This window comes from Acyrthosiphon pisum, chromosome A1, assembly GCF_005508785.2.
Source record: "Acyrthosiphon pisum isolate AL4f chromosome A1, pea_aphid_22Mar2018_4r6ur, whole genome shotgun sequence".
Taxonomy (NCBI): domain Eukaryota; kingdom Metazoa; phylum Arthropoda; class Insecta; order Hemiptera; family Aphididae; genus Acyrthosiphon; species Acyrthosiphon pisum.
In genome coordinates, this window is record NC_042494.1 from 51,800,117 (window position 1) to 51,872,205 (window position 72,089).

General features: G+C 30.3%; 1 protein-coding gene and 1 long non-coding RNA gene across 3 annotated transcripts; both read left to right on the plus strand.

Moving 5' to 3' along the window:
• Positions 1–19,327: 19,327 nt before the first annotated feature.
• Positions 19,328–29,031, plus strand: LOC107883735. Of its 2 annotated transcripts, XR_001679495.2 has the most exons (4): positions 19,328–20,868; positions 21,377–21,479; positions 24,283–24,383; positions 26,638–29,031. It is a non-coding gene; the product is annotated as an uncharacterized LOC107883735 (long non-coding RNA). The 2 variants fall into 2 exon arrangements; XR_001679496.2 differs by lacking the exon at positions 24,283–24,383 and having other exon boundaries at positions 19,342–20,868; positions 26,638–29,029.
• Positions 29,032–59,614: 30,583 nt separating this feature from the next.
• Positions 59,615–68,619, plus strand: LOC100163285 (broad-complex core protein isoforms 1/2/3/4/5). Its single transcript, XM_001942485.5, has 5 exons — positions 59,615–60,179; positions 65,057–66,043; positions 66,117–66,194; positions 66,379–66,433; positions 66,542–68,619. The coding sequence occupies exons 2-5, from the start codon at positions 65,108–65,110 to the stop codon at positions 67,222–67,224; spliced, it is 1,752 nt and encodes a 583-aa protein (XP_001942520.2). The 5' UTR covers positions 59,615–60,179; positions 65,057–65,107; the 3' UTR covers positions 67,225–68,619.
• The last annotated feature ends 3,470 nt before the right edge of the window (positions 68,620–72,089 follow it).

Below are 72,089 nucleotides of genomic sequence, written 5' to 3' on the forward strand. Positions count from 1 at the left end.
CATCTGCATCGTTTCTCGCGTGTTTTTAGTATTTTTATCAAGAAAATTGTATGTTTAATTGTATGTATTTAATTTTTATTTAATTACATATAATAATTTAAGGATGATATTATTCAGTCGTGATTTAGTATAGGCAGTTATAATTTCGCCTTATCCACTCCGTGCAAAGCCGCAAAGATAATTATTTATCAGAATAATGTTTATTTTCAGTAGATATTATAATAATATATCCTGTCCTAAGAAAAGTACACTACGAACATTAGCCGGAATTAGTTGATTTTAATGACTATAATGGGTTAGAAATAACAAAAATAATTATAAAACCATCGACTGTTAAAGCTAAGACTTTTAATTCTAAAATATGTACAAGGTTTGAAATTCACTTAAACTTAGACTTTTCTAAATACGAACCATTAAATAAAAACGTTTATCGAGTTTAATGATCACTTTTTTTCCTAAGTCCTATTCTATACTTAACTGTAAAAATTATTCTTGTATTTTTTCAATTTTTTACAATATATTAAATATTAAAATCCAAGTATTTAGATTTGAGACATTTAACTATGTGTGGACACTGGCCCCAGAGGTGAGCTTTGCAGACTACAGCTCCCCCATGCTTAAAATGTATAAACTATCCAACATTTAAAACAATTAGCTTGTAAAAATTCAAAAATATTAGATAATTTAATTAATCTAAATTTTTGTAATTTATTGTGTCATCTTGATACATCTGATAATATCAAGTTATCCCCACATTTATTTATTTTTGATTTAAAGTTTAAGTTTCGACAACATTTGGATTTTTGCAACTAAAATAACTTTTTTTTTCAAACAATATTAGTCAATTTTTAACAATTACTTACTTAAATCATCATTTTCGATAAACAAATACACAATTTCATTTTCGTATAAAATATATTTAATTTACCTACCTTTTATTGTAAGTACATATTTTAAATGTTCAAATTGTTTTTGTTGTTCTTCTATAGCCGATGACAAAAATGTCTTCTTTTGTTAAAAAGATTAAACATGTACTACAATTACAAAAGATAATAATTTATAATTTATAATTAAAGCAATTAAAAAAAAATCCTTAGAAATAAAGGCTGACACACCGTCTACACTCAGAATCAATTTTTGTATGATGCAATGATTTATCATTGAATTTAAATCTAACACAATATACACATCAAAACCTACTATACAGCAGAGCGACTTCTCCAGTTTTTTTTAAAAACATTTCTTTTAAAAATTACCAAAGTCACTACTCCCTGTAATCTTGTAATTTTATGATGTTTCTTAAAAAATACAAGCACCTGGGTGGCTGAGTAATGAGATAGCATCATAAATTCATAAATGTATGTGGCATAATGAATATTAATATTAAATAGGTATTGGCGTATTGTAGCCATATACGTATAGAATACATAGTTGTGGTGATATTTTTTATAAAATTGTTAGTATAGCTTCTTTGATTTTCTGAAGATAAATAATTCGTGTCATAAATTAAAATGTAATCAAAATAATAATTAATAATCATATTACATATTATTATGTTAGTACCACAATTAAGTTTTAAGATATAAATTTGTTGTTAAAATAAAAACCTTTTATTTATGAGTTAACTTTCATAATAATACAAACAATCTATAAACTGTAATAATTGAATTATATGAAATTTATGAAATTTAAGGAATTATAATGCTATAAACCTTATTTTATAGGTGATAGTAAGATTAATGCGAATTACAAGTTAAGTAGGTGTTCTCGTTTTCCCAAGTTTATGGTTAAACCTGTAATTATATACGTGTACCTACCTATTATTTCGTTATTTCTTAAAAAGCGTTTTGCACGTACCAGTTACATAATAATATATTATAATATTAAACTCGTATTATATATTATAGGTATAAATGTATAATTTATAATAGTGGCAAGCACATTAGGTGATTAATCGGCTAGCGTATAAGCCACATAATACTTCGATTATGTTAGAAAAAAATTAACAATTAAACTTTAACAGCTGTCTATTTATTTAACTTTATGGTCTTAACAATAAGGCTCGACTATTATATATTATGTCATATGTGAAACATTTAATGTAGGTACGTGTTAAAGTTTTATTTCTTTTGAAAGTAAAGATTTTGTACTACGGCAGTACATTGTAAAACAGTTTTTATGGAAGCTGATGTAAATATTAAATAATCGTGACCAAACAAAGAGTAAAATGTGCCCACCGTTTTTTGGATTGAAATATATTTTTAAAATAAAACCTAACCTAACCTAACCAATTCGTACTTAGCCACCTTGGTAAGTAAATTTTTCTACACTTGTAGATTATTTTCTAAAATCGCCAAAATCTTATACATTACTATATCAAATTTTATAATTTTTATAGTTTACAATCACCTGCTTATAAAAAACGTAAAGTTACAATTTATTGCGCACATTTTATTATCCTCATGCCCATTACGTGCAGCTGTATAGGCTGGTATCATTTTATATTAATTAAAAGTACCTATTTATAATTTCATAATTCATAAGTTCATAATTTGTCTGAAACGTCAACTTTGTTATGTATAATATGCCCTAAAATAGATGTATATAATATAATATTATGTATATTTTCGAAAGCAATATTTTAATTTTAATCTGGTGAGTTTTGATGAATATTAGGCGTTCCGTATGGCCGCCAAACCGCCCCGACATCCCGTTATTCCTAGAATCCGATGTTCTAACTTCTAATCAAACATTTTATAGGTAATTTTTTAACTTCTGACCGCTGGTTATTCGTTTTGTAAACAGTTGTTGTACATATTTACATAAAGATGTTGTTACTGCGTATTATAATCATGGATGAATACGTTCCTATAATCAACGTCAGAGATATTATGTAAAATACCTGCCTGTCCTAAAAAAATATCAATTATGAACGAAAAGGAAATAAGCGATTTATAATTTTATACTTACATTGTTCCGTGACTTGACCAGAGGTGGAAGTAATTCTCGCTAAATCGAACTTCACTTCAACACCTATACGAATTTGTCACTATAGACACGATACGGTAACGTGTCATAACTATGAAAGTTAGTACCTAACGACTAACACGCGAATGTATAGGTAATAATAAATCGGTGACCTACATTTCACCTTGGAAAATAAATTTGACAATAATTTAAAAAAATATTGAAACATTTTGAATTATGTGGTCAAATCGTCTAATGTTCGTTTCGATAGGGCAATCAAAATATTATTATTCAATATTCATTGAGGAATTTTCATACGAAAATCAACGTGCAGGCTGTCAATATGTATTAGATATTTAGATAACACAAAAAATAATAACATGTCCGCGGCAGTTGTTGAATTCGATTAACGTTTTCCACTACAATAGTAATTACGAATTTCCAACAACATAAATTACTTTTTCTGGTACAACCTTGAGTTTCCGAGATAAGAAAATGTAATTTAATTTGATCAAAACAATCGTTTTATTTTCCTCCGTGAAACGTCCCAATAAAATATGTGTTGTATACCGTCCAGTATACCACTTAATAATATGTATCAAAATAATGATAATCATCGGGATAACCACGGGCTTATCAGCCGACAATTATAATATGCCAATGTTAATATCTTGACGGCGACAGTTTATAATAATGGACCTCCCAATCAATAAAGATACATAATATAAATATATAATAATATATTATTATACCTACGCAGTCGCTGACACCGAAAACACATATTTCATTGATTTTGTATAGGTACGGTCTGTTAAAATTTTAAAATATAATAGTAATATATTACAATATCACATGACGTGCAATGCTTTGGAAAACCTTGAACCGCATCAGTGTCAATTCAATTCCGACGCTATTTTCTCCGCTTTTCACTTTGATCGAACACGCGGCGCACGCAACAGAATATTATGCTCTCCCGCCGGAATCATAAAACCTTATGGATAATATTGTATTATCCAAGCATAAAACCACAGAATATATAACAAAGTAGATGAGATAAGTCGATAACAATAATAGTAAATCTACTCAAAACCGAAATACCAATAATTGTTTACCGTACATTTCGTGGAAAGCAAAAATTGTTACGTAGGTCACGCCGACGTATTGTTGCGAAGCGCACGCGCAATAAATATGCGTACAGATACGATACTTACAATATAGTATTATATAGGTACCATAAAGATATAATAATAATATGGTATATTACATTATGTTATTTTATACCGTTCACGCGGTCATTTCTATTATTTCTCTGTAGTCTTGATTCGGCCATTATTTAATATCGTGCGCCGCTGTCATCGGATTGTCTCCTTTTTCCTCTTCTCTGTTTATTGTCGTCGAAATGAAAACGTAACATTTGTCGGCAAAACGTCCGGGTCCCCCGGACAGGGCGGCACCGGTACATACGGTGTATAAATCACCTTAAGACGAAAAAAAAACCAACATAATAGCATAAGGTTACGTAACAACGTTCATGTTATTATTATACACGTATTCAACACACTATATAATATAACTCCGTACTATATACACACACACACACTGCACGCGCACACTATAAATGCGTGCCTTTTGTCCGCAACATCACCGGGGTCGCAATAAATCTCGACCCCGACCGAGGGACACGCACCATTTCTAGCGGTTTTCGTTCTCCCGGTTTTCGACCCAAAATATTATGATCGATTGAAGAAGGAGCGTATATACACATACAATAATAATAATAATATGAATATGAATATGAATATGAATAGAAATAATAAGTAGGTATATAATAATATAATATATGTATAGGTGGCGTAGATACTGCAGGAGACGGCGGTCAGAGACGTCGTCAGACACGTCCCTCGGTCTACATGAATTTCATCGTTCCGTGACAAGACGTTTAGTGGTCCATGAACGCGATGACGATACGGCAGCGGTGGAGGCGGGGGGAGGGAAATTAGAGGTGCCCTTGTGCTAATGACTGTGGCAGTGCTTGCGCGCGCGCGAGGGGGTCGGCGACGCTCCTCGGTTTTAACCCTTCCGCCGTCTTCAGACGGTGTTTTTCATCTTGTTATTATTATTTATATATATATATATTTTTTTTTATGCAATGGCCTTGGAATATTCGGTTCTCCGGACAGGAACGGCAGCACTTGTCTCGACGACGACGACGACGACGACGACGGCGGCGGCGGCGGCGGCAGTGAGCCTCACTATATAATAATAATAATAATAAAAACCAGTTCTACTGCATCCCGAACAAACCAGTCACAAAAATCTTATATAGCTATTTTCTCTCCCTTCGTCTGACAACCTACACACACACTCACTACGCGTAGACTGGAACGAGAAAAAAACACACCCTTTTTTTATAAAAAAAAAATTTTATTCATGATAGATTTGCTCGCAGACGATGATTCGTCGTCGTCTATAATACGGTATAAGATAAATAATATTTTTATGCACGGAGAGTGGAATGTTAATGGTCGAACATAAACACACAAGAAACGTCATCTCCCGTACTCGACTATCTGACTCACTCACTCTCTCTCGCTCACCCTATCCCGCGCACACTCACGCACAAACGCACACACACACGCGCACAAACACGCACACACACTCACACACACGCTATCAAGCTCCCTCTTATTGTTCGTGCGACCAGACATAATCAAAGAAAATATCAACAATAGTGTCTGCGGCGAAATTAAAACTCCCCAAACCCCAAACGACGATGAAATAATAATGTACAATATCGTGGTGTAATAACAATATTATTATGGTGCTAAAAGCGAAATACGCATGTCCCGGTGTTGTAGTACCCGGGTCATCGATATCATCTGCGTGTAATGACTTGACACTTAAGTCAGATAAACATATAATATTATTATTCGGTTGAAAAGCCAAACCGAGGGGGATAACGTAATGTCGCACATGCATACCTGTGATGTTGATTTCAATATTCGAATTACCTACCATTGCTTTTATAATAATATAGAATGCAGATTGTTATAATAATAAATATACGTAATACATTATACATTATACGTGTGCATGGTGCATTCATGATCGATCGTTTTTAATTTGTTTATGTTTAAGGATATATTGATATGATGGTGTAAATTTATATTATTTTTGGAACAAAAATATAGTATGTATTTATTTTATGTATGACCGTAAAAATATTTATTTTATTTTGTAGTTACAGCCATAAAAATAAATCAACTACATTTTAAATACCTCTAAACAATTTAAACTGGCAATAACAATTTAACTGCAACAATGGCAAACAAATTATAGTTTGTATAAATATGCTGTAGTTATTACAATATTTAAGTTGTCCTAAGTTATTATGATCATATAATATTATGTTCAAGTTAAAACTATAAAAAATGATTTTATTCAGTTATTAGATGATATTATTATCTATGTATTTGTGTATATAGAATATACTCATATAATCGGTAAAACTTTCAAATAAATTATGTATCTTATAAAAATTAGTAAATATTACGCAATAATCTATGGCTTACTGCCTATAAATTATAATAATATGCATAAAATAATTAATTTAAAATGTTTGTGAAAAATGAACTTATATATACTATTAATTATTATAATGCTCATAAAAAGATAATAGCATTTGGTAATAAACACTTATTAGGTTCTTAATAAGTTAAATTTGATTAAGTTAATATAATGTTATTTAAAATATTTTTGATAGTTATCATTTCGAAGAAAACATGGAATTTATTGATTTGAATAAAGTGAATAATGATTGCAACAATTTTAATAATTGTGGTAATAACAATTAATCGATTAAATACTCGGAACAAATGTAAGCTTTGCCTGCAACAAGTTATTAAAAACAAAAATTAAAAATATTACTTATTAGGTTCCTCAGTTTTCATAGGCACCACTGACCACTATAATTTAATTAAAAATTGTATGCAAGATAAATTATTGGTTTTGTACGAAAGTATTTATTTATAATATATGAATTAAATGTATAATTTATTTAACTGTCCCTATGTATGGCAATATACATATGTATTTAAAGTATTTTGTTTAGTTACAACTTTACATTTTTAACATTCGCCAAACTAACAAATGTATTTCAATAAATACAGTATGGCCACAACAAATCGCAGTTTGAGACTTACATAGAACAATTATATATTATGTATAAAGTCCAAACAAAAGGTCATATTCGTAATTTCGAGAAATTAACTCGGAACTACGGTAAAGTCTAAATGTTTAACAGGTTAATACACAGCACTTATGTATAATAATATAAAATATAAAAATTTTCAATTTTAAAAATGTACAAGTAAGTATAGGTACCTATGGTTATTGTGTAAGTAAATAATCGAATTATAAATAATATTTTACATACATTAATTTTCACGTTAAAAAAAATTGAATTAAATAATTTATACAAACTTGTTTGCCAACTATCAGTTACTGAAAACGAAAAAAAAATACATTGGATTAGATAGTACTGCTATAAAATATATATGTATATACATAAAAAGCGAAATGTTCGTTGGTAACAGAATAATGCCATGTTAAACGACATAATATAGCCATATAGGTACATTATATATGAGCAAAATATTATATAATACTTAGCATTATATGCTATATACATCATGCATAATATTCATGATAAATGGTTATCAAAATGTATGACATGATTAGGTACAGAATGTTTATAATTATTGTACCATAGTAATGTAAAATCATTACGATTACGTATTATTAAATGATTCGTTTTAGAATAAACAAAATCTAAAACAATACGAATGGCATTACATCGAATGGCGGTACGAATGCTATAGGATGGTAATTACCTACTGATTATAAAGGAATATTTTAATTTGTAATTTTAGATTAGGTATGTAGTTTTTTCGCTGTAATAAAAACGGCCATATTGTTTTCATGAAAAACCAATGTAGAAATGAAATAATATAACCAAATCAGTTGAAGGTGCTGTTTTATGATAAACTTCGATTGCTGTGCGTATATTGTTGAGGCCACTCACACGTGTTTACTTTTTACATTTTTTTGCATTCGCCCATTGCCAAATGACCTACTTTCATAAAAGTTTCTAACACTCGCACGCGAATATTAAATTAGATTTCACATCGGAATAATCAAAATTACGCAACAGTTACATAACGTAAAAAACGGCATAATATCGCGAAAGAATGACAAAAACATACATCTACAAAATGCTGCTCGGGCACCTCTTTTATCTTTATATAGGTATTGGTTTTATAATATATGTCAGTTCGTTGTGGATCGAAATTATAAAAAATTATATCTCGAACGCTGTGCAAATCGATTTTTTCTGCAATTCATATAATTGGTCAATTACAATTTTTTAAAATTATTATACTGCAGCAAATAGCAATTATTTTAATATTCCACGCATATACAATGTGATCAATTTAAGCGTCTACCTACACATTATCTCGAAGAGTTTTAACTTTTTTCTCTACTTTTACATAATTTTATATCATTGCAAATAACATTTTTAAAAATATATATATTTTTAGTTTTTACAATGTTTTTCGCTATTTTTTTTTTTAAAAGTTTTTTTCGTTTTGATTTACATTTGTTATATCATTTTCCGAAGCACAGTGTTTTTAAAAGTACTTTGATACACACTTCAAATTTTAAACGAAGTTAATGAGTTGTATAAGTTTATAACTTGTTGTATAAGTATTTAAATTTTAATATGTCGATGAACGGAGTATTAAGTGAATATTGCTTTGCAAATGATATCAGATTACTTATGTAAAAAAATTTGAAACTTTTCAAAATAATGAACGCGATACTTAAAAACTTTAAATGCTACAATCGATCACCTTCTATAATATAATATATTATCCTCGCATTAAGCCAGCACTGATATTGTTAAAATTGATGATAAATGTTTTGTAAAATATTTATTGTTTAACTAATACGATAAGAATTTTTATTTTTAGTGATACCTTTGTAATATGTAAAGATGGGTTTAACTCCAATGCTTATATAATATTATAATGTTATAACTGTAAAATACTAAAATATCAAATAATTTTTTACGTATTTAGTCTAACTAAACAAAACGTAGGTATCGTGTACCACGCGGACTTAATATATTCAAACATCAAACACAAACAGATATTTTAGGAACAATCACTATGCAACAGTATTAAACTGTGCACTATGTGCGCTATAAATCAATAATATAATATTATATACATTCGTATAATGTTATGTATATGTATAGGCAATATTCAGCTATTATAGCTGACTTGTAGGTATTATAATAGCTTTTGGCTTTCGTATTAACTTCCTTCCATACTGTCTCATAACGACCTGAACGACCACCCCGATCAACATCTGTGTATAGAATTCACATGCATAAATATGATAAAAATTATCGCATTTATACCCTTATATCATATTATAATATATACAAAAAAAGATAAGGATAGACCGTGTATAATAACTAGGTTGTAAATAATATTGATAACATTATATATTTTACATTTTTACGTCCCCGATGCCTTCGAGACGGAAGATCGAGTTTATGAAATAATATAATAAATACCGATTGATTTATAATTTATATTTGTATCCAAACGGGCGAATACAGGTTTTTGATTATCATGATATCATGTGCAGTGTGCTCTGTGTATTATAATATATAATATGTATCGTATACACATGAAGGTGCATTTTTTTATTTAGACATGAGATTTTCGGTGTACTTGATTTGTATACCTAATACCTATAATATATTGTTATATATCGTGTACGACAACGATAGGCATATAATATTGGAGTATTACTTTCGTTTTCCTACATTGTTTTTTATTTCTATAATTTTATGGACTTCGCCAGTGAACCGATGGGTATTTACTATTGCGGTGTCGACGGGTATTAAATTGTGTTTTGTAACCAAAGTTTTCGAACGTCTCGTGTTACGCATATCTTCCAGTTCAAAAAGTTTTTGGTTTTCCACGTTGGACGATGAGAACCATATAAATTATGTACTATGACATATTGAGTTACCAATTACCAATCGATATTTTACGTCTTCGTGTAATCGCATTGTATCTACGCGCGCGTATGTATTATGATGTATATTATATTATAAATTATAATATTATACACGCGGAACACAGAAGACGCTGTTATAGATTATGATCACTGATCGCTTTCACGATGTTACAAATAAAATCGAGTAGGCACACACGGCGGCCGCACCTGCACTCACACTCACACACACTCTTTCTCTCTCTCTCTCTCTCTCTTACACACACCTTGATTCTATTTTTTCTTACTATATACGGAAGGTATACCATATATATATATATATATATATATATCATACGTTATATAGGTACCTTTTATGTATACGCGTTTTGATAAACTCGGTCGAAACAAATGCAAATAAAACGTATATAATAATAATTATCACCCTACTATATTTATATATATTATGTGTTTTTTTTATACGCATATACACACACTGTGCCTATATATACTTTTGTTTACCTCGACAGTGCGGCGGTGCAGTGCGCGTATGGCGAAGAAAAGGCAAACACCCCTTTCCCATTGTTATCCAGTCGCGCGGAGGCATAAATATACATATGAAGGTACCTACGCGTGGGCGGGATAAAATCCAAACAGGTGCCGCGATCATTGTCAAGACCTGACAGGAAGAAAAAAGAAATCCTCAAACCATTATTACAATATATATACATTAAATGCGTATACGCGTATGTGCCGTGTAGGTATATGTATATTATATATACAACCCGCTCGCACGCATATAATATACGCGCGCAGGGAACATAATGATAATCGTAATATTATAGCAACGGTGAAAAAATGGGTGTTTTTTTAATGAACATCGTCGGCTCGCGGACCTCGCAGTCGTCTGCACGTTGCGGTGGTGGAGCAGCAGCAGTCTATAGATCGAATCGGTCGGGTAATGGCTGATATATGTCGGGTGGGTATAATATACACTATACTATAACGGTACCTGCAGTATACACATTTACGCAGACACGCAGACGGGCCAAAAGGGTTAAGACTATTTATATATATATGTGTACGGCGGGCGAAAAAAATCGTATGTATACCCTCGAGGGACAAGGTAGGCGAAAATCGATGGTGTTAAAAATAATATAAGAAAACAACGGTACATTCGCCGGTTCCCACGACCGTATAACATTTATAGTATTCATATCTGCAGCTACATCCTTTTTTTTCTTGGTCGGGTGTGTCGATGAAGACTGATTGAATTTCCGGAGTATAATTTTAAGACTATATAAAATTGCAAATGATCTCGAACCGGAACTAGGATATTTTCGGGGGAGGGTTCAAAGGGTTTTTTTTCATCCCATACACGTACAATATTGTACCGTTATAATATTATTTTATACACTGCAGACGAAAAGCGGATTACGTCGATTGCGCACTCTGCAGGTCGTATACGACTATTATACATAATATATACATCTGTTATTGATCATAATATTGTTATATACATGGCGATCGATTGCACAACGAACAATTTACAAGAAAATATATGTGTCTGTAGTTTTTAATATTGACAGAAATATTCGCTTCAACGCATAAGCAGCACTTGACAGTTTATATAGTTTGATTCTATTCAAACATCGTGTAGGTGAATTTTTATTTGAAAAGATAAAATTGATTTAAGAAATACCTGCATCATATAGCGGTACCGACACTTGTAAATATGTATCTTGTATCTTGTATCTATACATATATAGTGTGTTATAAAATATAAGACTTGTTCAAGGAGAGAAATTATGATACTGAGCTGCTAAATAAACAAATAATTTCCCACCTTTCATAAACATTAAGTGGTTTTAATAAATTCCAACGCAAGCAGTTTGAAGACAATTTTCGTTATTGTAAACTACATAATAATTCATGGAGTGTAAAATATTTCTCTTCTAATAATTTATAATATTGCAAAATATAAACAGGTATAAATATTGTTATTTAAGTTTTATTTTTCGTATAAGAATTTAGTATTTTATTTCATTTTCTTCACTTTCTGCGACTTTTAGTGTTTTAACTAAAAAATTTTAATTCAGCATTTAAATCAAACTTTCTATTAAAATCAAAATTATAAAAAACCTCGAAAACAATTAAATTGCATGGTTGACATAATATCTTCACATAAGAGCATTCGAAAAAATATTGTATAGTAGGTACAATCATAATATTTTATAGGTAATAGTAATAGTAGATAATATGTCGATGTACATCATCCACAAAATATGTTAAGCTGTCGAACATTTAAAAAAGTTATTATAGTACCAAGAGAATTTTTAATATTTATATTTTAAAAATTAATGTCTATGTAGTGGATATTAGAATTTTTGAATCATTTTTAATTTGTACGTTACGTTTATTAATAGTACACAATAATATGTTTAAATCTTAATAATAATAAAATGAAAAACATAAGATATCTAACATATATTCAAGCTAATAAAAATAATAAATATATATAGCAGTACGTTTTTAGTACATCAAACATTCAGCAATAAAATTACTTTTTAATTTTACAACTCTGTTATTTAACTCGTTTGAGTTATTTGCCATCACTTTATAACGATCCTATAAAAATACCGTATACAACTGTCAAAAAAGTAAAAACCATTATTTCTACTGGTACACACCCTGTAAGTCTTTTAATTTGTATAGCGATTCAAGTTTTACCTCACACTATATTTATCACTTACACAGTCGTACACTAAATTTTGAACATCTTTTTTCGCTTTTCTGTCAGCTAAAATGCATACACATGTGCTAAAATGAACCCCTTCGTTTTATTATATATACACAGCTGCAAACGATCTGTTTAAAGTATATACTCTACTTGTATCGTAGTACGTAAAATATGTGACTTGATTATACTGCATGATGGCCCTCGGCACACAACGTTTACCACAAAAGTAGTACAATTTGTGTACACAATTTATTATACGAAACTTGAACCCATCCCACATTTAAGACGATTAAAATCGTCAAAATATAATCTGACGGGAAACAAGCGTAAATATACTACGCGTACACGATGTAAGTACATATATAAATTGCGACAACGTGAACGTATTTTTGTTTTTCCGAAGAAGTGTCCAAGTCCTATAATAGTACTCACTTATACACTCGATACAAACAGTTTATTAGAATGTACGAATATATAATAAAATATGTGACACATATTGTACATGCAATCAAATTTGTATTCGTAGTTTTCTTTCTCTTTCTATATTGCGTTTATTGAGTTTCTTCAGCCGTTTAGAATGTCTTAAACTGAAACGGTGAAACATTAATAATTATGGGCACAGTAACTACAGTAAACTATAAATATATTCAACAGAGAACCCGTCGGAATGCTAAAAAAAATATATATGGTAACGATTTTATGGCAGAAATATCGGCGAGACGGCGAACTGTGATTTTGTAATAGATGCAAGGTCGGGAGGAGAAATATTGGAACCTGAAAAAATATACATCTAGGTTATAATCACAAATGTCTGATAGTAATAGGGTCTGTATATAGCATACTTATGTACAAACTTTGGTCATTTTTCTGCAACGTAATAAGAAAAATTATCATTATTGGAGACATGCATACAAGAGTCCGAACGCAATTGCGCAAATAACGTCATGTATATTGATCTCTATAAAACACACAATCAATAAACCGTAATTACGACGAGCTAGAATATTAATTGTATTGTTTTTTCTAATTTCAAACACATGTGGAGAGGCCACGTTTAGGGTATCGTATATATGCGATAGACAATGCGTAATTGCAAAAAAATACGTTTTTCATTCTACGAACAAATGGTTTTTTTATAGCAATAATTATAATATTATTGTTATGCCTCGTTTTGTTTTGATTACAGAGAACAAATGAAACATTTCAAATGTATTTAATTTAGGACCTTCTTACGCATAATACTGACCTCAGTCAAGTCCGTCATTTAAAATTGTTTTTGTTTTGAATGTTTAGGCTAACCCTGTGTGACCCAATGAGTCAATTACATCGATTGATCCTACATAATATGTTGGTCAAATGTTTATCAGACAATGTCACATTGTCTGTATACGATTTATGGACGCACAAATAAAGGCCAAAGTATACAATAAGCGCACGTTTTTTTTTTTATTTAGGTAATATTGTGCCATACAAACAAGATTTTGACATTTTCGTTTTTCAAAAAGTCCCGTTATATTATGTATATGTCAGCAATCGGTTTAAAATGTATAGCTAAACAAGTCTGCAGAGACACATACCCTGGCATTAAAATCTCAAAAGAAAATGTTCAAGAATATATCTAATGCATATTATGATGTAACAAAAAAAAGCCAAATGGATACAATTAGTGTTCAAAATAAAAATATGAATTTAATTAATACAAACACTGTGACACGCCAATCTCTTTTTTCAGTTCTTTTTAGACCACGGTTCAACGAAAATTACAGAATTCGAAATACTAGTAATTTATGAATTGTATTGCAGGCTTCACTTTACGTCTTCACCAAATTAATTACATACCTAGATAGTATATATATATATATATTGATATATTGTCTATATAAACGTGACGTACCTAGTAAATTACAATATTTAGTTTTGTTTTTTACATGTTTATAATTTAGTGTCTTTTAAAATATTAATGCAATTATTGTTAAATTCGCCGATATTATATGGCTATAATAGTATATCCGCTAGTAAATTTATTGATATAATCCAATTGTATTATAAATAATAATATATGCAAATGACTCACATAATATTTACTATCGGACAACATCGAACGAGCAAAATTATGCTAAATACCAAATAGCAATTCAATCTCTCTCTCACATTCCATATAGTGTAAGCGACTTTCAACAATATATTTTACCATGTTACTCGATCACGCGCTCGATTAATTGGCACAATAATATTATTATTAATATTTGAGCATCAATGCATGGGTGTGCACATTGTTTCCACCCAAACCTAAATTTTCGTTTCCACAAAATAATTTTTTTTCAAAAATTATAGTTTGAGATTTGAGGATCTCTACCTAGTCATAGTTTTATGCAGTTACTGTTTAATGGTATTCTAAAAAATTTATTTCTGAAAATAGTATCTATACGCTTCCACCCACAGTATGACCCAATTTCAGTGATATAGTTCACGCAGAACATACAATTGCGAATCATTCCATGCACATCTCAAGTTGAAATAGTTCTTAAAATTGCATCGTAATATTAATATATTTTTAAACATATTTATTTCAAGTGCTAAAACTGATGTGTATACAAATATAAATAATTCTAAATTAGATATCCAAAAATCAAAAAAATCAAATATTCAAAACATATTAATTAACGCACGCCAACCGCAATAAATATACAATTACTAATATTAAGTACTCGTATGGAATATTTCATAGCAGTTAAACAGTACCCTATGACTGCCTAGATTTGGTCGAAAAGAAAACTTTTTTCACTTTGGTGGAAACGTGACATTGTTGGTGGTAATTAACATTTTTGTTTTGGCGGAAATGAATAACTCCCAACTGTCCATGATTATTACTTATTAGCTTACATTAATTAATTATTAACATTAGATTAACCTATATACCTACATTTACATAAATAATTTACATTTTCTAAGGGTTGAACTATAACTATTAGGTTAGGTTTTCATACAGATTTTCCGGTGTGGAGAATTCGTTTCCGGCCTCTATATAGAATTTGAACAGTGCGGACTATATCCATATGTCCTCGACTGTCGACCGTATATATATATATATATATATATATATTGTACCAACACGATGAACATAATAGAGGTCTCGTCTTGGCAATAATATTATTATACTGCATGCAGCAGTCAGTATAGATGAATTGAATCCGTTAAACGGATTTTGAATACACCAACGAACTCGTTCGCTCCCAATCCGCGTAAGTATGCATCATTTTGTGTACAAGACGCGTATTGTGAACTGTGAAGTATATAATTTATTGGGTTTTATTGTATATATTTGTATTGCACATCATATTCATATAATATAATATAATACACATACTGGCACTTATATATATATACATGAGTACACGACATGGAAACAGGGCGCAGCTCATTTTCACGGCAAATTATTATTCGGTCGAGAAGGGTTAAGGGTCCAATAAATCACGTGTGCCACCTACTATTGTCGCTTTGTAGCAGTCGTCATACACATATAATATAATATACTCGCACGCTGTACAGCATATTATAATATATATACGTATACGCAATGTGCACTACCGCCGATGACACGTGGTGCACGGTCCCGTACATTTCGTGACATTTTGTAGAAATGCAATATAATTTAGGTCCGCCGAGAAACCCTTTTTGGCCGGATAATAATGGTCGAAGGACGAGTGGATGGTGAATTTATTGGTTTGTGTCGAGCGAAATCGTTGGACACACGGAGTGCGGTGGGAAAAAATAAGAGGAAAAAAGATTGTACCCCGCATTGTCGGCGACCGATTTTATTTGTGTTTATAACAAATTTTTTCACTCTAACCCCGGTGTGAGGGTCAAGCGGATTTTTTTTTCTATTATATTGTTTGCGTGTCATCCGTATTGCGTCATTGGAAAAACGGTCGACGGCGCGTTTTGGGTCATTGAAAGCCGAATGGAAGATGTTTCTAAATATATATAGGTAGGTACTAATAATATTGTTCGTTTCGCTATATTATTCTGTACGACTGTGCCTATATATAATAATAATATGACGTTCAAAGAAATCGGGACATTTCTTCACACGCAGGTAACCGCTCTATTTGTCGGCATCTGTGGACCATATACAAGACCATATAGGCTTAGGTATAATATTATATAGGATATGAAGATACACAATGCAGACTATATGGCTGAATATTATTATTATGCACAATGCACTGCCGCAGGAGAAGACGTCGATTTATTTGTATCCACGATAGCTTCTATGAAATATATGCATTTTCATAGCAACGCATAATATTACTGTATGTATGCCATAATAAGTAACAACCTTGATTATAATTTAATCGTAACAATTTTATACAACCGTTTAAGAGTTATTATTAGTTTTCCTAATCTTTATGGGAACATTTATTGACATGTAAAACGGCAATTAAAGAAGTAAAAAATGTGTGTTTTTTTAATCTCAAACAACAACATAATAGTATTATCTAAAGCATTGATTTTAATTGTTTTAATTTAGATATGATTCTAATTTATATTTTATCTAGGTAACTAAAATTCAAACCCTGGTTTTGTTATAACATATCATAATCTGCATACGCACAATGTTTTTTTCAAAATAATAAAAATAATTATAAACGTGTAGTTTTGACCTATTTATAATTTTCGATTATACACTCAATAACTGACGAAATGTACCGTGATATAGTATTCGCATTGTTATGTAGTTTCAAACAGAAAATATCATTGTTCCGCTATTTGTGTATGATTAAAAGCTATAAGAATTTCAAGAAACAAATATTAATAATTGTTCAGTAGCATAGGCGTGTCTCGACGAAATATTATGAAGGGTTCCTCAACACACCCTGCAGTTGGGGTCTTGGATTTTCTCCAATGCATTTATTATTTGACGTAAATAATTATATATTAGCTGGTAGGTATACGCATATACACCGTTTAAAAACTTGATATCTCCAACTAATATATAAATTGTTTTAGGGGTTTAATATTTACGACAAATTGATACGTTCACTGATTAGCTTAAGTTTCAATTAATTTTTTTGTAATCAATAATCAGGACCAGCCAAATAGGCTATAATGTAGCTTATATAGAGAGACCAGGCACGAGTACCGAAATAACTCGCGACCCTGTGAGGTTTCAATATATAAGATATAACCATCACACTCGAAACTAAAAATTTAACAACTGCTTGTACGAACGACGTATATCATAGTCTTCAAAACTCGAGTACTCTGCAGTGTCTCTGCGTATATAGGTAATATAAAAAAAAAATACGTGTAGTATGTTATTTTGTAAAGTATAAAAATGTATAAGGTTATACCTAGATTCGGTGATTACATTTATAACGCTGTCTGGTCCGACTCGGGTAGACGATATTATCAAGTCGATACTCAAATAGCTATTAAAAAGCGAGAGATATACGCACACGAGTAAAGTGTTTTTATACTTGGAAGACGCGATGTGCCGATGTATCACGTATACCTTAATATACTTTAATCATCTGTTTCTCAAATGTTTTCGCATTTGACATTTTCGTTCGTCGATATTTCAGGACAAAGATCCAAACAATAGTTTCATGTGCCTCTATATATTATAGGCTATAGCGTGAAATATAGAAAACAAACGAAGGCATTGGTTATAGACTTAAGGACATTGAAGCATATAGGTGGTGGGGGAGTTGGGGGTTCAACCTCCCCCTTAAAATAAAATGTATGTGCAATTATTATTATTAATTATATTGTCAAAAATCCTGACTCAAGATTTATATTTGCCTTCCTCCCCCCCCCAAATAAAAATTGAAATCCTTATAATATTATGCGCCACTGCACTATAGGACCTTTAGATTTGTGAAGCTAGCAACAAAACATCATTGTGCGACCCATTTGCAGTTCTGCACTTACTTCTATCCTAACATAACGCGTTCAAGACACATATTTTTTAATCGGATGTAAGTACAACGATTTGAATCAAAAAAATGTTTATTTGGGTAACTATTTTATACTTAGTTTAAATCGTCACACAGTCAAACATTTTTCAACAAAAAAAAAAAAAAAATAATTTTAATGCTGTGTTCACTGTTTGGTATAATTGTATAAATTTAATAAATAGCACAAAAATGATTTGAGAAGAAACAATAGAAAATATATGATGATTATTAATGCTATACAGAATTATCGGGAAATGAATAAGAGGTCAGTATTTAGAACATCGAGACATTCTTAAGAAGTATTTATTTTTCATTTGGTGTTTGACAACATTTTTTTAATTCGTGAAACAAATCAATACTAAATTTCCATTTTTATATTCTAACTATTCGTATCTGTTAGTATAACATCTGTAAATCCATAAAATGTTTCTACAATTCTATATCATTCCATATCAGAAATAAACTTAATACCATTAATAACCAATGGGGACAGTCAGGCGACAAGCATTATTTATTACTAATTATTATGATCATTGATTAGTTAACGCACTTCAATTTAGCTAATCGATGGGCGATAGCCGATAAATGTCTGTAAGATAAATACATATAATACAAATTCGTATTATGTATTCTAAAGATTGTAAGAAAATATTGTTTCTTAAAATTTAATGATTACAAAAAATTCCATACACATGTAATGCAATTTATCAATTTATATTGTTTTTTGAGCGCAACACCAGGGCTTGGTCCGCACAAGCCCCCCTCACCCAAGAGCGGCCTCCTGATGTACCTTATGCCGATACTTTATTTACAATTTATATATACTACGGGTATAGGGAAAAAATTGCAATATTAGATAATATATTGTGACCTATTCCAACCGACATCGTATATGCATATACGCGTTTATTATATTATATTATGATATGCGCGTAAACGCCGCGATACGACTCGGGGAAAATATTATTATTATGTGTACACGTGTTTTCGTGGAGGAAAAAAACTGTATACGACTTCCCACTCGATTAGAACACGCCTTCGGCTGTCCGTTTATAATAATATTCGCCCGACGAAACGTATAATTTCCTAAACGTGGGGGGCTGACGACGGCGCGGTAAACGATACAAATAATAATATTATTATTATTATTATTATATACCTACATAATATACGACGTCAAAAATATCGCCGAGAAGGGTAACTTTATATAGGAAGGTACTATATTATATACTATATAATAGGTAGTATATTGCTGTAATTTACTCAAAAGGGCGCATTTATATAATATCATCGACGGGTAAATTATTATACTATAGTGTAAGTACATATGATAAAAATTAACATTTTTCCCGCGAGGAACCGTTGCAGTATACATACACCGAATGTAATATACTGTATTATTATATAGATAGGTGTTGGTAGGTGGTGTCAATATAATATAATACAATGCAGGAACACGATTTTAGCGTTATTAAATGGCAACCCAGCAGGTGTTTCGAGAACGATGCGTGTGAATGAAAATCATATATATAATGATGATTATTGTTTTGATGAATTGCCTAACAAGAATACATGTACGTCGCACTCTTAACGATGCACTAAATTAAGTGATAACTGACGAGTGGTATCTTTTTTTTTATTTGTATTTGTTTAATAGAAATTATCCGAGTTAGTCGAGTTCTAATGCGAGAAATTTGTGAATTCGACGTGCATGTTATAGTCAAGTAATAATATATATAATTATTATTATAAATTATAATGATGACACATTATAATATATAGTATAAGATTTACGAAACATCGCGGAGAAGCATTATAATGGTGTATAGAGAAATTATGAAATAAATTAATACGTTTCTTATCTCGTCATAAATAAAGTAACGGTGTGGCGTATTTTTTTAAAATCGTATTAAATCCTATGTAAATCATAACACACGCATCGATGTGTTTAGGCTGAAAAAAAATGGGTACAATAAATTCTTGGGTACATGCCTATATAATATATTATAAGGTATCTATCACATATTTTCATAAACCGCGTATTATTTTAACAATAAATTATTTACTTTGTGTTTAAACCTTAAACCAACACGACTGCTGCACTGTATATACAAAACAAACAGCATACAGGTAAGAAATAATTGAAATATACTTATAGATATTGCCATATTGGTATATCATAATCGTTCTCAACTTTCTTTGTGCGTATCCATAAATAAGTGTTATTTTACTTTTTATTGTGCAAAAAACTATCAATTTATCTAGCAAAAGTTTAATAACTTGAAGTAATATAGTATGGAGAAAAGTAAAAATTATATAATATATATAGATGAAAAACACTAGTGGTTCGGAGACAACAAAAACTGGTCAACTCTTTACATTTTCGTAACGTTCGGAGTGATACACACGTGAAAGATACTATAATATATAAATATTATGAAAAGATCTCGAGTATATTGCAGTGTGCGTGTGTTGTGCAACGTATTATATTATAGTAATGACACGAACGTATAAACTTTAAAATATATACGCAAAATAATTTCCAGCTAATGTTCTTCTATTGTATTTATAATTTTCTTGGCCTAATGAATAATTATAATAATAATAATAAATTTAAACACACAATATTTGTTTTAAGGAACGGAACGGGTTCGAAAACAAAATACAAAAGGAAAAAAAAAAAGCCGCACGTATTCAAATTCCGACGAAGCGTGTTTTTACCACAAACTATCAATAGGCAGGTAGGTATACGAAAAACAACAATGTTGAATATTTAACTGTATCGATGGGAAATAATTATTTTTTGAATAACTTGCGACGCGAAATAACCGCCTGAAAGGAACGAAACATTATGCAGAATACTATTTCGTACCCGACAATGAAATACAACACACACACACACTCACATATATAATATGTGTGCTGTGCGTTATTTTGTGCCCAACCCAGCTATATACTCCATGCGCGTACAACACAAACGTTCGAAACCAATAATAAATATGTATGAGGTGCTGCCGAAAATAATAACACGCGCACGGAACCAAGTGGTTTCTAAATGGTACAAGTCAATATATAGTATGGGTTTATAATAATATACACGGCAGGTAGGTATATAATATGTATAGGGTGTCTATAACCGTGTTTGTCCCCCTGTCGATAATTTTCTTCAATTTTTGCAAATTATTTTTGCAGTTATTATTAGACTTCCACAATCTCAAAGAAGGCATATAGGTACGTATAGGTTTTGGTTGATCGATATAAATTCAAGACGAGAGCGACAAAAAAAAAAACGTGTATTATATTGATTTTCGTTACAAATGAGTTATATGACATACAGGTACCCATCGTAGATAGTTTGTTTATAAACGTGCGGTTAACTTATGTAAATATTTTAAAAGTCCAACTTAAACGGTATACCGTTTATGGTATACTACTATTATGCGTCAGTTTTGTCAGTCTTGATTTTTGAAGTTGTGAGCCGCAAGGTGCATGATTACCAATTAATTATTATTAGTTTATAATAATATTATGATGTGGTGTTAAAACGCGGTTTGATATCCACGGACACCCGCTTTCTTACTGATTGTAGTTTAAGTTGTCTTATTTACCAGTAAAAATACAAATCTGTCCGTATACATCCAAACTTGTTTCAATTGTTTTAACACAATCGTATATAATTTAAACGTTGTACGACATCCTGTACGTGGCGAAATCTAACACGTGGTAAAGTCAGTTTTTCGAGACGAATAATCCAGTGGATGGACGATGATATAACGGGGGTGGCAAACGAATAGGGGTAAAAAAGGCCGACAGTGAAATGTAAAAAAAGGTCGCTGTAATATAATTGTTTTGCAATTTATTCGACGTTATAACAACGATGACGTGTGTGGCTAGTGCGTGCAGGTATCGTCGTCATGGGAACGCACGTACCTATATAATAATATTATGTTCCTTGCTGCAGCAGTGGTGCGTGCAAATGTGCAATTGCCGTATAAAATTAACATGAAAAATAAATGAGCTTGTGCAAGCAAATTTTTATGGAATCGAAACCCCAATAAACTGGCATCAGAGATGTGCATTTTACCGGTAAGCTTACTGGTGAAATCCGGTAAATTGGTATATTTTATAAATCATTTTTTTTGTGCGTCAACACAGTTAGGTATATCTAACTTATTCCTTAAATTGTAGTCTTGATTTGAATTAGTTAATGGTTATAATTTATAATCATTAGTGATAAGTGATAACAATAAAAAATATATTAAATATATAAAAATAAATAACGATATTATTGATCTCACATGTGAGTTTACTTTTTCAAAATATGCAACAACACTAAATACAATATGTCTGTATGTATATATACAGGGGTCTTAATAAGACTATCGAAATATAGTACAATAGTAGGAGGTATACCTCAGTCATAGGTATTATGCTTGCAAAAAAACATTTAAAATGAGGGGGTCGTCACTCGACTTTTACAACGGTATAAAAAAACTTCTATACAATGTGCGTAAATTTACCGAGCTCACATCTTTATTTGCGCGTATGATGTTTTGGGGGCAACGACAGCGAACGCGACGAAACGTCCGCCGGCAAAATGTTTCTAGAAAATTTTGCGGTACAAGCCGGTTTTTATTATTTGGTTTTGGTTTTTTTTTTACTACCTACCTATTCCGTCCGCTATCGTGCGGTCGATTACGCCCGAAATGGCAACTGCAGTTTGGAATACGAAACGAGGCTTGCGGCGGCAGTTTTCTGTGCACACATAGCCACATAGGTATTATTAATACTATAATATTATACAGATAGGTACTTGCTGCTAACCTCTTGTATTATAAATTCGTACATAATATGCGTTACACGGAAATAATAACGCGTTTGCGTCGCGGCGAGAGAGGCGATTACACGAAACAATAATAATAATATTATAACATGTTGCATGTAACATATTATATACGCTGTACAATATAATATTTATCATCCCGAATCTCCGTCGTAATACAGGGTGATCGGCACATAGCGCCAAACTAGAAAACGCGATAGGACACACGCATGATTTTTTTAAAGTAATTTTTTTGACTGTAATAATAATATTCAGTACAAGTATGAAAAAACTATAATACCACAGCAACTAGCCATGTTTGGAACAAATGCTTGGGTTTCCGCAGGGATGATTTTAAAATACTCACGAGGGAGGGGGTGTGTTTAACTATTTTGAAATGTCAAATTTTAAGCGTCCAACAAATTTACCTACAGAATGCCGACTAAAAGTCTAATATTGCTGCCATGTGTGTGTGTGTGTGTGTGTGTGTGTGTGTGTGTGTAGTGTAGGGATGAGGGGTAACTTTTAATCGTTCTCCGGTGTCCAGGATATAGCACCGAATTCCATGCTGATAGCATCTGTTAGATGCTTAGACTAGTCCTTACAATGGTTTATGAGGTTTTATGGTTTTTTCATACTCAATCGTAGATGTTACTGAACACTATTATGATCACAATAAAAATGAAATTTTTGAAAATGAACGAATAATTTTTTTCAAATAGGCTCAGCATTATCCCGGACAGTGGACACCCTATATTATATTCCGGTCCAGCGGTCGCGATTGCGGTCGTCGTCGTCTTCGTCGAATTATAATAATATACAAGTGCGTACCTAGACCTACTATGGTACTATCTATAATATAGTATTATTATAATATATAATATAATATCATGATATAGCGTCGTACTATGCCGCAGCAGTGTTATTATCGTCCGGGTCGGAGATCGGCGGAACTCTGTGCGCGGTTGCGTGCGCCGCCCTGCCGATTTCGTTTTGCATAATATATACAGATGTTTTGCGCGGCGGCGGTTTGACCCGTTTGCGCGGCGAAAACTAGTTCCGAGAGAGAAGTGGAAGAAAAAAACGACGCCGACGTTAAATTATTGTACGCGCCGACTCATTATATATATCATGCGCATTATACGTGTATATTTTATTTATTATTATTATTACTGCTTTTTTATTTTAGCGAACATGCGCGAAGCCCACAGGCCGCCGCCATATTATCTGCGAGGCCGTTGACACCGCCGCCGCCGCCATTTCCTCCGAATACCGCGCGCCCGGCCGCTCCGGGCGATCGCCAAATTATCGGTTAGGTGCCGCCGCCTGCCTACCTGAATCTGGTTGTGAATACGTTCTCGCGTTGTTATTTTTTTTTTTTATATTATATTCATTTCGTTCTCTCGTAATCGCGAGTCGTTCGGCGCGCGGCCCCGATGACGAAGCGACATACGGTCGTTTGAAATAAATGACTATTGCACGCCGCTGGTATGATAATAATACGCGGTGATAATATTGTGGCGTTATGCGCTTGCGCGGAATATTATACCATAAATGATAAGCTATGGCCCCTATAAGTATTATGACCCTCTGCGACTTCGACAAAATACGATATTGTTATAGGGTAATAGCATTATGATGTATTGACAAACATGCATCTACGTCACAAATCTATAAATATTTCGAGGTTTTGCCAATAGCTCATAGAGAATAATATGTGCGACTATGTGGGTGATACCAAAGGTGTGGTAGATGGTTTAGACGACTCTGAAGAAATTGGGGAAAGTAGAGCATATTATTATTATTATAATTCTAAAATTAATAAACCAACACCTCTTTTGGTAAAATATTTGTGAATTATCTTGGTGTAAAGTTTTACAAATCCATAAACCTAGATTTAAAAAAAATTGATAATCCAAAAATCAAATAAACGCATTAAATATTGTAAAAATATGGTCATTAACGAATATGGAATAATTTTTGTTATCTATAAAATTATATTAATTTACTCACCGGTCGTCACCCACTGTTAAAATTTTAAGGTATAATATATATATTTTTATTCATGAGTAGGGCTATTATTTATATACATTTACATATTATTTTCCTAAGTCCAAATTGATTAGTTGTGATATATGTCCACGATTTACCTTATCCTCGATTAAATAGAACCATTTTTTGTTTGCATATTTTATAAATTTAAGAGAATCTTGTTAATTTTGTTGATATAAGAAAATAAAAATTAGAATGCTTATTCCACTGAATAAGACAATCCAACTATTTATATGATCTAAGTTGCCATCTATAATAAGTATGGTATAGGTACAACTCACAGGATGGGCCACGGGCCCACCTGGCCCACCCCGTGCGCACGCCTATGTTGCTAATATTAACTAACCTACTTAAAGAAGGTATAGGTAAATTGAAAAGAAAAAATATGTTATGAACGTTATTGTAAATATTTTTAAATTGAATATTTTCTTCGATTTAATTTATTAATAATATATCGTTGTATCGTGACACCTTCGCAGATCTGTGGAATATTAATTGAGTGTATCCAGTGGCGTATTTACGCTGGTAGATCTGCACCCATCATAAACCTTCCTTTTTTTCACGTCCTACACTCCTACGTCTAGGACCACGTCTACCTATATAGAAATGGTATTATAATATTGTTGTATTGGCTTTCTGACGCCACTGGACGATTCGCATTGGTAAATTATTTGAGTTATTATTGTAATTCAAAACATTAATAGAAATTGAAATAAAATAATATAAAAACGAATATTACTGTTAAAAAGACTCAAATTGATTAATAAGTGACGTGGAGAGGTTAAAGTCTTCCGTCTAGTCTTTAGACTCTAAAGAATGATATAAACAATTTTAATCGATCCCCAAACTCTCTTAGGACGAGCTTTTTATATACGCCGCTATAGTGATGCAGACTGGAGATGACGAATTAGCGCGCGATCTTTCTCATTATTATTATTGTTATTTGTTGTTATTATACGACAACGGTTATTACTTATTATTTATTATATTCGTTTCACGTTTGTATATTATACTTTTTTTTCCAGTGTTGGAGCATGCACGGAAGCGCGAAAACGAACAAACGAAACGACCGACGTTTTCGACGGTGTACGGCGCCGCGCTCCTCTCCGGAAACAGGTCCGAATAGACCGCGTCCGCCACCATGCGATGCCTATGGTTATGTAATATTATATATGTATATGTATAAGTATATTATTGTGCATGGTACATCGTATACTCGCGCTGGTTGCTCCTAAATATATACAAAATATGCACAATTATTATTTCTATTCCTACGATGGGCCCATGGGGGAGGAGTTTTTTCGAAATTATTTTGTATAGTAGTTACCTACTTATTATTGTTTACGAGTATAACAACAATAGCTATACTTTTACAATTATTTACCTATTGTACACAGAAACAGAATGAGAACGTAACTGGCATTTGCGAATCATCTTATTTAAGAATAAAATGTTACACGATATAGTGTAAAACAGAAAAAAAACATGGAACTAATAAGCATTTATTTTTATTTTACAGTAAGCACTAAGCGCATTTAATACTTCAAAATATTTTATTTAGACGCGAATACAAATATCATTAATCTTATTCTCTCTCTGTGTTTAGTATAGCTACATACCTACATTACTAAATTCGTGACATAGGGGATCTTATGTACCTACTTTTAAAATTTTAGTTCTTCTCATATCATGAGAAAAATAACTAATTATAATATTAAACAATTTTTATTATTGTCATTTTTCGTCATATTATGCTACTATTGTATTTGGTAAAACTGGAATAACCAAAACCAATTGCATTCAATTATTCAAAATATAAATATATTATATTATATTATATTTCATGCTAATTTATATAATTATTATCTATAATACACATTGAACGCACGATAAAGTTTTTTTTTGCAAAGACATTGTGGAAAATCAGGGGTGTGAAACTGTCTATTGGGACTAAGCCATCTTTAGTTGCAAAGGATAAAATAAGTTTAATTAACTTAAAACTTAAATACACGTAAAATTATTTTCTGTCCTTTACATCAGTTTGATGCAACTACGCTGCAGTACTGTTCTGCAGTTTTCGACTAATATTTAGATTATGATTTCTTAGTTTTTTTATTAGTATTAGTGTAATTTTAAAGCCATTAAAATCGTACACTATACAATCGCACATACGAACACGTGGGCGCATTTTTAGAGGAAGTTGAGTTTTTTAATGATCAATTTAAATATGCAGTCAACTTTTGAGTGCACCGTGTACAGAAATCCAAACGAATATACTTAATATGTATTAATATATTATACATAATGTATGTTGTATATATTATTATGTACATTTCAGTACATTAAGTACATTACAGTGGTGTCGGTAATATCATAGTTTACGTACAATATATAAGTTTTTCAATGTAAACTGAATTTTACATAACTGAATTCGTATTGTTCAACTCAATATTTCACTACGGCAAACAAAATTAATATTTAGGTTTGAACGTTTAATTTAGAAGTTGTTTACGAGTTTCTCAATTAGCATAAACGTGGCGTCACGTCCTTATTTTCGAGCCAAGCCTTCAATTATTCGAAAGTCATCTGTGTACTTAATCATTAACATCATGATCGAGCCTACTTATATTTTTATAAAACTACTTTTTCCCCCCGATTATGCAATTTCTATTTAAAAAAAAAAACGCCTATCACACAAAATGTTCGCCTACGTACACGCTCACGGTGCGCACAGCATTATGATATTATTTTGACACGTTTATCTATTTTTCTCGGCTATTTTTCTCCGTTCGAACGTGAAATGCACCGCAGTGGCATAATAATAATAATATTATATTGTTTAAAGTTTAAACATCAATTCATCCCATTTGTGTTGGACAGCTTCGAAACGGAAATAAATTCGATGGTTTAGCGTCATAGTTTTCAGCGGTTCTCGTTGGAATATTATATATAATATAATATAATCCTCTACGACTCAGTTTTTATGTGAAGTGTTTTGCTTTGCCATTCACTCGTCGTAATAGGTTATATATTATCGTATACATATAACACACGTGTAGAGCGCAACGTACGCAGATAAAATCAGCATAAGCGATTTGGGCAAAAAATTGGCCGTTGTTTTTGCAGTCGTTGAACCCTATGGCAGTATGGCCTATACACAAGTTGTTATCGCGAAATAGGTTCAACGAAATCATTTGTTAAAAATAATTACATATTTACATAATGTCTAAAACTATATAATATAATACATCATTACATCAATCTATTGAAGTTTAAAATGGCAATACTAACTACGTCGTCTCATATTATTTTTAATTATAATTATTTTGATAAATTAAACAATTTATTGTACATAAAGTAGTTACTAAAGGTACCGCCTGTTTTGGTACATATCAACGACAAAAATGTTTGTATTTAAAAGTACCAGTTTTGCGGTCGTAGTTCGATTTTCAGTTGTAATAGAAATTGTTAATATCAAAAACAAAAACAAAAATCTGACCCAATTTTGATTATTAAAATAATATAAGATTTAATTTTTTACATCATTAAATACTATTAAAATTATTCATTTTCCGTTTCATACCTACTTTTTATTTTAACAACTGTCTAGTTGACTAGACTCTAGTGCTTTAAATATTTAATACACATTTATTACACGTTACATAATGTCATAATGGCATATCACAAGTAAAAAAAATATGCACATATCATATTATTTTATTTATTTATATCGTACAGAATTATTATCAATTTTTAGTATATTATATAATTTTCTAAACTAAATTCACGAATCACATCGCTTGTCGGCGTCAGATTGACCTTGATGAGAATTATAATAATTTACAAATTGAGTTAAATAACCAAGTATTTACCTTTAATGTTTAACGTATAACTTATAAGACACCTAATTACACTTAAAAAAGTACAAAACAACGATGAACCGCTAGTTTTCAATTCAAATCAACTACCTACTGGTATACATTTTTTTTTTTAATATACATTACATCAGTACCTATGCCTAATGTATATTAATATTGTAGGTATTTACATTTATATTGTATATTAGTTGTATTGTATTTAATATCTATACACAATATAATATTGTGCTGTTATGTTTACCAACATAGAATTTTAATACTGCGTTTAATAATGCAAATTATTTTATCTATTATCTGTACATCTTGATATATTTCATTTATATTCTTATACAGTATAACTGTATGAAGAACCAGAAGAACAATTAAATACATTTTAAAGATAGTGGTTGCCATTATATTATATTTTTTAGATTCCGAGCGGCGCGATTGATTTGCGTTTTTTCTTAATTTTTTTAAATGTTAGTTTATTATCAATTTTACAATTATTTTTTATTATTTTTTGAGTAACAACTAGCAAGTAGCCACCTAAGCTAACTGATTAGCTATACAATAATTAGATATTTTCATAAAAAGTTAACTGCTATAGATATTTAGTGTCAACAAACTGAAAGAAATTTCTTCAGAAATTCATAAACCTGGTTGATTTTCTGAAAAACAATAATTTTCATCGAAAAATGTGTGGCGACTCTGAGTTCCGACATATTATACATTATATTTATGATGTATATGTACCTATATCTATATCACTATCAAGTATTGGCGATATTCCAGTGCACTATTTAAATTAACTGTTACAGCGTGTAAAAATGCTAAAATAACCACAGTGGTTTTAAGAATGTATAATGTTTAGGAATTCGAGTATTTTTTTCAGAGAGAATACCAGTTAATCTACTTAATTTACGTTGGATAAAAATGAAACAAAAATAACGACAATGTCATGTACTTTTAGCCTTTAGGCCAGTGTATAATAATAGTCGTATGAATATTAGATTCTCATTTATATAATATATTATTATACACATTTAGTGTGCTACTATGTATGTGTATTCAACTCAACCCTTTCAACCGACTGCGGGTTGTCAAACCTAATTAGAACCGCACGACCGGTTTGCTAGGTTGAAATATATTCCTGTTACCTATACGCATTTAGATTGGTCATACATACCTGCGTTCACATTTTTCTAGCGATTTTAAAACTTCGAATGGAAGTGGACTTATTCAATTTATTATTTTAATTGTACAATATTATAACGTGTTTAATTGCTTTAGTTTTTTTTACATATTTTATTGTGGTCTAAATATACGATGAAAACCAACGAGGTTAAACACGTTTACCCTTTTTGAAATTTATTTTTTTCTTATTGAAAGTAAAAATAAATGGACAAAGCATGCAGTCCTCTCGATTGTTTTTAAACCATAAAGTATGTATACATAATGTCACACAGAACAATAATCAGTTTAATGAAGTACCTATATTTAAAAAAAAAATAAAACACGATTGAATAATACGTAATTAATTAGGAGGCGTGTTTTGACGAAGCGAATTGTTTTATTTCGTTTATAGATGAACAAGAATATCGTAACCTGGCGGCGCCGGTTACCGAACATTTCTGGTCATAACACACACAATGGTGGACAGTAATTTTTTACGGTAAAGACACAGACGCACAGATAGATAGTGAGAGAGAGAGAGAGAGAGATTGAGGGTAGACAGAGTGAGTGAGAGTCTCTCAATAAATGAAATAACAACTGGTACTAATTACTTTATAATATACGCATTGTACACTTGTATATAACGGATATACTGTATCCGTGTATGACAACAAAACACGCAGACACAGCTGGACCGACAGGGTATATCGAGCGCTATCGACTTTGTTGCCGTTTGTTATCTGCAGTGTGAATAAACCGTAATATTATATTATACGCACAATAAACCACTTCATATTCTCTGCTGTAAATCGTATCCACTTTTACATAATAATATATTATGATATTATACGCTCATATATCGTTCACGTTATTTTACCCGATATTATAAATTGCGTGATTCTAGGGCTCGTTATCGTCGGGTGTTTCGTATTTTCATAAACAACACACACACACACTCAGACACAAATAATATTTAAATAAATAAAAATGAAATAATATACCTACGCACACCGTATAATACACACTTGGGACTTGGCTACTCAAACTTATTTAATATATTATATAAACCTGCGGGGACCAAAATGCAGCTTTCGTAGTAGCCTCACGCCCATAGGCGTAGGGTGATAAAATATATTCTGGGGGGGGGGGGGGGGTAGGCTGAAAAAACAATTAACAATAATAAAAAAAAACACTATAAACTAAATGAAATACAAATAATTCTTGGGGGGGGGGGGGGGCTAGATACGCCTATGCTTACGCCCTCACGTAGCTCGTGACGTTTTATTGCGAGACGCAAACAATTAATATCTTATAAAAATATGTATTTGAAAACGAAATAGTTATGAATAATATATATAATTTTAGCGATAACAAACAATCGGGCCAGTTATATGTACAATGTATTTAACGATATTTGAGAACCTTTTTTTTACATTTTATTCTTGTCCTTGGCTGTTTAATTTTTCATTTTATTGTGCGGCTCGCGAGTCTCTTCCATCGGTGCCCCTGCAGATATATAATATACATCGCACATAAAAACACTATATAGTATTATGTGTACAGCGTACGGGAAAAGGGTTAAAAAACTTTGAACAAAAATGCAGAGGATAATATAATGATAATATACACGGTTATTCGGCGGCGGCGGCGTAACAAATCGCAGACAGGAAGTCCTTGAAAACGCGCTCCACTATACACACCCGAGCAGTGTCACGGTCGAATCCGTTGCGTCGAGGCCACGCCGAGGATGATTTCAGTGTCTGCCTCGTATACAATGTATATAAATGTGTATGTGTCAGTGTTTGTATCACACAATGTATAGAGCCGGTGTTATTATTATATTATTACTATTACTATTATATTACTATTATTGTTCCAGTTCAATTAAACCACTGTTGAGAAGGTCCGACGACCGTAATCGATGCACGCCGAGATTTTCCACGGTTATGTGAAAAACAGACTGCCTCGATCATCGAGTGTCATCAACCGGCAGCCGGACCGTTGATGAAAGAGTATAATAACATAATATAATATACTAAAATTTCAAGGGTAATTTTTTAACGATACACACTCATCCACATCTCGTATTTTGAAAATATTTTTTTTACATAATTTTAAGTGACGTCGGGCTGCAGGGTAGAAACGTTTTAGAGGGTACTTCTGCTCCATTCTCCACTCAATACTCATCTACATATAAGCACAACTTGGAGCAAATTTGTTTTTTTTTGGAGAGGAAGAGGGAGAGGGAGTTAGTCTTTAGTCTTTGTAATTTTTCTCTTCACCCTTCTACTAAGTTTATATAATTGCAAGTGACTTATATAAACATACATTCTAAATAATATTAATATATATATTTTAATTAGGTAACACATTTAACATTTAATTTAATCGATATAGACAAATCGTCTATCTTTTAAATTATATATTTTTAATATATCGTCATTCTTCAGCAATAGTTTATAATATCTCTTTCAATATTCAGAAATGAGAAAAGTTAAATTGAGAAACAGGCCCGCAGCAAATATACTCGTTTTTAGCCAATTGAATAGTACATTTTAAATTACTTTTTATACTTTACCAATTACATTTTCATGAACTATGAAAATGTTTGGGGCTTGGACTCCCCAGTCACCCCTAGTTGCGCCGATGCATATTCATCTAAAATTTGATCATTTTAAAATAGTAAAAACGTACAACTAATAAACTAGACACTACTTTAATACACGATTTTTATTGATGGAAAGTCACAGTAAAATATTCTGCTCCGGTATATAAAATTAAAAACGAATGGTTGTAAAAAACGTTTATTTATTGAGATAATGAGTGCTTATAGTCAATGTTTATGTACTGTTGAAATGATAACCCCAACTACTGCATATTTGCGCGTGGAAGAATAAATAATTAAATATATTTATATATATATATATATATTATATAATATATATATAGGTATACAGAGTGTAACAGAAAGAACTGACCAAAAAAAAAAAAAAATGTATGCTACTTAAACGTATGACAAAAATTGATAAAATTATAGGATTAGTAAATAGTTTTAGAAATATACCCATGTTAGCAAATTTCCAAAAATAATATTTTTAAAAAAGTTATTGCGTTCCAAATTAATTTAGTCAAAAAAATAGTGATGTTTAAAAAAATTCTAAAAAATAAGCTACTTGATTTAGATAAATGTTTTTGCCATCCAAATCATTCTTATAATTAGATTCACAAATTGGCTAATTTGAATTTATTCAAAAAAATTTTAATCAAATTTAAAATTTTTCATTTTCGGTATTAAAAAATGAAAATAATTTTTTTTTTATTGCACATGTAGTGCAAGTGGCTATAAATTATATATCAAAAAAAAAAAAAATTAAAATATTGATTGGAAATAAAGTTATTCCAAAAGTCAGTTCTATCTGTTACACCCAGTATATACAAATAATATATTAAGCATAATATAGAAAATAATTTATCTATTCCTTAGTTTCCAACCATATACCTACCGTATACCGTATACCTATTAAGTATAGCATGGAGATTGAGTACATTTAATGACGTATTAATCGAATAACGTAAAATGCGAAATTATAGATAAGTTTGAATTGTACATAGTCTTTGGACCATATTTATACTTTATAAAAATATAATAGGTATAAGTAATATTTTATTCAAACTGTTCCTAGTCTTAATACCTAGTATGTATAAATAATCTGACTTTTTTCTTGAACGCTAAAATTATCAAATCAAATACCATTAAACCACCTATAAAAAAGATTAGAATGAATAATAATGTTTAAATTATAAAATCTTTTGATAGGTACCTACATTTATAAATTGCTAATTACATTTACATTATTACAAGGACATGGTATATAAATATAAAATTACAAAATTAAACCATGGACTTTTTCATAATTATAGTACCTAGGTAGTTCAACGAATTCATTAAATTTAAAACAATAAGTGAAAACTGTTTGTTCAACAATAAATACATATTAGTATAATTTAATGTGTTAGCTATTATATAGCTATAGATATATTTTTTATTTATGAACCCTAAAAAATAATAATATCATTGAAAGAATTAAAAGTAAAAAGAAGGTATTATTATGTATAGGTAATCTACCTATTGTCGCACGAATACCATATATAAACAAATTATACATAATAAAGATGTAAATATATGGTGCCTATGTATACTATATTGTAAATACATTTATAAACTCAATAACTTAAACATTTCTGGTAAATATAATCATAGGTTATTATAGAGTGCACTAGCCATCTATAACTATTTTCCTTACCTAACATTCCGCATTGACAATTTTAAAACCAATAAATTACATTTGAAATTTCTTCTTATAAAATAACTTACACATTCCTATTACGTGATATCAATACTCTTAAGACTAATAATTGTATATAAGTTGCCTATAGTTTAAATTCAAAAAATAAACCTATTTATACAAGGTTTCAGCAGAAACGTACGCATACAAAAAAACGCGGCGATTATTTAAAAATACTATTATACTTTTTAGTTGTTCTGTAATCTATGCACCCATTATACATATTTAGTATTGACAATGTTTGTTATATTTCACAATTGCACTTCGAGCGCCATTATAAACACAAATTGCATGTCCATTAAAAACTTTTAACTGCAGGTGTAGTAGGTATATATCACATTGTATGTTATTAAAATAGTGTTAACAACGTGTAGGTGTTTTAATGGTTTATTACATTTTTTAAATTAATTAGTCTATTTAGAGAGAAAATTAAAAAGTAATTTGATATTTACTAAAATTATTAATTTTTAGAATCAGCCACAAAACGGATCATTTTTTAATTAATTTTTTTTCTATTATTAATATTTATGTTTAAACTGCTCTATCATTTTTTGAAAATTAATATTAAAATAATTATTGAGTATTAAAAATACAAGAATAAATTATTATTTACTGAATTGAATAATGTAGTAGTTGTTTAATAATAATGATGTTTAGTAGGTACTAAAGAAAATGTACTACAATTAAAAATTTATAAAAGTGTATAAAGTGATTTGTATGCGATTACCTACCTTTTTCTAATTTGAATTACTTACATGGGAAATATAAAATATATTATGTGCAGACATAGGTATACCTAAAATTGACCGAAAATAATCTTTTTAAGCGGCATAGACTGAATTTTTAATAGCACCGTGTATACTTGTAAAATGATATGAGTTTTATGGGCTTTTTATCTTTTTATAATGATATTTGAAATCATTAAATAATAAGTGAACAAGCAAAATAAACCCTGTGTAACAATTCAATTTTCATATTTATGTATTTTTTTGTCCGTATTTTTATGTGATAACAAAACCTACGAAATAAGTGATAACTTTTTTTAACTCTATACACATAGGTACATATATTTTGTTTTGCAATAATATTCGTAGTTATTCGGTATAAGTTATCTCTGTACATGGGAGTATATTATCATAGGTATATATTATGGCATATATATAATATATGTTTACCATTATTGGCATTGAATAAATATACAATATATATTATATTATATCTATACAACTTTGAACTTAATAAAAATTAAATGATATTGCAGATGTAGGTATATAGAAACCATGAATAATCTCAAGAAATTGTATAATTTATTTTTCATAATATTTTGCATAGGTATTATAGGTATATTATGTTATCTGTGCAGTGTGCATATAAAAATGAACGTTTCTTGTCCGCTATAGACTCAAAAACTACTAGACTGTTTCCAATGGCAGGTATATCGATAGATTTCTTGAGACTCGGAGACTCCCTTATAGGATAGTTTCATGTATACATTTACATGAAAATACTAGAAACAAATTTTGAATCACAAAAATCGAATAGTTTTTGTTTATATAAGGGTTATACTATTGCCTACAAATAATAAAATAGTTATTGTGATTGGATATAATGTTCTGTATTGTATTATATTTTATCAGTTAGGGCAGTTAGGCTAATAGCCATTCTATACAAATGTAAAATTGAGTAACAGCTATTATAATACATTATAATAGAGTCAAAGTGTATGATGGTTGAGGTTTATATACATACTACAAAAATACTCGACGTACAGATTTCGACAAAAAACAATTGAAAATATTTCAACTGAAGCAAATCAGAAATCATGGATAATCGGCTAATTTAGATATTAGTCGGTGATATCTAAATGATCTCCATATGAAATAAAAAAAATTCTAAATTACGCATATTATGCAAATCCACAGTTTTTGACTAATATTGGTACCAAATGTTGCACAACTACTACCGAACGGGTAATACCGTGAAAACTAAGAGGATTAAAACAAAAGCCACAGCCCACAGGTAACGGATATTATATATAAAAGGAAAAGTGTATAGCTGAGGCTTATGAAATCAACAAATAATGTAAGAAAGGTTAAGATAATATTATATCGAACCCGTTATTTTAGGGTGGCTTAGGTTAGGTGCTATTATAATAATATTAAAATCATAACCATATATATTCTTTATTTTGGCTTGCAATTATTCAAGGTCAGTTCAAACAAAAAATTACTTATGTCTTATAATATAGTATATAGGTATTATTATACACATTCTTTATCGACAACGCCGCATCGGACGTACTATAGGTAGGTACTATCTACTAAAGGTGATGCCCATTCTCAGTTTCATTTATCCCCGCAACATCTTTAACATAATTGTGAGCTTCCTCTTGGCTTTGATCCCATACAATTAAAAAGCTGTCTGTTTTGGGGGTTAACTGGGGAGGGGGAGGGGGGGCTAAGCCCACCAAGCCGCACCTCCCGATTTCTACCTATGCTAATGCGTAGAATATAGTTTGCAAGACACCATCGTACATTGACGCGAAGCGTTAGGTTAAATGTGGTAACTGAGATAAGCTGATATAACTAACCTTTATAAAATAATATCAACTATGTATGTACCTATACATATGAGTTAAACAACTAAGTTCATTCAATAATCAACACACTGCCCTTGTTCAACAAAAGCGTTGACCGTTTAAATCAATGTTGTGTAACTACAACATTAACCTTAACGATGATATAATTATTGTAACAATTATTATTCATAATGCACACACAAAATATACACAATCGTATTATGCGTAATGGCCATAACTCACATATTTTATTATTCACATTTCAATTAATTCTATTTCGTGAAACGTTTAAACGAAACATTAGTTTTTTAAAGTGTATGTTTTCTCGCAGATAATTCATAATTACACAACCGTTTAGACTCTATAAATAGTAAAACTTCTTATTAAAGACATATACGTATTATTATTTGATCGTATAATAAAATACAAATTATTTTTATTTCATAGATTTATTTCAATTATCCATAGCCTTTATTGCGTATAATATGCTCTCGTCGTTATTTTTTCAACAACCTACAGTAATACGGAATATTGTTGCCCGGCACTCTGTCCGTATAGGTAGGTATATATTATAGTTTAATTTGCTAACTAGTTTCCTTTTCTAATTTATGTGAACATGTGGTGCGGTCGTTGATAACCCATGGCTTATTAATGATTGTGTATACAGTCGAAATTGCACGTATGTTAGACGTGGGGGAAATGTATAAAACAAAATAATGAGAGATGGCTCCTGCGATAAGGGTTTGAATATTTATTTTTTGATGCCAATTTCGTGTGTATAGTTACCAGTTTTTTTTTAAATACACAACTGGAATATTACACGTAACATACGTCTTTAAGATCGCATATCATAAAATAATAAATAAACCGGTACCAGCGTAATGCAAAGAAAACCTAACAACCAAGCACAACATATTATTATATAGTGAACAACTGTGGCCTAAATACAATAAAGAGTGAATTAAAAGTAAGCTACAATAACCTAACCTTTTATGTTGGGGCATTATACTAAATAAAAAACAAATAACCATAAATATTGTATTCATTATTTTACTTTATGGATAAATAGAGAATATAATTAATACTGTTTGGATTATTAATCTACAACAACAGATCACAATATATGTGGCATAATCCGAAGTGAAACCTAATCTGGATTTATTTTGTGTTAACAATGTATGGGTATCTAGAAAAATTTGGGTGTGACCATTGTTATACAATTATGATGACCCATGAAATTTAAGATTTTAAGTCGACAATCAACCTAATATAAACAGTTATAATATACTGACGGCTATATAGACTTGGGTAAACTTATTGTATTTATACTCTAAACTTTACTAACTTCGATTGATAATTATTAAAAGCTAATAACAATTCAAACTTTGTTGTATTTAGGTCGACAAAAAAATAACCTTAAAAGTGTAAGCCTTTTAAAATATAAATACAAATGTGCACCTGATAATTATTAAACATAATACCTATATAATGTAAGACCTTTCGGTTTATACATCTAAATAAATTTAACTTATTAAAACATTTTCGTATCGTCCACAACGTTGGTACTTAGTGTTATTACTATTTAGGTACTTATTAATAATGTAGGTACGCAAATTAGATTAGATAGATAGATAACATTTAAAATGCGAATTACGTATAGTTTTAGGACTTGGCAGGGCACGATAAAACGAAGTACGAATAACTGTTTATGTGCGTTATAAAATACTCTGTGTTATTTTTTTCGCGCACCCTCGTCTAAAGTCAATGCACGAAACATAGAACAATATATGCATGTATATCTATATACAACCACTGTTTTATACCTATCATTAATAGGGTGTTCGAGGGGGACATATTACGACCCCTGCAGTGCAATGAGTTCGTGAGCTTCATAATAACTAATGGTTTCGTTAAAGGTGCGCGTCTAGGTATATTATATCGAAAAATAACCACGAAAATATGGCAAAACAACAACTATGTACATGATATATAGGTAGTATATACGGTTCTGTCTATGACATAGGGGAAAGTATATAGATCGATAAGGAAGCAAAAAAAAAAATAAAAAATTAGGGTGATTTTCCAATGGTTGCTGAAGCCACACAAATGGCACACGTAGGTATATATATATTATACTTTACCTGCATAAATAGGTTTTACGCGTATTTTATTAAAGAGGGTGAACGCTATTATACGACCACTGCGCCTATACACGCGTTATATATACGTATTATTGCCGAACTTAAATCGATAAATAGTCGTGTTGTTATTTTTTTTCTAGTTCAAAAATAAATGTTACATAAACCCTGCAAGTTAGAATAATATGGACAAATAATTCAACGCGTTTATCCAAAGCGGTTTACGGTCAGGTGTCTGCGGGGATGATGATATAATCTCCCGCACTGAAAACGCGTTTCCATCGGTTGTACATTGCAGTAGGTACCTATACGATTATTATTATTATTATTATATTATAATCTCTTTAGTCACTATAACGCGTATTATTGCTGTTTGCTATAGTGGTTACTACCTATATAATACAGCCCACTGGTTTCCTGCAATGATCCCGTGTTCCCACGCAGTATGCTAATATTTCATACTTGTGGCTGGTATAAAAAAATTCTATTGATCTGACGATGGATAATTAAAATGTACACAACATATAAATCAAATTTGAATGGCATATAAATCCTTTTGTGTACTTACTTTAATTCGCAACAATCTTTTTTATCAAAAGTATATTATTTGAGAAATGAGAAAAAAATTATTCCGATTCCCGAGTGTTGAGCTATCATAAAAATATTCGTGTCTATATAATGTCAATATGAATATCGTTATTGTTTTTTTTTTTTTAATCTTTTTGACGATTAGACTTATGCATTAAGCCATTATCCACAAATGTAATCGTAATTGGTAAACAAAAACGTGTTGGAACGTACAAGCAGTTTTTGGGTGTGTCAAAAATACGTACAAATTATAATAGTATAAAAGTACGCACCTGCCTTGTATAATAAAATAAATCGGTAGAATTAAAACTCAAAGAGATGGATATTATTTTTTTTAAACATCATAGGTGTGCGTACCATAATACGTATTCATAAATGCTCAAATGTAATCGCAATTCACAATAATTCATATACTATTACTTATTATTATTATTATTATTAATCACTGTTCAACATTTTTGTTATAAATTAATTAAGTAAAAATATTTCTGGTTTTGGTTGAAAAAATATAACAACAAATATTATGTTGACTCAAATATGATCATGAAGCCACCACACTAAGATTTGTTATTTTGGTATGTCACACGCTGGCAATATAATAAAAAACTAAAAACTCGTTCGCACAGATGTGATTTTCTTTCATGTTTATAATGTGTTTTATGTTAGTGTTTTTAGCTAAGTGTTTAAGCTTTAATCATTTACTCAACGTCTTTGGTATATTTTGCTCTGCACGACTACACACGTGGAATATAAAGGAAACAAAAATTGCAGGTGTGGTGTACTCTAAAATTATCCTTAAATTATGTATATTTTACAATAATTCATAGAAATATGTTTTCAATTTCACTATTGAACAATAATATCTGATCCCAAATACTTATAAATGCCCATATACATAGATATACCAATGTGGCAGTTTAAAGTATTAGTTCAAAATCATTGAAATATCTTGAATATATTATATACCTGACAGTAAAATAGTCTATCTTAATTTTTAATATAATTCAAGTCACGCGTATTGAGTCAATTTCAAACATATTACATGGTCTTATTTAGATAGACACATATATTAAATATTTTCCACAAAACTCAGTTATTCTGCATTTTTTTTTAAGTAAATACCTATTTGATTTAATAAATTAGAAGGGGATTTTCCCCTATATCAATCACAATAATGAATAAATTACTTTTGAAAAAAAAATCATACTTCAAAACAAAGAAGATAGCTAAAATTATGTATTTTAAATATAATGAAATACTTTTATTTATTAATATAACTAGTAATATTTTGTAAGTGTAGTTGAATTTTTTAAAAAGTAGGTATCGTCGTATATATTAAATAGAGACTGCGAAAGTGTGATTAGCATTTTTGCATAGCTCATGGGCCATGGCAAGTCAATGTAAAATATGATCAGATTAACGATTTAGAGGAAAATGTTGTTTACTAAATGTTGATTTATGACTGAATTTATTTTAAAGATTAAATGATAGAAAAAATCAAAAAATAATGTATCAAAATAATATGACTGAACTAATTTTATAGGTAATAAAAATAAAAGTATACATTTTGTTAATTTGGACTTAAGTTTAAACATGAAAAAAATTAACTATGAGCTAAAACAAATTATTTTAAATTATCTTGTACTAATAAACTATATGGTTAAGAACAATTAAATTATAAATTTAAAAAATGTGAAACACTTTAAATTGTATAGTACAATAAATAAAATTACAGCTTAGAAAGATTGAAATAAATAACCAATAGAAATTTCAAGACTCTTGCAATGTTATCTGACATGAGTGAACGTAATAAAAAAATCATTATTATTACCATTAAAAAAAATGAATGCAAAACACATATTATTTATTTTTTAATTAGATATAAATATTCACAATAAATTATGAAAAAATTAACGTTTGAACAATCATTTTATTAAATTACTATAAGTAGATTACATATTTTTTAAGTGAAATTGAATAATAATAATAATTAGTCGTGTAAATATTATATTAAAAAAAAAAGATTTATTTTAATATCATAAAAATGTTATGAAAAATAAATCAATAATTAAAATAAAATAAAGTTAAACTATATTTCTTTAATAAAATAAAAATATTTCTTAGAATTGTATTCATTAAAATTATTTTGAGAGACAAAAACACTTTATAAATCACTATATCTATCTATATTTGCTATTATGATACGCGATCCTCCATGACGTGTGATTACAAAGTTATTCAAATCACGAATTGAATATTATTACTTTTCGTTTGAAATAAGTTTGAACTAATTTTAAGTAAAGATAAACGCTTTAAATAAATATTTTGATTTATTCATGATTAAATTTAAATTAAAAATTGTATTAAACACTAATTATTAGCGTATATCTACTGTATATGTATACATAATAACAGTAAAACTATTTAGAATTTCGTCAGGATTTTATTTTTTTTTATATTGAATTCAAATACACTAATTCAATGGATTAAAATGGATCTCTACCAAAATGTTGTATGAAAAATATCTTTTAAGTTTTAACACTATTAAAAAATCGTATTCGATCAAACAAGACACAAAGGTTAAGAATTAAGAATAAGGGTATTTTTTTCTACTCCGAGTTATTGTAAAAATTGGACATTTTTCCAAATAAATATCACACACACACACACAGATGTAAAAATGTCCATTATTTTCTATTTAAATATATTTTTTTAGGGTACAATTTTTTTTGCAATTGACGAAAATGATCACCGGAAAACGGACAAACAGTAGAACACTCACCGAACCGAACTAAAACAATAACGGAAACTATACTCCAAGAGCAGTGTGCAAAACGGTTGCCACGGGCGGACTGAATGATGTTGTGAATAATTTCTGCTAGTTAACCCTTTATTTTTTGCAGCCAATGGCCTCCCACTCCGGATAGTGCGAAAACTCAATTGTGTACAGACTGGTGGGGGGAATACGTAAGAATGTTTACACACAAGAGAATTGTGCAAGGTCAATTATACGTGCCAAAACATGGCGGATAGTTGCTCAACTCAACACAGATTGTCAATGGTCAGTTTGCAGTTTGCACGCCCACCCGTTTCCGGGCACCCCGGTTTATATAGACGCCACGTGCTTTCGACGCATACAGAGCGAGCAAATGACGACGATATTCCCAAACAAACTTAACGTCGTATTCGAGTGCAGACGATATATTATATACGACCGAGGGACAATTTTATACTTCAATAAACTATTACATTAGGTCCCAGTTGAGTTGAATTTTGCAATACTCGTCCTTGTTACATACAACAGTACAACACAATAGGTATAATATAATATATGAAATATTTTATGTCCAACTGTTTATTTAAAGTTTGGATTACTCATCATATTTTTTACCACACCCCCGTGTAGACACGAGTAACTCTGATTTGTATCGAAAAATCATAACTTAATGAATATGATCTTAAACTTGAAATTGAAATTAGTAGCCAGTAGACAGTAGCTTAAACTATTAAAAGCTCTTCAAATTAAGACAATTTAAATTTTTATTATATTCCAGAAGGTGTACGCAGTTCAATTTCGGTTAAAAATATTTCATATTATTTTTCACTTACCCAATTGATTTATTATTTAATATCGAAATAGCCTATTTTGATATTTTTAGCACATTTATTTTGTTATATTTTACTCAAGAACTTTTTGAAAGTCATCGTTAACGAATAATTACCGCGATAGTTAAAGTATGTATAAAATTTACTTATTAATTGTACACAACTATAATAAACAATAATTATAAAGAATAGCAAATATATAATGAAAAATATTTTAAGGATAAAACTAAAAATAATATTATAAACAGTAAAATAATGTATCATAAAAAATAATTTAAATAATTTATAACATAATTATGTAAATGTAAAATAGTTAAAATAATAAAATATTTGTACCATACATTATTACACCAAATCTACTTTTTACAATCAAAGACCAATGTAAAATACTGTTTCTTTTCTATTTATTTTATTTTTAGATGTACTAACATATTAATAATTGCTTATAGATATTTATTATTATTATTATTAATATATATTTAGCTTTTAAAACTATAAATCGAATTAAGTAAATAACAAGTTCATGTATACAAATATATACTGAGTATATTATAATATAGTAGTAAATTATATATTTATATTTTATATCCTATTATTTATTAAAATGTTACCTACAGGTTAGGTTAGGTTAGTTCCATTTTAGCTGAATCAATACGATAAATAATTTATAGTGAAAAACCAGTACCTATAAAACATTATAAATAATGAATTCAGATTTTTTTTACATTCAATTTGGATATTTTTTTGCAAGGAATTATAAATATTATAACTTACTGATTATAATAATGTATAATTCCATTATTATTTATTATCAATAAAAATGAACCATTAAAAATTATAATGGCTTACTCGCACTCACTATTATCAATTAAAAATTGTTATATAGAATTTAATGATAATATTCACTTTAATTCTTTATATGTTATTAATATACTATTTAACATGCCGAATAGAATTTATCTAATTTTATTGTTTAAACATTTTCTAATTATATGATTTATAAAGTACTTTTAAGTATTCTCGAATATAAAAATTTAGAAAAATTTAGACTATCAATTCAAGTTATATAATATGAATATAATATGATACTGGTTTTATTTTATATTACAACCGCGTAGGTACCATATATACGTATCATAAACGGCTCAGTATTATTATATCATTATACTACCTAACGCAAGACCCTTTTAAGTCTGAATTTTATGACTAGTTCTTAGATCTGAGCAAAAAAACTGCCTTTTTATTCGGTATTTCAGATCTCAATATACTTCCGCCAAAGGAAGATAAACCTTTTGATGTGTTCCGTCAGAGGTTAAAACTTTCACCCGAACAATATACATATACAAATAAATAAAATAATATTGGCATTAAATTCAGTTTATCGAATAGAGATTAATTGACGACAACGTGTTTAACAAAAAATAAAGTACTATTAACTGCAGGCTTTATAGTTAGTATGGGTATAGTATGTTATAATAACATAATATAATATAAATGCCGACAAACTATATTTTTCGGCTTGATAATCAAAGAAATTGTAATAAATAGATTATTCACAATAGTACTGTTCTCTATCGAATACAAATTCAGTATGGATTATGAGCCGATAAATAGTTAGGTCCATATGAATACGATATAACCATAATATGTGGGAATGTGGGATATTTACCCAAAAGTATTCTTATATTATTTCTGAATATTGTATTCGTATAATCGTATATAATATAAATAATACCAAAGTACATAATAGTATTTAATATCATGGCGAAATTACGTATAAATTGAGTATAACGAGTATAACATACATAATTAAATTTCCATAAAATATTTGGCATTAATTGTAGGTATCTATTATGTATCTATCGTGTACCTGAAAACGAACAGATTATTATTTCAACAACCGACAAATTATTCCACTCGTGTATTGCATAATACTGTGTAAACGTAATTTATCTGAAACCACTCTATAATATGGTCACATGGATGAGTTATTGTGAAAAACTCAAATATTTTTGTGAAACCACTGAAACAACCGACGACGTGCGATATCTTCCGGGTCGTATATTACACGAGACGCGTTTCATTATATATGGTCCCTTGGTCTCGTGAATTATTACTAATTGAAAACAATATCGATGGGGGCAAAGGGTAGAAATAGGATTATTATATTATTATTTTCCGTTCGCTTACATACGGCCAACACGGCTCCAAATCGCCCCCATTGGTATTATCATTTATCTGTACACTGCACACAATATAATACAAACGACATAAACTGCACCACCGTAGCCGCGCCGCCGTCTCGGCCGACACAATATTATTTGTCAACGAAATATTGCAGTGGATATTTTTCTTCGATGAAACATTTACAATCAAACGGTACGATTTGTACCGCATGGTTAAATGGGTCGTAACACGAACAAGTATTAAATTGCGTGTTAAAACCAAGTGAACATACATTTTGATCCTCCGGCGGTCCTGTTTCTTTATCTGCAATGACCAACACATCCCGTTATACAGCACTTTTAGTCCACCACAGTGCCACCCTTTGTTTTCCGTTTTATATAAGTTTCGTTATAGTCGGTGTATTATACCAATAGTTGTTTTATTTGTTGCCACGTGATTATAAACCTGATAACGAAGTATTTTAAAAAAAATGTGAACGCAATTATTGAAAACGCTGTATAGGTGTTAAATTTGTAAAAGTGGTAAACGTATAAGTGTGCGTACAGAATATTATTCTGGACTCACGGATTTCTGGACACTATACAGGTACAACACAATTAAATGACACTCAGGGTTATTGCCAAAATAACATGTTGTAGTAACATATAATAATATTTGGATCACGATTAAAATATAATATTATATAAAAGGATTCATTTATTCATTCACTTATATAGAAGTATTAATTGGTGGTTTCAACCTATCCAATCTAGCAAATAGTGTGCCTCTTGCTTATAATATTAGATTGTAATTAAGTGCCACTCAAATGTGAATTGCGATCTAGTTATTCGCATTTTCGAAAACGGCATTAACGTATATTAAAACAACAACAAGGGCGTCGGCCAAATTTTAGTACCCCTAGTCTAGGAAAAGAGGAACGGGAACACTATTTAATATTTATTATAAAGGGTTAAGGAGTCTGCAGTACAGCATTTTACATGTACAGAGCATAATATTATCCTGAGCACCTTCAACCGTACAATTACTGTCAATTACACTTCTAACTTGTATATTTTTCTCTTAATAAACAACTATTTTATTTCAACTGATGGAAATAGTCTTAAGTTAATTAAAAAAAAACTTTATCATACGACTAATATCTGGATCACTAGCAGAATCCTTGCACGCTACAAAATAATAACTAAGACATTTAAAGAATAGGAATTTAAAATATCTAGTAGGTACCTATAAAATATTATAAATTCAATGCAGAGTTTGTGCAAATGTGCGATTTATTTGTACGTAAAAATCATTTGTGACAGCCGAAAAAAATATTCTAGTTAGGTACCTATATTATAAAATTAATTTTATATTTCAATACCATACAAACTCATGTAAATTAATATTGTATTATGAACTGATCGATATAACAGCTAATTTATTTTCTCAATTTTTCAACATAAATATGTTTTTGAGCTGAGTGCATGTTTTTTGTAACCTATATTGTCGGACGTTTTGTTCATCGCCATTGAAACAAATAAAATGTAAAAAATACCTAATTCCCACTAGTATGTATACAATTAATAGTTACTTATTAATATATATTTATGATTCATACATTTTCTCCGAAGTGGAAAATATCGAGTAGCGTGTTACGTTTATGTCACATGATCGCCATTTTATGTAAAACGACAATTTTTTGTATAGAATTTAATCAACCGTATAATTTATTATTTATTCAGAACATCACGCAATGGATTTCGGCGATGTTATTATTTATTTATATAATATTGACATAAAAAGATCACAGCTACTTGTTGTATATAATATATAACCGTGGTCTCACGTTTTCGACATGAGAAATTTAGCAAAATGCATTTTTAACAGGTTGCATTGTGAATATTGTATAAGAACTGCGGAAATACATGACCTCAGATAAAAAAATGAACGCGGTCGCTAAGACAACATTTACGCAAACATTAAAAGGGTGAAGGTTCGTATACATATTATAAGCTATAATAAGGACGTTGAAAAACATACAGGAACCCAAGGTAGTATAAAATATATAATAGGAAATAAACAAGTCTATAGAATTTAATAATTATGAACCACTTATTACTATAGTTCGTCTATGTAATAAGCCGCATGCATGGGGGAGTTAACTACAATTTTTTTTTTTATAAGTTATAATTTAGGTATAACCAATAATTTTCAACCTAAGGAAATAATTTTTTCTCATACTCCAGCGTGACTATTTTATGCAATGCAAATGATTTCACCCCGCTCAAAAGGTCCTCATAAATAAGCAAGACCGGACAAAAGACAATAATTAGGCACGTACACCACATGCAATTTACAATATAGTCATTATTTTTAGACGAGACAAAAACAAAAAACCTTTATATAATGAAGTAATTTGTATAATTTCTTTGAACATTGACTCAACTAGATCATATTATACCAGTATTTAGCATTAAAATATTAATGACCGGGCAAGTTGCTCTGCTGTATAGTAGTTTTAGAGTTGACCTCGACAATGAGTAGGCTTGCACTACTGTCAGTAATATATAGGTATGTGAAAATTTAATTAAATGATAAATCATTGGATACAAAGAACGATACTGAGAAGTATAAATCGAATATATTACACAGCCTCTTATTTCTAAGGACATTTTAAAATGAATTTATATTACTATACCTAAGTAATACGGTATTTTGAACTAATTTTTGGGAAAACCATTACATAGATTTACCATATTAATAGTTAGTAATTATAATAATATTATCGTCATTAACTCAAAACACAAATGCAATTTTCACTGAATATTTATATCAGTATTTGCTATGTGCCATACAATTATCAAAATATTCTGATTGGTTTTGAGTTGTTTACACTTTACGGACATTCAGTTTCCAATTTTTTTAGTTTTTTTCTATGAATGTCAATACAATTTTATTCATTTAGTCAAAAAGCTGTAAAATGTAATACAAAGCTCCTAAAATATTGTTACAATGGCGGTTGAAAAATATTAAAATTGCATAGTCACAATTTTTTTCATAAGCATTTTAAGTTTGAATTTTGACAATAGGCGTAAAAATAACGAAAATGTGCAAATTATTTTGAGTTAGAAATTCATAAAAAATTTTCTTTTTCAATCTAAGATTTTAAAATTTGGTATAAAATTATAAAAACACTAAAAAAAAAATATGACATTATGTACTAACCATATTTTTTAATTGCTGTATGAATAACTCACGTTGAACCTTGTTTTAGTTTTTTAACAACATTTTTATCATAAATTGAGTAAAAAAGTAAAATTCTAAATTTCTATAGGTAAATAATACTTAAATTACAAAAATATTTTGAAAATGTAACTGTAAATATTTAGTGATATAATTCTAAGTACCTAATCATTTTTGAATTACAACTGGTATTATGCGTAAATATTTCCGTTTTCATCTAACTTACCATAAATCACTCTCAATGTTGAAAATAGAAACATTTTTACTGCTTCAAAAGGTTGGTAACACAACTAACACACGCTCACAGTCAAAACACATTTTTATTATAAAACCAATAGGTACAGATATCAAATTCTTATATAATCTTTACATGTGCTCAAAAATTGTTCTTACTAGATTTTCAGCGAGTCAACTTTATTCTTGTCTTCGATAATCAGATAATCTGTTCGACATTTTTAACATTTAACCACATTCACCATTAATGATATCGATATTTCTGTCCGAGAATCTTTTAACATACCTACAAGCTGAAATAATTGAATAAATTACTTTATATAGGTTTTACTTATACATAATTTTTTTGTACAATGAAATACGAAATCCGTAAACATATATAAAATTATATTGGTATATTTGAAATAATAGATCAACATCAGTATCGTTTGAGTGGATTTAAATAATTTCAATGCTACTCAAGAATTATTATTATGTCATTGTTCTTAGCCTTTTTTTTTACCGTCATACGAATTACAAGGTAACAACCGTCAACCGACTATAACTAGGTATACATCTAATGGCCCGCGTAAGTACAATGCATTTTTGAAAACAGATTCCCATACGGAGGACGACACGATATCTAATTACGCATCGCTTCGACCTCGGAGTTGTTATTTTCGTAAACACGGCTAATCTGTCTATTTGGCAATAATAAAGGCACTCGAGGCGTGTAACAAACTATAACAATATTATTGTCGTGTATTGGTCGACGACGGTCACCGTGATACACGTCGCGATGTCTGCATCTGGTCAAAGTCAACTTTCTACACGTTCGTCGTTGCGCTCGTTTCCGCGGGGCACGAGCGACACGAAAAAAAGTCATACGCCTATTATAATACATTATTAATGCCTCATGCAATAATAATATTAAAAATATTATAATCTGCAAAACGTGTAGAACGCAAATATTAATATCATAATAATATGAACAGCAAACGAGAAACTGAGATAAGTGTCGACTACTGACACACCGAAAATGATAACAATTATTGCGTTATCGACAGCTGCACACCCGATATTTTACCATCGGAAATAGCAACAGATTTACTCGGCCATAATAACATTATTATATTATAGCCGAACAACACGTGTGTGTCCGGCAGTTCGTAGGAGGTCCATGTGCCTGGTGCCTTTATTATATAAGACGTTATATATAATAAATTAATCGTCTTCAACAAACCAAAATTGACCTGATAACGTATTCTTCGAAAATAGATATTATTCATTGCAAACATAATGGTACAAATATGTTAAAAACATACATTGTTGTTAAAACAGTGTTTATGCCTGTATATACAAATTAAACGATTCGTGGAAAATAAAGATTTCACTTAATTTAAGTATGTTTAGGTCGTTTAGGGTAATAAAAGTTTAATAAATGAACACATTTAAATTACCGATTAAAAACCATTTTTTATTATCCCGATTACGATAATGGTTCAATTTAATTTCCCAACCCCTCCCTTAAAAACTAACCTAATGCCATGAAAATTAATAATAATTTTTATCTCCATGCCTAGTACCGTCTTAGACTAAATTGTATTGATTAAAAAAATATAAGAATATAATATGGTTCATCAAAATAATAGCATACCACTGTGAGTATATTTTATTATACTAATAATAACAATGTTAATATATTGTACACAATAAGTATAAATTGGAAAACACATTAACTATTATCGTTGTTCAATTTTAGCAAATATAAAATACAATACAATGTAAACATTAGTCATAAAAATTAAGCGACGCTACGACCGCGACATTAGCTACAATTAACTAATTTCAGATAAATTGTGTTTTGCTAATATGTTCAAGGTTTACAAGCTATTAACACTATTTTGATGCAGTATGAAAGTTATTCATTACCTAAACCTGTATTTAGTGTACAATCTGCCATAACTCGTAAGAAAATGTTCATTATGTCTAAATGTGGGTTCTTAATTTTGTAAAAAATTATCCTATATAATTAACTATGAACTTCAGTAAGTATACTATATAATCAAAACATGAAGTACCTATATCAATTTTTACAAAAAAATGCATACAAGTGAACAACAGTCAACCAAAATGTATATCCTTGGTTAGTATTGAAAAATATATTAATCTATTAAAGAAAACAAACTGTTTACTACAGCTTTTAAACTTGCGCAATTTTAGAAGCTATTATTTTAATATCTATTAGTTAAAATAGCAACCTGATATAGCCTTGGAAAATATTGTCAATAATGTTAATAACCATCATAATTCATAAATCACCTTATATGCCCGATTGGCGATTATATACCCGAATACCCGAACTTCGCAATGTCTAATACTGGTTTTCCTAGACGGTTTTGTTTGTGTAAATAAAATATTAATACAAATAATATATTATACAAGTCCAAGTCTAGTCACTATATAAATTTAACTATGAATAAAGTGTATATGATATTATAATGTAATATTGTAATGTACGGTTTATCACTCGGTTTATCATATTAAATGAAAAAAGATAAATTTTTGAAAAATCTTGTATACGTTTTTGTAAATTTTTTTAGATTTAATAATAATGCGTTTTACGACGTTAGCGTATAGGATAAAAAATTATAAAAATAATTTTAAAGCATGTGTTGTGCTTAGGTACTTGTGTGTATGCATTTTTTGACGAGGAATTTTATTTTGATACAGATGAATTCTATAGATGGGCCGTTCCCCGTGCAAACTAAAATCTGAATGTAGATTATTTTTAAATGTTGTCTCAAAATAGTGGCTCCACTACAACAAGCCTAAAACACATACACATGTATATGTGATCCAAAAAAAAACATCGTAGAATTTCTCGAGAGTCGAGATACCAGTTTTTCTGTAAGTACAATATTACTGTCCGAATATATAAAAACAAATAATAACATTTTACTAGTGTATGTTTCACTGTTAATTTATTACTTGATTTAAATCTTAAAAGTATTTGAAATGTATTTGAAATTTTTCCGAATGGATGTTTTATGTGGACATTAATACATTATACTATATATATATTAACTATTAAATAAAAACATTTTAAATTTGATCATTTATTCAATACGATTTATGATTGTAATACATATAATTATTTAATACTTTACCTTTTTTTTCTGAATGCTATCTATTATTATTTACTATTAATATTATTCAAACATAAACTAAAAAAAACACAATATTCACTTGGATAGTTGGATCTTACACTGTTTTAAACATATTCCTTATTCGTCTTAAACAATCATACAAAACGTTTAAAACAATTGTGTTTTAAACATACCAACCCTGCGGCTACAATAATATATGAATTCACAAAATATGTTTTGGCAAAAACTGAATGATTTATTTTTTTTAAAAACCCAATCAAAGTCATATTATATAGTAACCAAAAGACCATTCATCGGTGGACAGACTGAAGCCTATTTCTCGCAGGCAGTAGCATACAGACGGGGGAGGGGAGATTTCGGGAGTTCTCCCCCCTCGCCAGGCACCACTATAAAAGAACCTATATGCAATAATTTAAGGAAGTTTTTAATATTATGATATATATTTTGTATACCGTATACCACACCATTAGAAATGTCCGTGTACACCTCTGCCGTAAGTATGGTTTATTATACAGCCAACGAACGCAGTAAGTTCCTCAAGTTCCTGTAATTGTATCCCCAACCCTCTCGCTCCTTACATGTACGTGTGCTATTCACATCGGAAATCGAAAATACAAACGAATACGATCGTAACGAACTGCGACGAGTGCTCAAGCAGCGTTGTAGGCAAGTGTGGTTCGCAAGTGCCGTGTGGCATCGGTTGGGGAAACCGTTTCCGACGGCGTATATTGCGCTTTGCATGTATAATTATTGTTGTCAGAGCCCGCCACGGCGGCGTCGCCCGTGAAATACTTTTCGGCGGTTGCGGCAGCGGCGGGCGTGGGCGTGGGCACGAGGCGCGAAAAGTCAAAGAACTCGACGCGCGCGTGCGTTTGTTTTTCGCTTTGGCCTCTAAAAATAGCGCGGCCGGGGCGGTCGTTTCGCGGTGTGCGCACGGCGAGAGCTCTCGTTCTCGTACGGCTCGGCGACGGCTATACGACTCGGCGACGGATCATAATAATAATAATAATAATAATATACCACATACACGTGTGTGCGTTCTGCGGCGCGCCCGTGCAAAGACCGTGGGCCTCGTCACGCCGCCGGTGACCCCTACCGAATACGAAGTATGTGCGCGCGTATTTTGTGTTATTGTTATTTTTAAAGCGGCGGCGGTGGCGGCGTCGGGGCCCGTCCGCACAATTTCCGCATCTCCAGCTCCATCACCGTCTCTCGCTCTAAACGACGTCTCTACTTTTCACCATTTCTATCTCTCTCTCTCTCTCTCTCTCTCTCTCTCTCACTCACTCTCTCTCGATTCGTGTTTATATATATAATAATATGTATGTACGCGTACAATATCCATTATTCACCAGCTAGGCCGACGCCCGCAAAGTCCACCGGCTGTTGTGCGTTTATGCCCGAATATTCGATTCATTATATTATGACTTATAAATATTGTTGTGCGGCGGCGAGAAGGGGTTCTCTGCTCCCAGAAATAAGTTTTTTCCTCCCCTTCCGCGAGTGGTGTATAAATACGCCTATCGCGCCACCGTTAAAAAGCCCCGCGCGTCCAAATCGGCGATGACTGATTAGAATGTCGTGCGTTTTCCCGTAAGTTCTGCGGCGTGCAACGCGTATACCTCCAACCGCACACACAACACGTCCGCTGCGACGCGTCACGTTAATAATAAATAATAATATTAGAATAATAATGATACACGTCACGTGTATTAAATTCTTATACCACCGACGGCCGCGGTTTGCCGCCAGCGGTGTCGTGGTGATCGCGACCGACTTTAGAAGACGCCAACGCGTCTTGCCCGGTTGTGCTCGCCTTTTTCGCTATTCCAGAGGACCCACGCAAACGCCGTGTATAATTTACATGACGATGGCCATGGCCCCCCCCCCCCTGGACCCCCCTTAATCCGGGCTTGTGGGCACCTTTAATTGTTTAATAAATTGCACGTTGAAAATATGCTTGTTTTTTTTTAAATACCTACTTTAATATAACGAGTGGGAAGATTAAGAGGTCTATAGCCCCCGTCAATTTTCTAAACAAATTTGCAGCCTCTCAAATCTAAAACTCGTTTCATGTCTACGGGATACTCATTAAATGTATGATACGTGGTTGACACTTTTGATGATTTCAAAAAATATTTTATAATTATTTTACAATTTTCAATCATCATATTATTATGGTACTATTACCATAGCTAATTATTAGTAGATATCCTAAAATGATCTTCTTAAAGTATACAAATTACAAACTATTTGTATTTTGTACATGCGATTAGTATAATAAAAGCTTAGCAAGAATAAAGATTTCCAGAGAAGTGATATAATTTTTTTAACTAATATTATTAAGGTTTTTATTAACATAGATATGTTTTTGGGCTGGGTAAAAGTTTTTTTTTCTAACCAATTTTCACGAGACTGATTACGCAATACGCATTGTGTATTGCCAATTGCCATAGAAACGTAAATCAACAATAACAATTTTTAATTTAAATGAAATTCCTAAAAATATGTTTCATGCAACTAGATATACTTTTCCGCTGCACTATAAACAAAAACATATCCATGATTCCTCAATTTTCATTGCAGAGGAAAAATATCTTGCAGCTACTAATCATGCTACTTTAATTTAAACCCCAATACGTATATTGTTTTTAATATTGTTACCTAAATATGTGAAAAACGCATTTATTCACGAATTTATTTAGCAATACATAACTTTGTACGATATACATATGAAACCATATAATACGAGACACGAGTAATTGTAAAAAAATTAAATATTATAATTAAGGACTATAGCTGACCATAACACTGAAATTGTGTAACTAAATATTTACCTTATCTTGTAAATTCATTTTTCTGTTTCTTTCATGATTTACCGAATTGATTTTTATTGTAATCTTGTTTACAAACAATTGCATGACCTATGCCTTCTGTGATGAATAACGTACTTCTTAAATAGTTAAATGTACAGAATTAAAATAAACTGTTGTCAACATTGTATAACTATAAATTTAAATACAAATAATTGCGTAGATTTTCATTTATATAAACATACTTTGTCAAAATATAATATTGTAAGTTGTAATGCTAATTCCATTTTAATATAAATTGCGTATCTACTTAAATAAAATATAAATATTATACATAATATTTTAATTCCAATTCATTTTTGCAGTATATTAAAATATTATATGATAAAAACGCCCTACACAATATAATTTTGGTTTCATTCAACATTTATGGAAATAATTTTATATTACATAATAATGATACTATTGAGTATAAAATTAAGATAAAATGAGAATAGAACAATAAAAATGTTAATTTAGTGTATTTAAAAATATGTTTTTATTTTAATTTTGGTATTTGGAAACAATTATTAGTTCATAAAATTATGTTAAAAATTATGTTGAACCTGAATAATTAACATTATTTACAATATTCGATATCTATAATCTTTACTATAATATAATATATAACTATTAACTATAATTGTACAAACCGACAGAAGTCATAATATAAACTTCTGTCGGTTTGTACTTTGTATTATTTAATTCAAAATAGCAGTGTCAAAAGTTATAAATAGATACTACGATCATTAGATAAAAAAATATTTATATTAATAAAGTATATAATACTACAATATTATTGGGTATATAACTGATTTAAATTAGGTATTCAATACATCATAATAAGACAAACTAACTTAAACGCGAGAAAACCGAAAGGTATTTGGCTACAGACGTTTATTAATATTCAATACGATGTATTTTGTTAGGACACAATTTTATTATTAAATTCGATATTTTATTAAGAAATGCCAATAGAAACGGCAATAATCGTAACTGTGATAGTATAAAAATGAACGTGTACCTATTTTCTATGTGGGGCTTTAATTCGCACTAGGAACTTATTTTAAAACAGTAACTGTTGTATTGTTTGTCTTATGTCTGTGTCGATAGAATTTTTAACAATCAGCATTCTTAATAAAAATGATAAACCGAAAGATTCATCGTTGTTTCCTATTTCTTTTTTTAGTGAGTTTTGTTTTTATTTTATAGTATATGTACCTATTAATACGATTTGGATTTCATATCGTTAATTCTTAGTTATTTCTAACCTTGGATTTTAAAACAATGTTATTAGATCATCGGTTCTAATATTTGGTCAGGTTATTATTATTATTATTATTATCTAGAAGCACACACAATTATACGTCCTCGGCGAACAACGTAATGTAGTCAATGTAGACAATTATTTTCTACTTAGGTCTGAGACCTGAGTAGACGGTTTATGTAAAAATAAGTTTTGAATTTATTGCCACTTAATCGATTGACATTGCTCGTTATGTCCGGGTATCTCCGGGCTATAGATAGGCCTACAATCTACATATTCAGTAGTTTTTTTTTATTTCTCGACCGCAAATAATTGCAATACAGTTCAAAACACCGTTGTGGCGAAATTAAAGTATGTGAAATTGGTTTTCAAAGTAAGGAAATAATTAATAAGGAATAACTGATAAGCCAATAAGTCGTAATAAGTAATAACTGTGAAATCGGATAAACAATTTATTCTCGTTTGAACTCGTTGCAATTTAATGATTGAACTTCATACAAAATAAATATAATATATGACACGTTTTATACTTAATATACGTAATTTTAATAATTACATAATAACATGTTGAAATGTTCAATACATCTATTCGAAGTTCGTACTAATAATCTTATTGTTGTATTTATTTTTCGATTTACAAACTTGCTTATTATAAATTCACAAAATTATACTTAGATCTTAATTTATATCATAAGTGTTAATCGTTATTAATTATTAATTTTGCAAATTGTATACTGCACTGTTGCAGTCAAAACATGAGTAAACACTATATAGATAATAATATTTTATTATTTTTTGAAAAAGGCTACTTGAATCAAATACACTTTTATAATAAGACGCACGCTATTACTAATTGTTTACATTATATAATTAATCTACAAATATGAACATAACATTTATTTTCTGTGATGACCTTGAACTTCAACGTGTAAACCTTATATTTTTAAACAAAGGAAATGCGAATTGTGTCAATCCTTATGTCCATTCAATTATTCTTAATATTCAAAATTAATTTCGGGAGTAAAAACTATTGTTATACATAATTTTATCTGAATAGTTGTGGTACAATACCGACATTTTAGTTTATTAGAAAAAAAAAATATTATTATTGTTGTCATTGAAAATGGTTGGGTAAAACGGGTAGAAAATCTCTAAAAAATCGGCCGGAAAACGATGACGACGATCCCGCAATCGTGTGTAAACAGAAAACATGTTACGCGTGTCATTTTTCCTTTTCTTTTTCACTTCATTTTAGGCACCACTCCAGTTTGAATATTCAAATATCGTTGTGTGTGTGTGTATAACATACGTGTGATGAGAGAAAGAGAGCAGAGTGCTCGGCTGAGAGAGAGACGAAAACACACATACATAAATACGAAAAGTCATAAAAAACAGGATACTCAAAACACACACGCATACACACACATGCACATGCACATGCGATATGCGTAAAACGCGCACACACACGCACACACACATATACAAACGCATCCGCGTAGGACTTTTTTCGGAGTAGGAGCAGTGCACATACACACACACACACTCTCGCCTGGAGAGAGATAACGTATGGTGAATTGTACGTACATAATATAATATACAGGGTGTTTCATCAAGCATGCTCACCCCCCATCTTTCATTTTTAAATGAATTTTTTCAAATTTGATTTTAGGATTAAAATTATTTAAAATTATTAAAATTATTTTTTTATATAATTTTAAAGACTATATTATTATTACTATTTTCTAATTCTTGAGATTTTTTTACTACTTAGGTCTTAAGGTCTTTATTGTCCTGTGGATATACAAATTGCTATTTTTGCTATTTTTCAAACGAGAACCCTCCTTTTAATTTTAAATTATGCACGTATTGTAAATATGTAAAACTGAGGTCTAAGAATAATAGGCCTATAATAATGGGTTTGGAAGATATTAGGGGCTATAGTGATCGTATAGTGATTTAAAAATGTAGTAATATTTTCATTGATCTATCAAAATTTTAATTTATAAAAATGGTCTAAGTATAATCACTATAGATGTCTAGATCACTATAGATCCAATACATTTTGCAATAATTGTTTTAACCATTTTTAAGGATTATTATTATCCTTAGTATAAACATTTTGATAACGGAAAAACCACTCTTTTGAATTTTGAACTATGGGTACGTCAACATTTTCAGAAAGATTATTATCCGCTAAATAACTTACCGTAAACAATAGGAGGGGGGATGTTTTCCTTTAAAAAGTTTGTATCGCCACAGGACATTCCTTAAGTCGTAGTACGAAAAATCTAGAGAATTCGAAAACATAACGGACTCTAAGTACGTTTGAGAATTCCCAAAATCTGAATAAATTCATTATCAAATGGAAAAATTGGGGAGGCGTGCTCGGCGATTCACCTTGTATAATAATATTATTATATGCATGTACACACACAAACGCAACTATTACTACGACTCTACTATACTATTCAACGACAGGGCGGGGTGGGGTTGCCGGGGGGGGGGGGAGAGGGGAGAAAAAAAGTGCGTGAGTCGCGTGCGTGTGTGTGTGTGTGTGTGTGTGCGAGTGAGTGTGTGCGCGCCGCCGACCAACCCGTTTTTTTTTTCGGGAGAGAGAGTGCGTGTGCGTGCGAACGATACGTCGTCGCAATGTGCGTACGGGCGGCGGGGTGGGAGAGAGAGTGCGAGAGAGTGCGCGGCGGTGACGTTGCGCCGGAGAGTTTGTGCGAGCGGGAGAGAGTGCACGTGAATATGCGTGCGTATACGAGTGCGGCGGCGGCGGCGGCGGCACATTATTATACGCGCGCGCGCTGCTCGCCGAAAGAGAGTTGCATTTATTCGGGCGCACCCTGTCGCCGGCGTTACAACCACCGCACTGCACACGCACGTCGCTCGCACACACCAACACACGTCACGCACACCGACAGTCGGCCCGGAGTCGAAGACACGACCGATACGCGTATACGGCCCCCGCCGCGAACGTCTTACGACTCTCTCTTTCTATCTTTCACCACTTTCGTCGCCGTTGTTAAATGTATTTTATATCATACTCGTATTTATTATGTTTTATTTATTATTATAATATTATTGACAATTATTGTTTAACTGCATAATTTGTTCTATTGAATTTTTCTCTTATATTATTTTACTAAAAACACTGAAACGAGAGAGAAAAAAGTTGTTTATATGTCATAAAAGTTGTTTATTCGTTTGTTTGTTTTTTTTCTCTTTAAAAGTTTATCGTCTATATTATAATACAATATTACGAAATACGTTTGCGTGCCGAATTCACGTCGATTCGCCTGCTCGGGAGTGTGCTGGATGAGAAATCTGCAGTGGTCTTCCTCGCTGACCCAGGAAATGCATCCCGGTACGTATTTACAAGTTCTAATTGGACTTTATTACACACACTTTGTATATTAATAAATCGTGTCGTAGTTACGATTAATTTATAGTTTATACCGTGCATGCGGGTCATATAGCCACTTGACGGGGTTGGCGAAAGTGTTCCCCGCCAAATATTAATTATGGAAATCACCGGATACCGCGGGTTGAATTTACCGTATTCAAATATTCGCTTATGCAAATAAACCGGTTAACCCTAATAATGTACCCTATACGGGTCACTGAAAATGTCTCGCGTTCCCATGTCCCGTATGAGAACCGTTTTTTTACTTGCAGATGGTTTGTTATATTTTACATTGTCTCTCTAGACCAACGGACTTGTAGACTATCTTTGATATCAAAAACATAATAAAGTGGTAATAAATGGAACGGCTATTAGCGATTCGATATTCGTATTCTTGCAATATATTATATTCATATAGGGCCTGTTACTTACATACTGGACTTTTTTGTGTATTTCTTAAGCTTTTCAACAAATAATGGATATTTTCGAAAAATCTTTGTTTTCCGTTACCCATTTCCTTTGATAGTCGTTTTACAAATAATCAGTATAATCGGCTATCGCCTGTCTGTCAAACGGTGTTCTATATTTACGACCCTTACACCTGTCATATACTCATATGTACGACACCTGTTTGCTTTTACCACATTTTAAGAAAGTTTTGTTTGTATTCAAAATATGGTTTGATTTTTGTTTTAAATTTGAGAACTTTCATTAGTTTTTCGTACCAACATACAGTTTATTGTTCATTTTTAATGTTACAATGTTACTTGTAGTATCGAAAATAAAAATAATAATATACTGTCCATTATCGAAAATAATACAATTTTACCAAGATACGTACATGATTAGGTTCCGGTGATGTACTTTTGGTGTGGAATTGTCAGAAAGTAAATTATTTTTTGCGTTATTAGCGATATTCACTGGAAAAGGTGTGTTTCCAACCCCTCCGCACCTAATTTTCGACTGCCTCCTCTCCGCTATCCTCGGTTAACCGTGCGCACTTCCTATTTCCCACCGATCGCGATGACGAGCATACAATTATTTTATACTTGTTAGTTGCTTCTAATACCAAACCATTAATACGAATATAAAATAAAAATATTTATCATGATAGGGCAAATAATAATTTTATGTTTAAAATAGTTACAATTCAAGTAATTTCTCGCCTATCATGAATCGTGAATCGTGAATGATTGTTTGTTTTATGATAAAATATAAATTGGCGAAATTCAAACTCTAGAATATTATAATAATTATCTTCTTCTACGAATAATTGATTTTTGACACAACAAGATAACGAAATAGCGATTATGACCATGGTGGGTGTGGGTGTAGGTACTTGAATTTTTAGAATAAAATAATAAATAGCGATTATTTTAATGAAAAAAATATCTCAGATTTTTATTATTATATTTTTATGCGTTCTATAGTCCATTGCCGTTTGTTTTTATTGTGTCATAATGTGTACAGTGTATAGTGTAAGTCTATGGGCCGTGGGCTATAAATAGGTAAAAACACATCTCTTCATTGCTTATAACTGCAACTACAACGTATTGTTTTTTTTTGCAATAAATGGTTTGTTTTTCGTCAAAAAAAATTAAATATAATATAATTATTATTGTATCTATAGTTTAAATGTATTGTTATCTTCTATTTTCAATTGTATATATAGGTCTCTTATACATTTTTAACTTCCGAGTTAATGGTTCCTGTTTATTTGAAATATTTTCACCATCTTAAAGGTAATTGAGGGTGTGCAATTAATAAATTACTCATTAATTCTAAATGTACATTGTCGTAGTCGCTTTCTGAATAATATAATGTTAATATAAGTTTTTGTTCTATTAAAAAAATACTAAGAATAATATTGCGTTATTTTTAACTATTGATTTTTAATTTAATTCATCGCCAAGAATATACTGAAAAATAACATTTTTGTATCATAAAAGTGATGTAAATAGTTTTTATGATCTTCATCAAATTAATTTCGCTATTTTATTTGTTAAATTGTCATTACAGGTAAATTGTAAGGATATTTTTTATTGTGTTAATTTAAGATGTTCATATTATACGAAAATTAGGTACATTTCAACTTTTTCTTAACATTTAATTAGTAACAGCCTTACACCGGGTGTATAAAACATTGATTAATTTAATGATCCACTAACATTCGTTTCCTACTTAATCATGTTTAAGGGAGAATTAGCTCAACATTGATTCATTAAATATTCGGTGATTGTTTATGCAACCTGGAAAAACATTTAAAAAATAAAAAACTACTATTAGGAACTATTTTTCATACTCTTATTTTACAGTTACCTAATAGTAAATAATGGTAATATCTCGTAATATTATTAATAACAGTTGTTTATTTGAATATGATACAATAATATGTGTGTATATATATAATAAATTACAGTAAAGTTATAGGTGAATATTGTTTTAAGCGTTCAGTAAATTTAAGCATTGTATAGGTAGATTATAGACAAGGTTTTATAATTGATACTTAATTAATATTTATTATTTTAACATTTTGAAATTACTTGATGTGTATGAATGATATAACATATTGAATAAATATAAAATATTATACAATATTAATTTACTAATGAAAATTTTTGTTCATTTTCTTGAGAACACTTAGAAACGGACTTAACTTAAAATTGAATTATCCCTACTCAAGAATTGTTGTTATGGCGGTTGAAAGTTTTCTGTTTTTACAATTGTCATCAATTAAATTACGGATCGATATTTACAAAACGTTTTGAGTATATAGGGGTGACCATTAACTCATCGATTGACAAAGTTAGCTAAAATGAAGCCAGCGGGATACTCGGTCGACATGTCCACCTCCGCATGTCAAAACATGACATCTTTTGAAAACGACAAATGAGATAATTTTTTTGAATTATGTGGTACCCCACCCACAACGAAGACAAAAGTAAAAATAATACTAAAAATAACAAATAAATATAATGTATGATAATCATAAAGTACCGTTTAATATTTGAATACACATCAGTTTACACAAATGATTTATTTGATTATTATTACTTTTGGCAAGGGTTTATAGTGTTTCCAGACAACGAGTGAGCAGGTAAAAATGGGAAAGACACCCTCTGTTTCGCCAGACCCACGTTCCAGACACGATTGTCGTGTTTCGCAATTTTTTTTACACACGCCGATGTCTACCTACTTATAACGTGAAAAATAGTTGCCACTGGTTGTGATGGGTGGGAGGGGTCCGTCTGGTCTGGCGGACTGTACCTAAAATACCGTGTCCCGTTCGAGGGTTGTTATGTCTGGGGCCGATTCCGTATTCGCGATGCCGTTATTGTATAAAAAAACGTTTTGTTATTATGCGGGCGTGTGTATATACAGAGTGTTTCAATTGTTTTTAGAAGACATTTCTTGGGCTTATATAAAAATACGTAGTTGAACTGTTGAATCATTATAACATCACACCAAAAGTATAGTTTAGGGATAATAAAAATAAATATCAAAATATCAAAATTAAAATATAGAATATTATTAATTCCTTCATGTAGCCCCTTTGCCACGTACCTACGTACTAAATGTATATGTAATTTAATAGGTACATAACTACATATAATATATTATAAAATGTCATATTCATATGTAATATAAGTTTGATGATACGTTGTGTAATATTTCTAGTCAATAAATTAAAAATACTACATTTTAACAATTTCCATATACCTACCTAGTTTAATAGTCTATACATTTGGAGATTTGTCAACGCTCTGTATATTTTTTTGTGAGATGGTAATGTTATATTGTTGTGTGGGAATTGGTGGTCGGACTTTGAAACATTATTCATAAAAAAATAAAATTATCAAAAATAATGGTATGTTTTTTAATTATATTATATTATGAGAACATACTGTAGACAATTGGGGTTGTCGTTGTATACGGTTCATAGATATAGGCCATAGGGTAGACGAATGATGTTATGGTCTGTCGCTTATTCATTTTTTTTTCTATTGTCAAACGATGTTAACCAAAATACAGGTGTCTTTTCTTTAATGTAACTATTATAATGAATTGTGTATTCTGTTTTCTCCAGAACGGGAGACAGATTCAGAAACATTTATGTTGGAATTTACATTTTTTTTTCTAAGGCGAATCATCAATTATTACTCTTATGGATTGGAGATTAGTCTCAATGAGTTGGCATTGTATCAAAACAATCATAGTTGGTTACGTTTTTATCTAAACGGTTTAATTTTAAATTTGTTTGCAATAGAATTGAATTACATTTTTGTGAAATGGTATTTGTGATGCTTTTTGTTATTTTTCGGAGGCTTTTTTATTTAACCAAAATTCAATGATAAAAATATTTACCTGTAATCTCAAACGTAAAACGTTAAACGATTGATGTTAATATTTAAATTCATATTTTGTATTTTTGTTCGTAAGTTTTAATAGTTGTAATACTTTGAAGTAGTGTAAATAGTCAATGGACACCGTTGTCAATCAAGTTCATGATTTTTTTTTATACGTACATAATATTACTTATTGTATATTTTAGTGTATACTGTATACATAATGAAAATGTTATCTTTATTAATAATATTAATAATAAAAATAAAAGTTTAAATAACTAATTAGGTATAGGTAGGAAGTCTATATAAGTCATCGTCACAGGATACATACTTATATGTAGTCCAATACCTATTATATTTTACTAAGAAGATAAACAATTTTTAATATTATAATTAGTCTCTTAGATTAATAAATATTATGTTATCTATATAATAGATTCATAAAATATCATTAAGAGATATAACTAATTTGTTAATTTATTCAATTTTTAGATTTTTGAAAATTCAAATTGATGAACATACATTAAATACAATTTTATCAAAATGACTAACAACCATTTGAATACGATTTCTGGACAAGACCAACAGTACTGTTTGAGATGGAATAATCATCAGACAAATCTAACAAATGTATTTGTTCAATTATTTCAATCTGAAGAATTTACCGATACTACACTGTTTTGTGAGGGTGGACCACCTGTCAAATGTCATAAAATGGTATTGGCTGCATGTTCGTCATACTTTCAGTCAGTATTTGCAGAGGTACCTGGTAAACATTCTGCAGTTGTGCTTAAAGACGTTGGTCATTCTGAAATGAAAGCCATACTTGACTATATGTACAAAGGAGAAGTAAACATTGCTCATGATCAATTAGCGGCTTTGCTGAAGGTCGCTGAAATGCTTAAAGTTAAAGGACTCGTTCAGGACAATACATATCAACCACAGAGTGCAACCCCTACCGTTGAAGAAGACCGTAATATAATAAGCACTTCTTCTCCAAATCACGTATCACCAGATGGAAATACGAGTGCATCCAAAGATCTCGCCATCAATATTAACAATAATAATGAGCACAATGATTCACCCCCGCACAGTACTGGTATTACTCACCAATCGCCATTCTACAACAAAAACTATTATGGGAAATCACCACCGTTAGTAGACCTTAGACCTGGAAGGAGTAACGTTCCGATGTGGCCAATGCCTGCCATGCAGTTGTCTTCAACACCAGTGACAAATGCAATGTTTGGTGGAAGTTATGATGCTATGATTGCTGGACATCCGGGAATGTCACCGTTGCGTCGCAAGAAATTATCTAGCATGTTAATGGGCCGAGATACACCTATATTGAGAACTGTACTTGGACAGGGACAAGCGGATTCCTCACAGCAACTTGCTCTACCATTATATGGTTCTGAAGCAATGGAACATCATAGACCACAGTCTAATGGATCTGAACATAGCAGCCAATTTTCAAAGGTCAGTATCTTATTTAATATTTTCTTTATATATTCGTAAAAATACAAAGCTTAATATGATATATTTATTGCAGATTAAACTAGAAGGATCAGAACCTCATTCTCCATACCCTCCTGATATGTCAATGAATGATGATGATGAAATGATAAGGGTAAATATTATTATATATATATTTGTATATTTCAAACTGTTAAACTATTACCAATTTTTTTGTCGAGACAAAATTATTTTTATTTATGCTGATTTAATTTATTTTAGTTCCTCTTGAAATTTGAATTACCAAGAGTTAACTGTATACTTAAATATCATTTTTAAATATTTAAACTTTTTTTTAGATGGGAAAAATGAATAATTCATCCTCACCTCAATCAATATATGGTGATTCAAAAAGTAATTATTTTGTTAATTTACTTACATTTTCAGCTTTAAATAAATGTTATGTATTATTTTATCAAAATTCTATACATATTAACATAATTATTTTACTACATTAAACAGGTGGTATTGTAACTCCAGGAATTGCAACTTATGTCCCATCTCATAAGCCAGAGTGGAAAAGATACAAACAGTACACACGGCAAGATATTATGTCCGCAATAGATGCAGTTCGAACTGGCATGAGTGCATTACAAGCTTCTCGAAAATTTGGAGTCCCGTCTCGTACCCTTTATGACAAAGTGAAGAAACTTGGAATAACCACAAGCCGTCCATTTCGTAGATCAGGAGTCAATAATGGCAATCTTGGCTTTGCATATGGATTAGGTCCAGGCACTAGCAGTGTTATGTTCACAGGACAAATGTCCGGAGCTGAAGATGAATCGGGTCATTCTACAGCCATGGAACATGCAACTGCTGGTTTCTTACATCATGCTCTTGGATTATCTGGAGTGCCTTTAAAATCAGATCATGAAACTTCTAACAATGGGCATTCACCTCGTTCAGATAGGATGGATGATGGAGGCTCACCTTGTAGCCCAGAACTGATTAAATATGCTGGACACAGAGAAGACACACAATCACCAACTCCGACGGACAATGATGACCAAGCACAAGATTTATCAGTGTCTCGTAAATCTGAGTCATCAATGCAAGCAACACCTACATCTAGAATTATTATGGCGCCTATTAGTCAAACGCCCTCTGTACCCATGTTAGCCGCTGGTAATGACGATAGGGACTGAAATGGTGGTTTACATTGGATGGGCAGTATGTGCAATCCGAATTCAATAATTGAATTTAACTGAAACCCAAATCTTAGTTCTAGGCTATTTGATGTCAAACCTTTTTTAGCTTTAGTAATGTCATTTTAAAATTTGCGTTAATGATAAAAGACATACCAGGGTCAGTTGGTGCAGAAAAGGTTGTACAGTTAAACTGAGAAATTGTATTCAATATTCTCTTGAATTTAAATTATTTTAAATGTTGACACTATTTTATAAACATTTTTAGTTTTTGTTTTTTTGGGTCAATCAAACTAGCAAATTTTGGGTATAACCTTGATTTAATTACGTACATTTTATTTACAATTTTAATTTTAATGTTAATTTCAAGTCTGAAAAAATTTAAATCAAAAACATTGTTTCAGGTAGCTAATTAAATGGTTGTTTTTTACATCTAATATCAGGTAAAATTTTAGAAATGCCATTTAATCCCGACAACTGCTCAATTATCGTTATTTAAGAGTTCCTTGTATCAAAATATCTACCTAAAATTGTAGGTTCCGATTGTAAATAACTGAATAATTACAAATGCTTATCCACTCTATTTTCACTTAAATGATTCCCTCCATATATTATTATTTTTATTAATATTCATGAAACAGATATCTCAAACCGCATAAGACTGCTACTTGTTAAAATATTATGTAGTTAAGTAGTAATAATATACATATATATTATATTTTGTTTAGTTAATTTAAACCAAGGAGACTGTATTTAATGTTAAATAATCTACACTGATACTTCTAAATAATGTACTAACTAATGTGTTCATGCAGTTCTATGTCATAATGTTACACAAACATTGTTAGAAGCTTTATTATACTCAATGCTCAGTGTATCATAGATGGAAATCATGTGTTCATTAGTTTTAGCAAACACTATTTTGGGGGCCAATATTATATCCAGTTACATTTCACATAGTTAAATAATAAGACTGAGTAGCCTTAATTTTAAAAGAACTGATACACATTTTGACTGGTTTGATTTAAACATTCTCAGCTTTGTTCCTACTGAGGTTTATCAATTTAACTACAAATTGCAATAGTATATTATTTATGATGTCTACAGGAACAAAGGTGTGAATTCAAGACTGAGTTGGTTTTTTGTTAGGGAAAAAAAACATTTAACTTGAATTAATAATTATATAATTTTAATTTTTGGTCATCTGTTATTGTAATATAGTTAATTGAATAAAAAAAGTAGAAAATTCATGTTTGAATTTACTTGTCTGGGTAGGATGCAATTTAGACAAATTGGAATTTGTCGTTTTTATTTATTTGACTTTAATTTGTTTTACACAAACTAGTATAAATCCTTAAAATATAATTTAAAGTAAAACACTAAAAAATAAATTACTAATTTTAAATTTATTTATATAGAACTACATGCCTTCATATTATTCATAAAGTATTTTAAAAAAATTTAAAAATATAATTAAAAATGTATCTCATGTTTACGACCTTTCATTGTACATTTTATTATATATTACTATATTGGTATTAAAGACTTATGTTTTTATTTATTTTTATTTAATAATTGTTTTGTTTTTGTTCGAGTTTTTTTAACTTTGGGCTTCATTAAGGGTATTTATTGTAATGCTAATTAAAAGTTTAGATTTATATGACATGTTGTTAAAATTATATTTACTATTTATTCCTTTTTATTTTTGCAAGAATTGTTCAATTATTATGGTAAATTGAAAAATTTATGTTTTGCGTTTTTGTTTATATCATAGGATTTTTACTATTTAGATTAAAATTTGTATAATATTAATTAAAATTTTTGTATTTAATATTAAAAAAATGATTTTTTTATTTATTGTAAATGGAAGTGAAACTGATATGTGCTTGAGCTTAATACATTTATATATTTTTTTGGAATATAAGGTTTAAAAACTATATAATTATTTCATTATTTAAGAATATTATGTTTTTAATTTGTACTAAAAATACAATTGCAAATTCAATGTTTTAAATAAGTGTTCTACATAAGTTATAATTTTTTAATAATATGTTTAATTAGTTAGACTTACTATGATGATAATTATAATTTATAATACTATTATTATTTTGACTTAAAACCCAGTTATAATTTTTAATCTTTTTTTGACTAATTTTTTTTTTTAGGAAAATTGTTTACTAGGTATAATAAAATTTATAAATTATATTATATATTAATAATATTACTATTTTATCTCATTTATTAGAAGTGCTTATTTTTTCTTACATTGTTTTGTTACATCATATGCAAATTATTATCATGTATTAATTATTTATTTATTTTTTTTATTATAAGACTGAATATTGTTCTAAGTTTGTCTAACATAATTGATATAATTTATGTGTTTTCTTCTCTTTAAATCTTATAAAAATACGTATAGGGTTTATCCTTTGTAACAATAACTAATATGTTGTAGTAAGTTAGGTTTAGTAGTAAATCTTCATAGTTATATACTTTATAATATCAGCTATTCATCTGATTAAAAAAAAAATCTATATAGAGCATGGTGTGTGTTTCATACTATCAATTATCATTGTATAGTTATAGTTATACATGTATTATGTAAATAATATATGTATTTTATATATATAAATAAATAATACAGACTATCTATTTCATATTTTTTAAATGTAAATTCAATGGTAATTTGGTTGCAATTAGCCAATTTTTTGTATTAATATATATAGACATAATATTATGAATTATGTATAACCTTTATGCAATTTATTAAAATTGTAAGTGTTAAACAATAGTTTCTCCTATATTAATTACCTATTTCCATATCATTGATAAATATTACAGTATAAACTTGATAGTTTATTTTTGGTCGTATAAAATTATTTAAAAACTATATAGTTAAAATATCATATTTTTGTTGAATCTTAATTCCAGATATCCAATATTGACAAATATAAGTATTTAAAAATGATGGGAATTTAATCAATGTTCGATTTAATTTGGATTCAGTCGTAATATGTTTATATTAGTATTTTCTATTAACCGTATAATTTTCAAAATATGTTAACTCTGTTTTGAGTTACTTATAAAATATAGACATTTTACATTTTTAAAATTTATTTTCTAGTGTCAATTAATTTTTTTCCTTTGGGTCAAAAAGCTTGACATTTTAATACAAGGTTGCTTATAAGTTGTTATAACAGAAGTTGAAAAATATTAATGATACATAGGCACGATTTTTTTATGAGCATGTAAAGTTCAAATTTGACAATATTCATCATAATCTAGACAATTTGCAAATCATTTTGTAGTAAGAATGTATAAAATATTCAATTTTTATAGCTAAAGATTGAAATTTTAAAACATGGTTTTTCATAAAATTTTATACTGTAACCAAAACATCAAAAAAATATGCCGAGGTATAAGTTTTTATTTATATATATTTTAAGTTAAAATTTGGACGAAATTAGACTTACCCGTACTTGCATGTATCATACCTATACTCTGTTCACCGAGAGTTTACTTAATGCATACGACTGGTGCTGAGGATTTGAGTGTTTGTTGCGGAATACCTACGACGCGTTACAGTTTGTACGTAACCACTAACCACATTCTCTTTGCGAACCGAGTGCCAATAATCTAAAATTTAACTATGAACAATATTGAATATTGCAGTCATGTACCTATTTTGCCTAAGCTATACGCCGGGCAACAATTTATGTTTACATGGTAAGTATTTAAAACAATTTATTATTTGTATTTATATTTTTTATACCTACAGACTACAGTGTAGGTCCTTCACCACTAATCAGTATTTACAACGGTTATCATTACCGTAGTCTATACCCTAAGGTATAGGTATTAAATATTGTTATATATTTTTTGATCATAAATTATAATATAACAATAAACTTCAATATAAACTGTTTGTTACGTAAACTTACAGTCAGATACAGGAGGAACACCCGAGCACTGCAAGCACTAAGGGCCAGTTTTATAATATTTGAACTCCGGTTAAACCACCGAATTCGGTCAGTAAAATCAGGGGTTCAAGCGTAACCGAGATTTAAACTATGATTGTAAAACGGGCCCTAATAAGTCTAGAATAAAGATACTATAATCCCCGCCACGAGAGACGGAACCCGTGTCCCGACAGAGACACGTTCGATTCGGCGCATCACGTATTTGACATGGTACACTAAATGGCACAAAGTACGGGAATCAAGCTGCATGCGCGAAACGGGTTTCTTCTCTTGTGGTGCGGAGTATTGACGATTGAAAGCTTATCAATTACCAGGCCGGCGGGGGGGGGGGGGTGGATCTGTAACGGGGAACATGTAAAATAACATATAAATCATACACAACGTCCCCGTTACATATTATGATCACTTTTAATCGCCAATAACGCCAATATCGCTTCTAAAAAGTGATCTTTTATGCACGTTTTCATAATCGGATTATGAAATTTATTCTTTACGCGTTGTGAAAATTTGGTAGTTCTACAACGAATATGGTGCTAGAAAAGTTGTCCCGCGCAAAACAGTTTTTGCTACATGTTGTACATTTGTGGGTGTGATATCCTCTTAACAATATGAACATTTAATTCAATATTCCTCGTTAGTGGTTCTTTACAGCAACCAAAAACATAATTGCGTAACTTTTTTTTATACCTATCTGCATACCTAATACATTCAAATGTTTACTTACAATATTGGATGTTTTAACGAAAAATAACGATTATAGTCAGGGCCGTCCCGAAGAATTAGGTTCTATTAACTTGCTGACTCAAAAATTTTTTTTCTCGCTTCATTCGACAATTTTATATTATTTTGCATTATAATTTATATTAGAATTTTAAAAACATACTA

Bases quoted from the DNA above. Each gene is read 5' to 3' on its own strand.
- LOC100163285 (XM_001942485.5), top strand. From the start codon at position 65,108: ATGACTAACAACCATTTGAATACGATTTCTGGACAAGACCAACAGTAC. The intron at 66,195-66,378 runs GTAAATATTATT...ACTTTTTTTTAG, and splicing joins ATGATGATGAAATGATAAGG to ATGGGAAAAATGAATAATTC. The intron at 66,434-66,541 runs GTAATTATTTTG...TACATTAAACAG, and splicing joins AATATATGGTGATTCAAAAA to GTGGTATTGTAACTCCAGGA.